Source organism: Geotrypetes seraphini, chromosome 11 (genome assembly GCF_902459505.1).
Source record: "Geotrypetes seraphini chromosome 11, aGeoSer1.1, whole genome shotgun sequence".
Lineage (NCBI taxonomy): Eukaryota > Metazoa > Chordata > Amphibia > Gymnophiona > Dermophiidae > Geotrypetes > Geotrypetes seraphini.
This window is the reverse complement of record NC_047094.1, coordinates 6,358,241-6,419,188: the sequence shown is the minus strand read 5'-3', so window position 1 is coordinate 6,419,188 and position 60,948 is coordinate 6,358,241. Positions and strand designations below refer to the sequence as shown.

The 60,948-nt window shown below is 44.4% G+C and overlaps 1 protein-coding gene across 2 annotated transcripts; it reads left to right on the top strand.

The window, feature by feature from the left end:
- Positions 1 to 9,764: 9,764 nt before the first annotated feature.
- On the top strand, positions 9,765 to 29,918 carry LOC117345515 (somatostatin receptor type 5-like). Of its 2 annotated transcripts, none has more exons than XM_033914279.1 (3): positions 9,765 to 9,933; positions 10,123 to 10,180; positions 27,779 to 29,918. In XM_033914279.1, exon 3 carries the CDS (start codon positions 27,798 to 27,800, stop codon positions 28,797 to 28,799), a length of 1,002 nt encoding a protein of 333 aa, XP_033770170.1. In that variant the 5' UTR covers positions 9,765 to 9,933; positions 10,123 to 10,180; positions 27,779 to 27,797; the 3' UTR covers positions 28,800 to 29,918. The 2 variants fall into 2 exon arrangements, with proteins under 2 accessions (XP_033770170.1, XP_033770169.1); XM_033914278.1 differs by lacking the exon at positions 9,765 to 9,933 and adding an exon at positions 9,958 to 10,025.
- The last annotated feature ends 31,030 nt before the right edge of the window (positions 29,919 to 60,948 follow it).

Here is a 60,948-nt window from a genome sequence, read left to right as displayed (position 1 = left end):
GAAAAACTGCCGTCTTTCCTGCTCAGCCCTTCTTCGGCTCCAGCCAACGCAAGGGAAGGAGTTGGCCGTCGTGGGAGACCAACTCCGCCCCCAACAGCCCTTGCTGAGCCATTCTTCAAATCTGAAAAACTGCCATCTTTCCTGCTCAGCCCTTCTTCGGCTCCAGCCACCGCAAGGGAAAGAGTTGGCCGTCGTGGGAGACCAACTCCGCCCCCAACAGCCCTTGCTGAGCCATTCTTCAAATCTGAAAAACTGCCATCTTTCCTGCTCAGCCCTTCTTCGGCTCCAGCCAACGCAAGGGAAGGAGTTGGCCGTCATGGGAGACCAACTCCGCCCCCAACAGCCCTTGCTGAGCCATTATTCAAATCTGAAAAACTGCCATCTTTCCTGCTCAGCCCTTCTTCGGCTCCAGCCACCGCAAGGGAAAGAGTTGGCCGTCGTGGGAGACCAACTCCGCCCCCAACAGCCCTTGCTGAGCCATTCTTCAAATCTGAAAAACTGCCGTCTTTCCTGCTCAGCCCTTCTTCGGCTCCAGCCACCGCAAGGGAAAGAGTTGGCCGTCGTGGGAGACCAACTCCGCCCCCAACAGCCCTTGCTGAGCCATTCTTCAAACCTGTAAAACTGCTATCTTTCCTGCTCAGCTCTTCTTCGGCTCCAGCCACCGCAAGGGAAAGAATTGGCCGACGTAGGCCAACTCAGTCCGCTGCCTCCACTCTGCCTGCCTGGCTTAAGTCTCCCATGTTCAAATTCCATCGTGATCTGTACAGTTTACTTGATTGCATTATAAAGGCTCTTACCCAATTAGCCATCGCTAAGCCCCTCCGCTGGAATTTGTCCAGTTACTAGTCTCTGCCCATTGCTAAGGCCCTTTTCTGACCAAAAAAAACAAACAAACCATGAAGCCACCCCTTTGGGTCCTTATACTCCTGCTCTGCTCATCTCTCAACACCTCCCTCTGCCTGAACCCTCCCTCTCCCAACCTGCTCGACTCCTCAAATAGTCACAATTCTGGCCCTGGCACCAGAATCCCCACCCTGACGCGCCCCAGGAATCACCCCACCAGAAAAAACCCCCGCAAAGTCAATCCCACCTCTCTAAAGCCTGTCCCCCATGCTAACCTCCCCTGCCATGCCTCTAACTCTCTCACCCCTGTCCCGACCCTTTACTGCAACGCCAGATCCGCATGCAATAAAATTCAAATTCTGAAGGACCTCCTTGAGGACCTCGATCCTGGATTCCTGTGCATCACAGAATCATGGATCTCAAAAGACGACCTCTTCACACAAAACGAACTCTGCACCCATGGCTACCAAGGCCTCTTTTCACCCAGAATCAACCGCAAAGGAGGTGGCCTGGCACTCCTCTACAAATCCTTCTTTGATGTCCAGCTCCTCGAGAGAGGCACCCACGCTTCATTAGAATATATGCTAGCCTCAATCAATGATGAGCTCCGTCCTCACCCACTAGGCAACCTGTTACTATACCATCCACCTATCCCTTGGTCCAATTCCTCTAACCTTGTCTTCGAGACCATAACTAATGCCTTTCTCAAATTCCAAAGATTACTAATCATTGGAGACGTTAATCTCCACCTTGACGACTCCACCAGCAAGGACACGATAGAATTCAATGACTTCCTCATCTCCCTAGGTTTCTCCCCCCCCCCCACATCCGCTCCTACCCATGAAAAAGGGCACACCCTAGACCTCATCCAGTTCCTCGACCTCACCGCTTATAAAACGTCTGCCGAAGACACCCGTTGGGAACACATCCCGTGGTCAGACCATCTCCTAGGGGCCTTCTGCCTCCCCATCTTCATGTCTCATCTCGGATCCCCACCCCGATCCCCCAATTCTATTACCTTCTGGAAAAAAATTTCGAGCGATCTGTTCTGGACCAAATTCCTCAACCTCCTCCCCTCCATTCCCAAGCTTGCAGACTCTGAAAACAATTGGCACAACTGTATTGCCCTTTCCAAGTCCACCTACCACTCCCTCGCCCCCCAAACCACTAAATCCATCACCTATCCCCATAAAGCCCCTTGGTACCTTCCACTCCATAGAGACCTGAAACAAAAATGTCGAGCCTTAGAGTGAAAATGGAAAAAATCCAAATCCTCATCTGACAGACAGGCCTGGAGAATCAATATCAAACTCTACAACTCAATATTAAAAAAAGCAAGGAAGAACTTCTATGGAGACAAGATCTCCAAATCCAAAAACCAGAATGGCACATTGTTCAACATTTGGCGCTCCCTAACCACCAAAAATGACTCCACCCTTCTTCCCTCATCTCCTTCAGCCGAGGTCCTAGCAAAATTCTTCAATGATAAGATCTCTACCTTAAGGCGCTCCTTCCCGCCCGCAATCTCCTACAATTCTCTGGTGCCCCCCGAACCCAACCCCACCCTAGCTGCTCTCAACCCCATCCTTGCCGACAGATCCTAGACTGTCTTCAAGCTCATATCTGATTCTCAGACCCTTAAACTCTGCCTCAAGTTAAAATCATGCAACTGCATCCTGGACCCATTTCCCTCCTACCTATTTGAGAAAATCCCTGCACAGGCCATCACATCTCTTACCAAACTCATAAATTCTGCCCTATTATCAGGCCTATTCTCCACTGAAATGGGACACATCGCATTGACCCCTTTACTGAAAAAAGCTGACCTAGATCCCTCCATACCATCCAACTACCGTCCAATAGCAAATATCCCTCTCCTCACCAAATTGCTCGAGTCTATCATATCTACCCAGCTCTCTTCCTACTTAGAAAGATTCTCCATCCTCTTACCTTACCAATATGGCTTCAGACCCAACTTCTGCACTGAATCCCTATTGGCCTCTCTAATCTCTAAGGTTCAGCAACTGCATTCTCGTAACAAGTTTGCTGTCCTTCTACAATTCGACCTCTCCGCAGCTTTTGACGTTGTCCACCACGACATTCTAATTTTCCAACTCTCCGAGATAGTCATTAGCTCCATAGTTCTTGATTGGTTCTCCAAATTCTTGCGCTCACGCTCTTACATGGTTAACATGAGCGGCACCTCATCCTCCCCCTGGACCCCGACTTGTGGTGTCCCACAAGGCTCACCCCTCTCCCCAATCCTCTTTAACATTTACATGTCCTCCCTGAAACTACTCCAACTATCCCCCCTTGAAACTCTTTACACTTACGCTGATGACATCCTCGTCCTCCTTGAGACCGACTCGAACCTCACTAACCTCTCCACGAACATATCCTCATGCATAAAGAACCTCCAATCCTGGGCATTCACAATGCATATGAAACTAAACGAGTCCAAAACAAAACTCCTTTGGCTCGGCCCAAAATTAGACCATCTACCTTCCTCCATCCCATTGTCCTCCGGCCCCCCCATTACAGCTCGAGTTCTCAAGCAAAATTCTGGGTGTCATCTTAGACTCTTCTCTATCCTTCAACGAACATCTCCAATCCCTGGTGAAGAAATGCTTCTTCAGCCTTCACATGCTAAGGAAAGTCAGACCCTATTTTCACCAAAAACACTTCGCAGTCCTAGTACAATCCATCATTCTCTCCAGATTGGATTATTGCAATTCTATCTACCTCAGCCTAACCAAGAAAAGCCTCCACAGACTTCAGCGGATTCAGAACGCCACAGCTAAGCTTGTTTTCACGAAAAGCAAATTTCATCACGTCTCACCACTCCTGTCTAAGCTCCATTGGCTCCCAGTAATCTCCAGGATCCACTTCAAATGTGCGTGTCTGGCTTACAAGATCCTACATGGCATCCTTCCTGCCGTTATCCCTCTATCCTGGAACTCCCCAACCCCTACTTCCTCCAGATCCTCCCAAATTTTTAGACTATCCTTCCCTTCCATAAAAGGTATTTCCCATGTAGGCAAACTTGGGTCATCCCTCCCCTTTAGAATCACTGAGATCTGGAATAACCTCACCTCCCCTCTCCGAACCTCAAGCTCCCTCCAACTCTTCCGCAAACACCTAAAAACCTGGCTATTCTCAAAACTGTAACACTTCCCCCCTCTTAGTTCTCTCACCTTCCCCCTTTACACCTAACTCTTTAATCTCTCCACTGTAGTTCCTCTCTCATCTTTCTTCCTGTAAACCGTGCCGAGCTCCGCATTCGTGGAGATGGTGCGGTATATAAACCCAAGGTTTAGTTTAGTTTAGTTTAGTTTATAATGTGCCAGGATCTTTATTACATTTAATACAAATTGGAGTATCTATTAAATTCGCATGAAAAGCTTGCAAGTGTTTTAAAAGAATGCATCATTTCCATCCCCTCTGCAATCTTCCTCCATAGCACCTACTAGGTTGCATTATTCACGCGGGATCCAGTTGCGATGTAAATAAATTGTGTTATTAGTCAAAGGCATGCGCTAACTTCATTGAAGACGGAGCCTATTTGGGCTGTGTTTTGGCTAAATAGCTTTCACCAGGGGTCTATGAACCAGTGTCCGAGCGTGTCCATGAATTCGCTCGGCAGTTTTACTCAGCGTTATCGTCTAGGACGAAGTTCAACTTTGTGGAGCTCAGATACTAGGTGTTTTCTCAAAATTCATTGGTGGCGTCTTACGATACTTTAACACAGTGGTTCCCAAACCTGACCTGGGGGACCCCCCCAGCCGGTCAGGTTTTCAGGATATCCCTAATGAATATGCATGAGAGAGATTTGCATACCTGTCACTTCCATTATATGCAAATCTCTCTCATGCATATTCATTAGGGATATCTTGAAAACCTGACTGGCTGGGGGGTCCCCCAGGACAGGTTTGGGAACCACTGCTTTAACACTTTAGGTGTGCTGTGCGTGGCTTTTTGGCACTTTGGGGTCCTTTTACTAAGGCATGCTGATTTAGCGTGTGCAAAATGCTAACGCGTCCATTATATTCCATGGACGCATTAGCATTTAGTAAAAGAGAGGGTTTATTATCTTCGCAGCCAAGGACCCCTGAAGAAGGCACTCATATGCCGAAACATGGACCGTGTAGGGTCTCACCTACCTTCTGGCTCTACACAATCTCTACAACACGCCAGCAATTGGCTTATTGTATCTTTAGACTGATCTGACCAGCCTAGGCGATTCTGCCTCACAGATCAACAGCAACCAGAGACTATTTTGAGATCATTTGGTGTTATAAACGAGTTTTCCACTCCATGCTTACCTTTCTAGGAGTCAAAACTTGGACTGGCCTTACAGAAAGGACCAGAACTGAACCATGCCACACCATCTTCTGAAGAAAATTGAAAACCCATCTGTTCGATACTTAAACTCCTTTACTCTCTCCTCTCTCCCTTTCCTCTCCCTCCTACCTATCCACCTCCTCTCTCTCCCTCCTCTTTCTCTCCCCTCTTACGTCTCTTTACAGTTGCCTTGAGTCTGCATAGGTATGAGCGACGCACAGATAGATTAGATTAGAAACATAGAAATATAGAAACATAGAAGCATAGAAGATGACAGCAGAAAAGGGCCATAGCCCATCAAGTCTGCCCACTCTAATGACCCACCCCCTTGATTTTACCCCTCCTAGAGATACCACATGTGTATCCCATTTCCTTTTAAAATCTGGCACGCTGCTAGCCTCAATCACCTGAAGTGGAAGTTCATTCCAATGATTGACCACCATTTTGGTGAAGAAGAACTTCCTGGTGTCGCTATGAAATTTCCCACCCCTGATTTTCAGCGGATGCCCTCCTGTGTTCAAGGGACCTTTAAGAAAGAAAATATCAGGGGTAGGGAACTCTGGTCCTCGAGAGCCGTATTCAAGTCAGGTTTTCAGGATTTCCCCAATGAATATGCATGAGATCTGTTTGCATGCACTGCTTTCAATGTATATTCATTGGGGAAATCATGAACACCCGACTGGAATACGGCTTTCGAGGACCGGAGTTCCGTACCCCTGGATTAAATTATTGGTTATATTGTTTTTCTGTTCTTATTATTTCTAGTTTGTTTATAATAAACCTGATAACATCCAGCCCATCTTCTCCACTTTTTTCTGTATTATCATATACAGAACGTTTTGTTTTCATCAGGGGTCTATGAACCAGTGCCTGAGTGTGCACACGAGATCGGAGTGGAAGGCAGGAGATAGAAAAAAGAGTGCGACGTTCAGGTGCAAGTCAGTGTGTCTTGGGCGTACTTGGATGGTTCATAGACCCCCCCCCCTAATGAAGGCTGTCTGTCTTCAAACAAATTTCAGCATGTCTTTGGACTGGAATATATGTAGCGTTGGGTTTACCTTCTGTTTTATGTTGCACACATGAGAACACTATCGGGAAAGGATGTGCACTCTTTGCAAAACAATACAAAAAGAGCACAATTTTTTAAAAAAAAGTGTGCACTATTATGAAAAAAAAAGCCTAAAATTTTTTGAGGAGGGGTCCCATGATTTTGGCCAGAAAATAACAAAAGACCGTACAGGAAATATTATTGACATTTCTCATGTCATATTAAGGGCTCCTTTTACAAAGGTGCACTAGCGAGATTAACACACGTGACGTTTCATCACACGCTAACCCCCGTGTTGGCCATAAACTTACCTCCTGATCAAGAGGAGGTGGTAGCGGCTAGCGTGTCCGGCGGTTTAGCGTGCACTATTACACACGTTAAACCGCTAGCACGCCTTTGTAAAAGGAGCCCTAAGACGCTAGGAAGTTCTTCTTCACCCAGAGGGTGGTGGACACTTGGAATGCGCTTCCAGAGGAGGTGGTTGAGCAGAGTACGATTTTGGGTTTCAAAAAGGGATTGGATGAGTTCTTGAGGGAAAGGGGATCCAGGGGTATAATGAGTAATAGATCACTACAGGTCATTGACCTGGAGGGCCGCCGCGGGAGCGGACTGCTGGGCGTGATGGACCTATGGAGGCATGCAAATCCATCTCATACATATTCATGGTGGAGATCCTGAAAACCTGACCTGGCTCTGGCTCTCGAGGACTGGAATTGACTACCCCTGCCTTAGGGAGTTTCTCAGGCAGGGTGCTTAGGCTGAAGGGGTTAAACATTCTCAAAGAGGTGGGCTTTTAGGCTGGAATTAAATAGACGTTACTTATGTGGAGGGATTTCATTGCCCTTCCCCCCGCCTCCCATCACCGGAGATTCAAGGCAGATCCTCAGCGCATCAAAATGCCAAACCTCCACCTGGCCTGAATTCTCTGAACGCTTAAGAAGATTATGAGAATAATGGCTGCTGTTATCCACTTCATTGTTCTCTGACAACACAACCGCGCTCATTTCAAATGCCACTGACACATTCTATTCTCTCCAAAGACACTCAAGATCCTACAGACAGCAGAAAAAAATACTGTATATAAGAACTGGAAATAATAAACAGAACTTCCCAGCCCGGCGTTCTCTTCCAACACAGGAAGTGTGAAAAAAGCCCAGCCTAACCAATGCCGTTGTGAAAATAATCCCATCAAATTAATAAACTGCACTATCTTCAAGGAATGGTGAGCGGTGACTGTGAGTGGCAAAATCAGCCCTGGATTTTCAAGGACAGGCTACATGGGGAGAGGGGGGGGGCTGGGACTGAATATCAAGGGCTAATTTTCCCATTGCTAGATACTGGAGCTTCTGCAGGTCTCAGCCAATATTCAGCCGGGGCCCTTATAAGACAGATATAGGGGCACCGGTCAAGATCCACTTTACTGCATCAATGATGACTGGAATCTAATCCAGTCTAATATTTATGAGTTGTATGTCTAGTAGCGCTATATCAGTGGTTCCCAAACCCTGTCCTGGGGGACCCCCAGCCAGTCGGGTTTTCAAGATATTCTTAATGAATATGCATGAGAGAGATTTGCATACCTGTCACTTCCATTATATGCAAATCTCTCTCATACATATTCATTAGGGATATCTTGAAAACCCGACTGGCTAGGGGTCCCCCAGGACAGGGTTTGGGAACTACTGCGTTACAGAAATGAGTGGTAGTGGTGGTATAAGTGGACAGAAGCTCCTTCTCTCCCACTTAAAACACACTCCAAATTAACCCCTAAACTTTTAGTTCACAGGTGTTGACAATTGCTTTTGCAGAGGCATCTAGAGCAGTGGTTCCCAACCCTGTCCTGGAGGACTAGCAGGCCAATCGGGTTTTCAGGCTAGCCCTAACGAATTTGCATGAGAGAGATTTGCATATAATGGAAGTGACAGGCATGCAAATCTGCTCCATCCATATTCATTAGGGCTAGCCTGAAAACCCGAATGGCCTGCTGGTCCTCCAGGACAGGGTTGGGAACCACTGCTCTAGAGGTTATTTTTGCAACGTTCAACAAACAGGTCTCTACAAAGGAAGAACAACTCAAGACATAGAAGAGATACAGAACAAATCCAAGTTCTTCCATGAGCTTTGTCTCATTAGACCAGGGGTGGGCAACTCCGGTCCTTGAGGGCCAGAATCCAGTCAGGCTTTCAGGATTTCCCCAATGAATATGCATTGAAAGCAGTGCATGCAAATAGATCTCATACATATTTATTGGGGAAATCCTGAAAACCCGACTGGATTGCGGCCCTCATTATTGCAACTTTCACGCCCCTGTCATGCAGATACAGAATAAATCCAAGTTCTTCCATGAGCTTTATCTCATTAGATTAGGGGTGGACAACTCTGGTCCTCGAGGGACAGAATCCAGTCGGGCTTTCAGGATTTCCCCAATGAATATGCATTGAAAACAGTGCAAGCAAATAAATCTCATGCATATTTATTGGGGAAATCTTGAAAACCCGACTGGATTGCGGCCCTCGAAGAGGGACTTTCACACCCCTGTCATACAGATACAGAATAAATCCAAGTTCTTCCATGAGCTTTGTCTCATTAGACCAGGGGTGGGCAACTCCGGTCCTTGAGGGCCAGAATCCAGTCAGGTTTTCAGAATTTCCCCAATGAATATGCATTGAAAGCAGTGCATGCAAATAGATCTCATGCATATTTATTGGGGAAATCCTGAAAACCCGACTGGATTGCGGCCCTTATTATTGCGACTTTCACGCCCCTGTCATGCAGATACAGAATAAATCCAAGTTCTTCCATGAGCTTTGTCTCATTAGACCAGGGGTGGGCAACTCCGGTCCTTCAGGGGAAATCCTGAAAACCCGACTGGATTGCGGCACTCATTATTGTGACTTTCACGCCCCTGTCATGCAGATACATAATAAATCCAAGTTCTTCCATGAGCTTTGTCTCATTAGACTAGGAGTGGGCAACTCTGGTCCTCGAGGGCTGGAATCCAGTCGGGCTTTCAGGATTTCCCCAATGAATATGCATTGAAAGAAGTGCATGCAAATAGATCTCATGCATATTTATTGGGGAAATCTTGAAAACCCGACTGGATTGCGGCCCTCGAAGAGGGAATTTCACACCCCTGTCATACAGATATAGAATAAATCCAAGTTCTTCCATGAGCTTTATCTCATTAGACCAGGGGTGGGCAACTCCGGTCCTCGAGGGCCAGAATCCAGTCGGGCTTTCAGGATTTCCCCAATGAATATGCATTGAAAGCAGTGCATGTAAATAGATCTCATGCATATTCATTGGGGAAATCCTGAAAGCCCGACTGGATTGCGGCCCTCGACGACCGCAGTTGCCCACCCCTGCATTAGACCGTACCAACTTAACTCCTGATTGGTACTCATTAAGGTAGTATTTAACATTTCGGTCTGTGATGCATTATTGCGAATTATTCTCATCCTTTATTGCCCCACCCTCGATCTGCAGTTTCTTCCATCAAATCCATGCTTTCCTTTTGGGTCTTGCGACTTCAGTCCACGAACTGGCATCACACGGGTGGCTTTGTCTTCTTGGAGTTGGGAAATTATATCTTCCTGTGAACGGCTCTGCAGATTCACACATCCACACACAGTGAACTTTCCTCAGGCTTGAGGTCAGAGAGACATATCCTGCCTTCCTTTCTCCAATGGGAAGAGAATTGAGTAAGTAATATAACACCCACCGAAGTTCCCACAGTCCAGACCCAGGCATTCAATCTGCAGGAAGCAGTGCTATACATCAGGGAACCATTGCAGTAACTATACCATATACTTTGCTCTGATTCTGAAAATGTTCACTTATGAATTTTGCAGGAGTTGAAGATAATTCTTTTCCATGTTTTGTGTTGTAAGGATATTAGCACGTGAAGACGGAGTCTCCTGCCTGTCAGCCACTTTTGCAGTTGCTCAGGTACAGTTCTTCTAAGATCATATTTACTTAAAAATGTATTAAAATGTACAGAGATTGTAGGTCTGTATCTGCTGTGGTAGTTGCTGTTTCTTAAAGTGTTTATTTCCTTAGCCCAAGCTGTATTTTCTTGTAACTTTAAAGCAATTGAGGGATTCCTTGAACAAAGACAGTGTTGCAATCACCAGCTTTCACAATGGGAGTGTCAGTGGGCTTGTGCAAAGAGAACGGGTCGTAAGGACACCGCTAGCTACTCTGCTATTCCCAGTGAATATGCATGAAATAGATTTGCATGCTATCTCATGCATATTCATTATACAATCCACAATACAAACAAGGAAGCGAAAAATGTGCTTGCATGTAATTTCTTATTACTTTTTAATAAATATGTTTAGCAATTTAACCAATGCCAGGAAGGTGGAAGAAGATATCTTCTTTTTCAAGGGTCCCGCGGCAACAAGGGGGCATCCGTGGAAAATCAGGGGCGGGAAACTGCACGGGGACACCAGGAAATTCTTTTTCACTGAAAGGGTGGTTGATCGCTGGAATAGTCTTCCACTTCAGGTTATTGAGGCCAGCAGCGTGCCTGATTTTAAGGCCAAATGGGATGGACACGTGGGATCTATTCACAGAGAAAGGTAGGGGAGGGTCATTGGGGTGGGCAGACTAGATGGGCCGTGGCCCTTATCTGCCGTCTATTTCTATGTTTCTAACGGGTGGTGGACGCCTGGAAAGCGCTTCCAGAGGGCGTCATAGGACAGGGTACGGTACTGGAGTTCAAGAAGGGATTGGACAATTTTCTGAAGGAAAAGGGGATCGAAGGGTATAGATAGAGGGCCTGGACCTGATGGGCCGCCGCGTGAGCGGACTCCTGGGCATGATGGACCTCTGGTCTGACCCAGCAGAGGCAATGCTTATGTTCTTATGTTCCTAACATTCATAAATTAATCAAATCATCATATCACAACCCACAACCCACACAGTCACAATGAAAACAAATGACTACAGTTTGTCAGAGTCTTTTGATGATACAATGTTCAAACTCCGATCTACGATCTGCCCAAAAGCAAAGCCACGTTCCCTTCTTCTTCCATTTAAACACTTTCACCAAACTTGGTTTCTATTTCCACGAACCAACAGTCCAGAACTTCCTTCTCAAACCATTATCAGTCACGCTCGACACAAGGCTGTGTTTCGCTCCAAAGGCATCATCAGGAGCTGTGACGAGAGGCAGTTCTCATTGCCTACTATAAAACACAAATGCATTTAAAATACAGTACTACACACAATACCCTTCTATTACACAGTATACCCTAAGCCTTACCGGACAGCGTAGCTGGTTTTAAGAAAGGGTTCCTGGAGGAAAAGCCCATAGTCTGCTATTGAGAAAGACATGGGGGAAGCCACTGTTTGCCCTGGATCAGAAGCATGGAATGTTGCTACTCTGGGGTTTCCGGAATCTTGCTACTCTTTGGGGATTCTGCATGGAATGTAGCTCCTATTAGGGATTCTGGAATCTTGCTAATCTTTGAGATTCTGCATGGAATGTTGCTCCTATTTGGGGTTCCAGAATCTTGCTAATCTTTGAGCTTCTGCATGGAATGTTGCTCCTATTTGGGGTTCCAGAATCTTGCTAATCTTTGAGCTTCTGCATGGAATGTTGCTCCTATTTGGGGTTCCAGAATCTTGCTAATCTTTGAGCTTCTGCATGGAATGTTGCTCCTATTTGGGGGTTCCGGAATCTTGCTAATCTTTGAGATTCTGGAATGTTGCTACTTTTTGGGTTTTGGCCAGGTACTAGGGACCTGGATTGGCCACCATGAGAACGGGCTACTGGGCTTGATGGACCATTGGTCTGACCCAGTAAGGTTATTCTTATGTTCTTATAAGTTTCAAGTTCAAGTTTTATTAGGTTTTTATATACCGCCTATCAAGGTTATCTAAGCGGTTTAACAATCAGGTACTCAAGTGACTTGCCCAGGGTCACAAGGAGCAGCACGGGGTTTGAACCCACAACCCCAGGGTGCTGAGGCTGTAGATCCAACCACTGCACCACACACTCCTTCATTCAAAGATTTTTATAATGTTATTACCTTAATACCAATGTGTATTTAACGGAAGAAGAACGCAAAGTGGATTTGCTTTTGGGCAGTTCGTAGATCGGAGTTTGAGCATTATATCATCAAAAGACTCAGACAAACTTTGGTCATTTGTTTTTTACAAGTGTGGGGGGAGGGTTTTCATTGTGATTGTGTGGGTTGTGGTTTGTGATATGATGATTTTATTAATTTATGAGTGTTAAATTGATAAACATATTTATGAAAAAGTGTAAGCCCATTTTCAGCTTCCTTGTTTCTATTGATGCATATTCATTAGGGACAACCTGGAACTTGCTAGGTTTGTCCCAAGAATTAGGGTTGAGAACTCCTGAAATAACTACAGTGGTGCCTCGCATAACGGACGCCTCGCACAGCGAACGCTGCGCACAACGAACTTCAGGTCTTGCTTCCCACAACGAACTTCGTTTCACACAACGAAGTCGCCCGAGCTGCATCCTTCCGCGCAGGCACTGCGCTTAACTGCCCTCTCTCCGCCTGGCTCCCTGTGCAGTGGCGGACCGTCGGCTCGCAGGGGCCCGGCGCCTACTGCTGATGCGTTGGGGGGGGCGGAGCTACTCTCGCCGCTTCCCCGATGCTAGAAAAAAAACAAACACATTGTTGTACAGAAACCAACTGACCTTATTAAATTGACTTTTCTTTCATGCATCTGCTCTTGCGTTCTTTTGTATCCGATGCATGCTTACACTTCTGCATTAAAGCTGCCCTGTACTTGAGATACTATATGGTTACAAGGGAGTCAAGTCTGTCTCTCTGTTTTGGGCTCCAGGAGCCAAACAGCAGCTAAACATGATGTTTTCTCAAACATACACTGGGGTGTCAGGGTAGCCTTTGAGATGCTACACAAAAGAAATGCAAAGGAATGACTGTTTTTTTCCAATGGGAGACAATAGAAAGGGCAGCAAGTCAGTGCACCAAATGTAAATTAAAGGATGTAAATGAACAGTTAAGTCCCAGTTTTTGCCGCTGAGACTCTGCCCTCTCTCACTGTAAAATTAGTCTGTCTTTAAATTTAAAAAATGTGTGTTGTTTTAAAAAACAATTATGTTTTTAGATGTATCTAAATAAACATAATAACAAAAAAATTATCTTTTTTTATGTCATCTTAGCATATTTTATGCCGCAGAACGAATTATTTTTTTTAACATGTATTGTTATGGGAAAACGCGTTTCACATAACGAACTTTTCGCATAACAAACTTGCTCCTGGAACCAATTAAGTTCGTTGTGTGAGGCACCACTGTATATGCAAACTGCCTAGTTAATAGATGGTATATAAATTTTAAAATAAATAAATAAAATCTACTATTTATTATTTCTATAGCACTACCAGACACTCGTAATGCTGTACATTAAACACGCAAGAGAAAGTCCCTACTGGAAGGAGCTTATAATCTAATTATGACAGACACACAGGGCAAAAAGGGCGAATCAGGTCAGGGAGGGATTTACAAGGGCATCTGATGAGGCGGATAGGGGAGGGGCCTATAGAGGGAATGACAAACAAATATGGGTGCGTTACCTGTTGGGCCTTAAACACAGCTTCAAAAAAAGTGGGCGTTCAGCCTAGATTCGAATACCGCTAGAGACGGAGCCCAACTTGCCGAGTCAGGCAGTTTGTTCCAGGCGTACAGCACAGATAGGGACGGATTCGGGAGTTGGCAGTAGAGGTGAAGGGTACCGACAAGAGAGACCTCCAAGGGACGGAGCTCGCGGGGCGGAGTGTAGGCAGAGATGTTGGGGATCCGCAGAGTGAGTCCTTGTGTAGGTCACTAGTATGCGGAATCAGACAGGGAGCCCGTGAAGCGACTCAAGGAGGGGGTAACATGAGCATCAAGACACCGGCAGAATACGAGGCGTGCCGCAGAATTCCGAACAGATTGAAGGGGAGCGAGGTGGCTTAGCGGAAGGGATCCGAAGGGATTTTGGATTTAGCTGTGGATGCTCAGAGCACATTATATGCTTGTTCCTTAAGGGCTTCCAGTGTAAGGGGCTCTTCTACTACAAGGCATTAGGCCCTAAACATTTAGGGCTCCTTTTACAAAGAGGCGCTAGCGCTTTTAGCGCACGCATCGGATTATTTATTTATTTATTTAATTCGATTTCTATCCTGTCCTCCCAGTAGCTCAGAACGGGTTACAAGCCAACTAAACTAAACTAAACTAAACCTTAAGTTTATATACCGCATCATCTCCACGGATGTTGTGGAGCTCGGCACGGTTTACAAGAACTTAAAATATAGGAAGAGAAGGAAAAAAAAGGTTTACATGAACTTTTGGACAGTACAAAGACTATACAGCAACTTAAGTACAGGTTAGGAATGGAGAATTGGGTGCAGGAGGCAGGGGGAATTTTAGGGGGTGGGATGGGGGGTTGATTGCAGTTGGAATTTTAGTTGAAGAGGGGGGTCTTTACCATTTTCCGGAAGGTCATCAATGAGTTCTGTAATCTGATTTGCGGGGGAAGTTGGTTCCAGAGTTGGGGGATGAAGTGGCTGTAGGAGCGTTTGTGGGTGGTTTCAGACAGGAGAGACCTTCCTTGGGGGGGAAGGGGATGTATAGACGTTTCTCCATTTCAGAACGGAGGAGGCTGGTGGGGGTGTACAGGGTTAGCTTGGATCCTACATAGGCTGGGGTGGTGGTGTAAATTCTTTTATGCGCTATTACCAGGGCCTTGAATGCGCAGCATTGGTTGATCAGAAGCCAATGCTGTGCGCGGAGGGCTGGGGAGATGGGGGTCACGGTAGTTGAGGCTATGCAGGAGGCGGATTGCTGCGTTTTGTACACACTGGAGATCTTTTTTGGCCACTCCATTAAATAGGGAGTTGCAGTAATCCATCCTGGAGAGAATATAGGCGTAGAGGAGTTGGGTTAGGTCTGGTTTGGAGATGTAGGGTTTGATCCTTCTCAGTTGGCGGAGACAGTAGAAGGAGGTGGAAACTACTTGAGATATGTGGGTGGACAAAGACAGGTGGCCGTCTAAAGTTACTCCTAGGCTGCGTACCAGATCTGCTGCTCTTAGTGAGGTGGAGTCCCAGGATAGTGTTGGGCATGTGCATTTGGTACTTTTTTTCCCTGATCCATAAAAGTTCAGTCTTGGAGGCGTTCAGCTGTGGTTTGTTGTTTGTCATCCAGGTTTTCATGTCGGAAAGGCAGAGTTGGAGGTTGGTGATTTGGGATGATCGGTTTTCGCCTAGTGTAATAACTGGCTGTGCTTCTAAGTAACATAACATAACATAACATAACATAGTAGATGACGGCAGATAAAGACCCAAATGGTCCATCCAGTCTGCCCAACCTGATTCAATTTAATTTTTTTTAATTCTTTCTTCTTAGCTAAGATTGCAAAGAGCCCATGGAATTTTTATACCTATATTTTTCTAAAATGAATGTTTACAGTGCATGAATGTCCATTTCTCCTGTCTAAAGAACTCACTCAGCTGACTGTCTCAATCCCTAATTCTTCGACCTGCCTGAATTGGGGTTGGTCATTATTTTTATGCATGTCCATTTGAGCTCCTAAAACACAGTTTTAAACACAGCAGTCTTTTATATAAATAACCACTGTCTCTTTAAATATATTCTTTGTGACTCTGTACAGCGCTGCGTACGTCTGGTAGCGCTATTGAAATAATTGCTGGTAGTAGTATTCCGGCTTTTGAGTTATTTACAGTCTCTGTGCCACTAAATCTCTTGGTACACTGATCTCCTCTCATGGTTTTCAATATCACCTCTATGACGATGACGCCCAGATCGACTTCTCCACACCCAGATATCTCTACAGGAATACAGACCCGAATCTCACCCTGCCTGTCCGACATTGCCGCTTGGATGTCTCTCCACCGTCTCAAACTGAACTCCTTAACTTTCCTCCCCCCTCTCGCCGTTCTCTATTTCTGTGGATAACACTATCCTCTTCCCTGTCTCGTCAACTCGCATCCTTGGGGTGATCTTTGACTCCTCTCTCCTTCTCTGCTCAGATCCAACAAACCGCCAAAACCTGTCGCTTCCTCCTCTATATAAGAACATAAGTACATAAGAATTTGCCTCCGCTGGGTCAGACCAAAGGTCCATCGCGCCCAGCAGTCCGCACCCGCGGCGGCCCATCAGGTCTATGACCTGTCAGGTTATCATGATTTAGCCCTATAGCCCCCTTGTTTTTATCTATACTCTTTCCATGCTGATATCTACCCCTATCTGTATCCCTCAATCCTCCTATCCTTCAGGAATTCATCCAATCCTTCTTTGAATCCCCGTAGCGTACTCAGCCCGACCACTTCCTCCGGGAGCGCGTTCCATGTGTCCACAACCCTCTGCGTGAAGAAGAACCTCCTGGCATTGGTTCTAAACTTGTCCCCTTCCAGTTTCTCCGAGTTGCCTATTGTGTTTGTATAATAGAACCAAAATCCGTCCTCTCCTCTCTGAACGCACTACCATAACCCTTATCCACACTCTCATCACCTCAAGCTTAGGGTACTGCAACATACTTCTCTCAGGCCTCCCGCGCACCCATCTCTCACCTCTTCAATCTGTTCAAAATGCTGCTGCACGACTCGTATTCCGTGAGAGCCGCTATTCTCACATTCCCCCTCTCCTCAAGTCACTTCATTGGCTCCCCATCCATTCCCAAATACAGTTCAAACTCCTCTTACTGACTTACAAGTGCATTCGCTCTGAAGCCCCCCAATATCTCTCTTCACTTATCTCCCCCTATGCTCCTCCCTGAGAACTCCATTCATCGGAAAGCCCCTCTTGTCTGTACCCTCCTCCACGGCCAACTCCAGACTCCATCCCTTCTTTCTTGCCACACCGCATGCCTGGAACAGGCTGCCTGAATCAATATGTCGTGCTCCATCCCTAGCAGTATTCAAATCCAAGCTAAAAGCCCACTTTTTTTGAAAACGCCTTCAACTCTTAACCCCCAATCACTGCTGTCAGATACTTAGACCCACTGAATCCTTTTCTCTACCATAATCTCCCCAACCCTGAGATGTCCTGTCTGTCAAAATTAGATTGTAAGCTCTTCTGAGCAGGGAATGTCTATTGTATGTCACACGTACAGCGCTGCGAACGCCTTTCAGCACTACAGAAATGATACATAGCAGTATCACTCACACTTTCTCAAGGAGCTGAAGATGCAGGCACAGAGCGTCAGTGGCGGTGGCAGGAAGAACTCCGACAGCCCCTCCTCTGCTCTCCTTCCAGAACCACTAATATGGATGGAAAACCTTTCATACACTGAGAGATTGGAGAAACTGGGTCTGTTTTCCCCCTTGAGAAGAGGAGACTTAGAGGGGATATGATAGAGACTTACAAGATCATGAAGGACATAGAGAGAGTAGAGAGGGACAGAAAGAGAGAGAGAAAGGGAGACAGAGAGAAAGAGAGAGAGAGAGAGAGAGAGAGTGAAAGGGAGACAGAAATAGAGAGAGAGAAAGAGAGAAAGATTGGAGAAACTGGGTCTCTTTTCCCTGGAGAAGAGGAGACTTAGAGGGGATATGATAGAGACTTACAAGATCATGAAGGGCATAGAGAGAGTAGAGAGGGACAGAAAGGGAGACAGAAATAGAGAGAGAGAGAGAGAGAGAGATTGGAGAAACTGGGTCTCTTTTCCCTGAAGAAGAGGAAACTTAAAGGGGACATGATAGAGACTTACAAGATCATTAAGGGCATAGAGAGAGTAGAGAGGGATAGAAAGAGAGAGAGAAAGGGAGACAGAGAGAAATAGAGAGAGATAGAAAGAAAGAGAGAGAGACAGAAATAGAGAGAGAGAGGGAAAGATTGGAGAAACTGGGTCTCTTTTCCCTGGAGAAGAGGAGACTTAGAGGGGATATGATAGAGACTTACAAGATCATGAAGGGCATAGAGAGAGTAGAGAGGGACAGAAAGAGAGAGAGAAAGGGAGACAGAGAGAAATAGAGAGAGAGAGAAAGGGAGACAGAAATAGAGAGAGAGAAAGAGAAAGATTGGAAAAACTGGGTCTCTTTTCCCTGGAGAAGAGGAGACTTAAAGGGGACATGATAGAGACTTACAAGATCATGAAGGGCATAGAGAGAGTAGAGAGGGATAGAAAGAGAGAGAGAAATAGAGAGATAAAAAGAAAGAGAGAGAGAAAGGGAGAGAGACAGAAATAGAGAGAGAGAGAAAGAGAGAGAGAGAGAGAGAAAGATTGGAGAAACTGGGGCTTTTTTCCCTGGAGAAGAGGAGACTTAGAGGGGATATGATAGAGACTTACAAGATCATGAAGGGCATAGAGAGAGTAGAGAGGGATAGAAAGAGAGAGAGAAAGGGAGACAGAGAGAAAGAGAGAGAGAGAGAAAGAGAGAGAGAAAGGGAGAGAGACAGAAATAGAGAGAGATAGAGAAAGATTGGAGGAACTGAAACTCTTTTCCCTGGAGAAGAGGAGACTTAGAGGGGATATGATAGAGACTTACAAGATCATGAAGGGCATAGAGAGAGTAGAGAGGGACAGAAAGAGAGAGAGAAAGGGAGACAGAGAGAAATAGAGAGAGAGAGAGAGAGATAGAAAGAAAGAAAAAGAGAGAGAAAGGGAGACAGAGAGAAATAGAGAGAGATAGAAAGAAAGAGAGAGAGAAAGGGAGAGAGACAGAAATAGAGAGAGATAGATAGAGAAAGATTGGAGAAACTGGGTCTCTTTTCCCTGGAAAAAAAGGAGACTTAGAGGGGATATGATAAAGACTTACAAGATCACGAAGGGCATAGAGAAAATGGAGAGGGACAGAAAGAGAGAGAGAAAGGGAGAGAGAGAGAGAGATAGAAAGAAAGAGAGAGACAGAAATAGAGAGAGAGAGAGAGAGAAAGAAAGAGAGAGAGAAAGGGAGAGAGACAGAAATAGAGAAAGATAGAGAAAGATTGGAGAAACTGGGTCTTCTTTCCCTGGAGAAGAGGAGACTTAGAGGGGATATGAAAGAGACTTACAAGATCATGAAGGGCATAGAGAGAGTAGAGAGGGACAGAAAGAGAGAGAGAGAGAAATATATATATATAGAGAGAGAGAGAGAAAGAAAGAGAGAGAGAGAGAAAGGGAGACAGAGAGAAATAGAGAGAGATAGAAAGAGAGAGAGAAAGGGAGAGAGGCAGAAATAGAGAGAGATAGATAGAGAAAGACTGGAGAAACTGGGTCTCTTTTCCCTGGAGAAGAGGAGACTTAGAGGGGATAAGATAGAGACTTACAAGATCATGAAGGGCATAGAAAGAGTAGAGAGGGACAGAAAGGGGGAGAGGCAGAAATAGAGATAGATAGATAGAGAAAGACTGGAGAAACTGGGTCTCTTTTCCCTGGAGAAGAGAAGACTTAGAGGGGATATGATAGAGACTTTCAAGATCATGAGGGGCATAGAGAGAATAGAGAGGGACAGAAAGAGAGAGAGAAAGGGAGACAGAGAGAAATAGAGAGAGATAGAAAGAAAGAAAGAGAGAGAGAGAGAGAAAGGGAGAGAGGCAGAAATAGAGAGAGATAGATAGAGAAAGATTGGAGGAACTGGGACTCTTTTCCCTGGAGAAGAGGAGACAGAGGGGATAAGATAGAGACTTACAAGATCATGAAGGGCATAGAAAGAGTAGAGAGGGACAGAAAGGGAGAGAGGCAGAAATAGAGAGAGATAGATAGATAAAGATTGGAGAAACTGGGTCTCTTTTCCCTGGAGAAGAGAAGACTTAGAGGGGATATGATAGAGACTTACAAGATCATGAGGGGCATAGAGAGAGTAGAGAGGGACAGAAAGAGAGAGAGAAAGGGAGACAGAGAGAAATAGAGAGAGAGAGAGAGAGAGAGATAGAAAGAAAGAAAGAAAGAGAGAGAGAGAGAGAGAGAGAAAGGGAGAGAGGCAGAAATAGAGAGAGATAGATAGAGAAAGATTGGAGGAACTGGGACTCTTTTCCCTGGAGAAGAGGAGACTTAGAGGGGATAAGATAGAGACTTACAAGATCATGAAGGGCATAGAAAGAGTAGAGAGGGACAGAAAGGGAGAGAGGCAGAAATAGAGATAGATAGATAGAGAAAGATTGGAGAAACTGGGTCTCTTTTCCCTGGAGAAGAGGAGACTTAGAGGGGATATGATAGAGACTTATAAGATCATAAGAACATAAGAAAAGCCTTCACCGGATCAGACCTAGGTCCATCTAGTCCGGCAATCCACACACGCGGAGGCCCAGTTAGGTGCTCCTTATTGGAGACCCGGATTTCCCGTATCCCCCGATGTGATTTGCAAGAAGGTGTGCATCCAACTTGCGCTTGAAACCAATCATGAAGGGCATAGAGAGAATAGAGAGGGATAGATTCTTCAATCTATCGAAAAATAAAAGATCAAGAGGGCATTCAGAAAAGTTGAAAGGGGAGAGATTCAAAACGAATGCTAGGAAGTTCTTCTTTACCCAACGTGTGGTGGATACCTGGAATGCGCTTCAAGAGGGCGTAATAGGGCAGAGTACGGTACTGGAGTTCAAGAAAGGATTGGACAATTTCCTGCTGGAAAAGGGGATAGAGGGGTATAAATAGAGGATTACTGCACAGGTCCTGGACCTGTTGGGCCGCCGCGTGAGCGGACTGCTGGGCACGATGGACCTCAGGTCTGACCCAGCGGAGGCATTGCTTATGTTCTTATGTTCACAGCTGAACCGCTTGGGGGGAGCAGACCCTACGTGTTCTCTGCTAATGATGCCCCTGATCTCAGAGGGGACGGTGGTGGGAAAAACTATTAAAGTTCTAGAAAACATGGGATAAATACAGAAGATTCTTTGTTACAAAGAAAGAAAGACCTCTAGAGCAGTGCAAGGGAAGGGTAAATTCTTACGGACGGACATCTTCAACATTTCTAAGTTACATCATTCTTTGGTTTTCCAACTTTCATAAGAAGTTGATGCAAAATCCGTGGAGTGCCTCTCAGAATAAAGACTTTTGTCTAAACGACATGCATGATGTCAAATTTCCATTTCATTATATTACATTCCAAAAGCTTTTTAGTCAGTGTCAGAGGTTAAATGAGGAAAGAATTAACCCAGTCAAGTACCGCAGGGGTGACTGGAAGTCCCATATTCAATAACTCAGTGAAGGCAAAGAGCCCAGCATTGCTGGTGAGAGCTCCCTTGATTTAAAAACAAAAAACAGGCAGCATAGCTATTGTAAACCATACAGATAACCTACATATATCGAATGACCTCTGATCTTATTACGCTGTTCAGTTCCAGTCTCACTAGAACATAGCACGGGAGAAACAATGACCGTTTGACGACTGGATCATATTTGATGATTTTTGAGCAGGAAAAAAATCATGAACGCTTCATTCTTCAGAAACTATGAAGAGATTCTAATGACGGCGCTCTAAGTTAGGCATCATTTGACGTCCTAACGACGCTTAACTTGGTTTTAATTGGTTCAAATGGCGCAGTAATTGACTGCGCTGATTAAAATCTAATTAGAATGCCATTAAAACCAAAAAAAAAGTGCCTCCAAAACTAGCACCATTCTCCCGTCTAAGAAGGCGCCTTACGGCGGCTAAGGCCACTATGGGCACCTTCTTAGACGCAATTCTCATGAAAGACAGGCACCGGAAAAGTAGGCCATTAAAACCCTGTCCTGCATTTCCAGCACCTACGCTTCATGTACGATTCTGTAAATGACGCCATTACGTGATTGACACACGGACGGTGCTGTGTTTGCCCGATAATGGCGCCATTTACAGAATCCAGTCCTAAGTGCCTTGAGAGTATGGTAACAGCAAAAAAAACCCCAAAATGTATTTATTTCGATTTATAGCCTGTCCCCCGTCCCCCCCCCCCCCCCCACCACCACTGCTCTGCTGGGATGTCTGTGCGGCCAGTGTACTAAAAATGCTGGTGCAGTGGTTAAAGCTACAGCCACAGCACCCTAAGGTTGAGGGTTCAAACCTAGCACTGCTCCTTGTGACCCTGGGCAAGTCACTTAATCCCCCCATTACCCTATGTACATTGGCTCACAGTCATTCGCATGTGGGACAAAGCCGCGCCGACATTTGATCCCAGACAATTGGGCGCAAGACTCCAGCGCGCCGCAGGAAAAGTTAATTTTAAAGAGCTCCAACAGGGGGTGTGAGGGGGGAACCCCCCCAGTTTACTTAATAGTGGTCGCGCTGCTATAGGGGGGGTTGGTGGGTTGGAACCCCCCATTATAGAGGAAACAACTTTTTCCCGATTTTTTAAGGAAAAAGTTAAGTTTTCTGTATAATGGGGGGGTTGCAACCCCCCCCACCCCCACCCCCAATGGCAGCGCGAACAGTATTAAGTAAACTGGGGGGTTCCCCCTCACACCATCGGACCTCTTTAAATTAACTTTTACAGCGGCGCGCTGGAGTCTTGCGCACAATTGTCTGTGCCAAAATGTCGGTGCGGCTTTGTCCGGCGTGCTTTTGTCCCATCACCGGTACAGTAGATAAGTGTTTTTCAACCTTTTTACACCTATAGACCGGCAGAAATAAAAGAATTATTCTGTGGACCGGCATCGGTCCGTGGACCGACGGTTGAAGAACACTGGGCTAAGTCGTGGGACAGACCCTGTCCATCTCTACCCAATCTCCACCCAGACCCCACCCCCATAATAGTATGAATTGTAACACTATTTTTATATAGTAACATAGTAACATAGTAGATGACGGCAGATAAAGACCCGAATGGTCCATCCAGTCTGCCCAACCTGATTCAATTTAAATTTTTTCTTCTTAGCTATTTCTGGGCGAGAATCCAAAGCTTTACCCGGTACTGTGCTTGTGTTCCAACTGCCGAAATCTCTGTTAAGACTTACTCCAGCCCATCTACACCCTCCCAGCCATTGAAGCCCTCCCCTGCCCATCCTCCACCAAACGGCCATACACAGACACAGACCGTACAAGTCTGCCCAGTAACTGGCCCAGTTCAATATTTAATATTATTTTCTGATTCTAAATCCTCTGTGTTCATCCCACGCTTCTTTGAACTCAGTCACAGTTTTACTCTCCACCACCTCTCTCGGGAGCGCATTCCAGGCATCCACCACCCTCTCCGTAAAGAAGAATTTCCTAACATTGCCCCTGAATCTACCACCCCTCAACCTCAAATTATGTCCTCTGGTTTTACCATTTTCCTTTCTCTGGAAAAGATTTTGTTCTACGTTAATACCCTTCAAGTATTTGAACGTCTGAATCATATCTCCCCTGTCTCTTCTTTCTTCTAGGGCAGGGGTGTCCAATGTCGGTCATCGAGGGCCGCAGTCCAGTCGGATTTTCAGGATTTCCCCAATGAATATACATGAGGTCTAATTGCATGCACTGCTTTCATTAAATGCTAATAGATCTCATGCATATTCATTGGGGAAATCCTGAAAACCCGACTGGATTGCGGCCCTCGAGGACCGACATTGGACACCCCTGCTCTAGGGCAGTGATTCCCAACCCTGTCCTGAAGGAACACCAGGCCAATCGGGTTTTCAGGCTAGCCCTAATGAATATGCATGAGAGAGATTTGCATATGATGGAAGTGATAGGCATGCAAATTTGCTTCATGCATATTCATTAGGGCTAGCCTGAAAACCCAATAGGCCTGGTGTTCCTCCAGGACAGGGTTGGGAACCACTGCTCTAGGGTATACATATTCAGGGCTTCCAGTCTCTCCTCATACGTCTTTTTCCATTCATTTTTCAAAGATACACAATATAATCTTTTTAACAACACACAATGATTAACCACAAAATTAAACTACACAAAGCACACTGACAGCAGATGTAAATTCTCAAAATTGACATAATTCAATCACTAAATTCAAAAATAAAATCATTCCCCCCTACCTTTGTTGTCTCCCTCCCTTGCCTTACCTTGTGACCTGCTCCCGCCTGGCCATTTTATGCTGCCCCCGGTGTTATCTTCAGGCCGATTCCCTCTTCCTCACTGATGCAGTGCACAAAGCTGTGGGCAGCGGCTCCTTGCACGTCCCGTGCCTCATCTGGAAGCCTTCCCTCTGACGTTGCAATGTCAGAGAGAAGGCTTCTGGTTCAGGCGCAGGACGTGCGTAGGAGCCATTGGAGGAGTGTGTGGCGCAGTGGCTGTATCTACAGCCTCAGCACCCTGGAGTTGTGGGTTCAAACCCTGCACTGCTCCTTGTGACCCTGGACAAGTCACTCAGTCCTCCGTAGCCCCAGGTATTTTAGATAGATTGTGAGCCCACGGTGACAGATAAGGAAAAATTCTTGAGTACCTGATTGTAAAAACCACTTAGATAACCTTGATAGGCGGTATATAAAATCCTAATAAACTTGAAACTTGAAACTGCCTGTGGCTTTGTGCACTGAATCAGTGAGGAAGATGGAGCTGGCATCGATCGCACCGTGGACCAGCGGATGAAGAACACTGTTTTGGGCCTGATGCACAGACCGGCAGGAAATTTCTGTGGACCGGCATCGGTCCATGGACCGGTGGTTGAAGAACACTGCATTAGATAGATTGTGAGCCCACCAGGACGGACAGGGAAAATGCTTGAAATACCTCAATAAATTCATGTAAAACATTCTGAGCTGCCCTGGGAGAACAGTAGAGAAAACTGAATAAATCCCAATGGCTTGTTTTTTGCATTTTTTTTTTTTTTCTTTTCGACTTTTTTATTTTTTATGATCCAAAAAGATAGACGAACATCTGAAAAATGGGCTTTTTAGAAAAAAAAAAGATAGACATTTTGCAGTTTTGAAAATGGACCTGGATTTTTGTGTTTCTTCTATAAAATGTCCAAACTTGGATTCAATATGTGTCTAAAATATGTCTAGATTGTATTTGATTCTTCAAAACCTGACGCCTCAGCCCCACCACTCCACCGCAATATTCAGTTTAAAGAGCGGGAAGTTTGATGTGGGTGCCTCATCATTGGCTGTCGGTTCTGTAACGTTATTTAAATCGTTGTCATTTTTAATTTTTGTTTTTAATTTTTTATTTTTTGTTTTTTATTTTTTGCTTTTTATTTTTTATTTTTTGTTTTTTATTTTTTATTTTCGATTCTAAATAGACTTTAAGAAACTTTAAGAAATAAATATTCCAAGACTCTTCCATTTTTAAATGTCATGGTGTAAACTCTAAAAGTTTTTTATATACTTATCTCAGCATAAACCCAGGGAGTCAGACCCGACATGTTTCACAAAGATGTGTTTTATCAAGGGTCTCCCTGTAGGATATAAAAGAGAAAGTTGTCACATACGATTGTATAACCTCTCCCTCCAATCTATAACTAATTTAAGAATAATAATAATCACACTTCAGTGGTGTACTCACCAAGGGCGCCGCTGTCATCCGACTCCACTTTATTCATGAGAAAAGATGGCGGCGGCGTCCTTGGTGAGTACACCACTGAAGTGTGATTATTATTATTCTTAAATTAGTTATAGATTGGAGGGAGAGGTTATACAATTGTATGTGACAACTTTCTCTTTTATATCCTACAGGGAGACCCTTGATAAAACACATCTTTGTGAAACATGTCGGGTCTGACTCCCTGGGTTTATGCTGAGATAAGTATATAAAAAACTTTTAGAGTTTACACCATGACATTTAAAAATGGAAGAGTCTTGGAATATTTATTTCTTAAAGTTTCTTAAAGTCTATTTAGAATCGAAAATAAAAAACAAAAAATAAAAAATAAAAAACAAAAAATTAAAAATTAAAAACAAAAATTAAAAATGACAACGATTTAAATAACGTTACAGAACCGACAGCCAATGATGAGGCACCCACATCAAACTTCCCGCTCTTTAAACTGAATATTGCGGTGGAGTGGTGGGGCTGAGGCGTCAGGTTTTGAAGAATCAAATACAATCTAGACATATTTTAGACACATATTGATTGCTATTAGTCTGGATTATATCAAATAATATTTTTGCCACACGGTTTGCAAACTTGGACTCAGGCATCATATCGAAAATGCCCCTCCATATCTAGCTGATACCCACAACAACTTAGGGAAGACCAATGGTGTTTCAACAGCACATAAGCGCTCCCTTCCGGGGTTAAGAATACCTCCCTTGTTAACATCTGGTTAGCAAAAAAAACTGCTTAAATCATCTGGGAAAAAAATACAATCAACACGTGTACGGTAAGAAGATATATCTGCTTTATTTAACAAGATGAAGGAGGCGGTGAAAAGTCCATTTAAAAGTGACAAGCTTATTGCATTTTGTACACAGCAGGAATATTTTGCATGATTTGTCTCCGTTCTTACGGCCTCTTTTACAAAGCCGGGTGGCACCAGCCCCGAAGCCCTTTAAATCTCTAGGGGCTTCGGGAGCCGTTAACGCGGCTTTGTAAAAGAGGCCGTTAGTGCTGTAGAAAAAAAAAAAAATTCTGCCTAGTTGGACTTCAGTTATATATTTTGAATTTTTCTCCACCAGTTAAGGTAGTCAGTGGAAGAGTTCATATCAGCAATTAAGGAGACAATTGAAAATGTATTTGTTGACAAGATTTTTAGGAAATTAATGTATTATATTCAACTATATATGTACAGTTTTTTATTCTGTTTTGTAAACCACATAGAATTTAATGGCATTGCGGTATAGAAATACATTTTTATGTTATGTTATAACTAGGCTTACCAGATTTTCCAAACGGAAAATCAAAAACATAGTAACATAGTAACATAGTAGATGACGGCAGATAAAGACCCGAATGGTCCATCCAGTCTGCCCAACCTGATTCAATTTAAATTTTTTTTTTTTTTTCTTCTTAGCTATTTCTGGGCGAGAATCCAAAGCTTTACCCGGTTCTGTGCTTGGGTTCCAACTGCCGAAATCTCTGTTAAGACTTACTCCAGCCCATCTACACCCTCCCAGCCATTGAAACCCTCCCCTGCCCATCCTCCTCCAAACGGCCATGCACAGACACAGACCGTACAAGTCTGCCCAGTAACTGGCCTAGTTCAATCTTTAATATTATTTTCTGATTCTAAATCTTCTGTGTTCATCCCACGCTTCTTTGAACTCAGTCACAGTTTTACTCTCCACCACCTCTCTCGGGAGCGCATTCCAGGCATCCACCACCCTCTCCGTAAAGTAGAATTTCCTAACATTGCCCCTGAATCTACCACCCCTCAACCTCAAATTATGTCCTCTGGTTTTACCATTTTCCTTTCTCTGGAAAAGATTTTGTTCTACGTTAATACCCTTTAAGTATTTGAACGTCTGAATCATATCTCCCCTGTCTCTCCTTTCCTCTAGGGTATACATATTCAGGGCTTCCCCTAGCCCCACCCAGTTCCACCCATCCCTGTCCCGTTACACCCCAGTCGTACCCCCAATCCCATCCTAGCTCTGCCCCTGCCTCACTCCCTGCTGCCTGTTCCCGTTGGGAAATCTGAGCATCTGGTAACCCTAGTTCTAACATAACACCAGCTTTACTAGAATGAGAAACGGTCTTTTCTTGGTGTAAGGAATGACTCATTAATTTGTTTTTCTAATTATGGAAATGCATATTTTGTTAACTTTCTAGAAACAAGAGAAGAGAGAAAATGGAGATTTCAGACATTGATTTCCTACAGAATGACAGCCTTCTCCTTGATATTTGGAACTTCACGGAATCTTACGAAGTCCCTCCGGACGTCAGTACCAGCACCATCCTCACGTCTGTGTTTCTCCTTTTGATATGCGTAATAGGATGTGTGGGGAACACCTTGGTCCTCTGGGCAGTTTTCAGATATGTCAAGATGAAAACTGTGACCAACATTTACATTTTAAACATGGCTGCAATCGATCTGCTCAGTGCGTTGGTCTTACCCTTTGACGTCGCTCACAACATCTTACAGGCCTGGCCCTTTGGACCAGTTCTCTGCAAATTCATGTGGACTGTGCATTACAATCCATTCCCCAGTGCTTTTTTTCTCACCGTGATGAGCGTCGACTGCTGTGTCTCTGTGTATCATCCGATGGTGTCCAGCAAGTGGCGGAAGGCAAGGGTGGTCACATTGATCTGTGCCACCGTTTGGCTGTTTGCAACCTTATTGGCCCTTCCAGCCATTATATATACAGATATTCATATAGGTTTTGAAATCTGTACGCTTTATTTTTCACAGGATTTCTGGATCTATTTTTACGATCTTTATATCTTCCTGGTTGGAATCTATGCACCCTTACAAGTTGCGGGTCTCTGCTTCTTCTTAATTGCGGTTAAGGTGAAGTCTTCTGGGCAACCGGTTGGTTCACAAAGGTGTGGCAGCTCCAAAGGGAGCAGAAAGGCCCTGTTTCTCACAGTTGTCTTTCTGATTTGCTGTTCCCCCATAAAAATACTGCTCGTCACCTTACATTATTTTCCACTCACTCCCGACTGGCTCTTCTCCTTCTTGTATGTTCTGGCTGACGTTAGAATCTGTGCTAACCCCATTGTTTGTGGGCTTCTGTTTCGTGATTTTAGAGAAAGTTTTAGGACCATTTTGTGCTTCTGGAGAAAGTCTGGTGCGGAGGCCAGTGACCCACGTGAGAGCAAAGAAAAGACCAGCCACCATCATCACTCTTAATCATTTTCCTTTCACAACCAAGTTGATTCGTCAACAGAGACTAAAACCTTTGACTGGTTTCCTCTCTGTTCAGGAATCCAGATTCCAGCCCAGAAAACCTGGTCTTAGACCCCTAACTGTTTGAGAAAGAACCCCGATATTCTTGCCTCACTCAGTGTATTAAACCATCACAATTCAAATCACCACTCAGTAAAGAGTGTCTTACATTTAACACGCACCTCCATACTGACCTCATAGATATTAGTTGGTGAAAAACCATATCTTGTTAGTGACAACGACCATAAGGACCCCCCTTCTACAATGTAAATAGTCAACACGATAAATATCAACTCGTTTTAAACATGAACTGATATTGACAACTGCAGCAATTTTCATGACCACCATGGATGGTTATGAATTGTTGGCCAACAGTTGATATTTTATCCCCATAAAATTGAACAATAAAGTTAGAGAAAAGGATAAACATCTAATTTAGATTCCAAGTTCCAAGGTGGTATTGGAAAACACCTGGAAACTGCCTTTCTCAGCACTGAAGATCTCAAGAGCCTCATACAGCAGGAGATGAGAAGTGTGTATACCAGAACTCATCGACTGTTCTCGCATTTCCTATCAGACTGCAAAGAAAAACTTGGCTTTGAACCAGAAATATCCTGCCTAAACAGCTTACAGATATGGCAGAGGAGATATATGAATAGGGCTTTCATTCTCTAACATCATAGGTAAAAAAATATGTCTCCTCATCCAATTAGCCTTTATACAGTGGAAACCAATAAAGAATGGTAGACAGTGGATGAATACTTCTCATGCCATGGGTAATAGTTATAATGTATTTTCTTATTGTTATTCCTGCTGTTTCTCTTTTTATTGAACAATGAAAGCCTGCGTTGATTGACTAAGGCGTACCTGCAAAGGATGCTAAACTTGCTCATTCATTTTATGCAATATCTGGGACAATCCTTTAGACACTGATTTTCACTCGTTTATGCTGTTTATACCAAATATTATCAGACTGTGTGACTCCTGACACAGGTGCTTTCACTAAAACACAGCACCTGATCTATAACTGTTTGAAATATAGCAAAGGATCTTTGTTTCAACTTAAGAACATTTTTTTTTTGTACTGGACATTAAATAAATTCTTGAAACCTTTAGTTTGTAGTTTGACTGCCTTGGAGAATCCATTCTTGCACCAGGTTTCCTCTTTTATATGCTTTTTGGGTTTCCCCTATCCTTTTCTTGTTTGTGCAGTCCTTTCAAGGTGTTACTGGTTTCTGCTTAGGAGCAAAATTATATAATGTCCAGAAATACTGTAAATGCTTAAAGGCCAACATATGAAAACACTGAAAGGGGAAGTTGCAGAAGTGAAAGCTGGAAGTGCCTTAAATAGTATTTGTAAAGCCAGGTAGAAACTTTATCTACATAGCTTCAGGGGAATTCTATATATGGCACTGAACTTTTGTTGCTACTTCCATGCCAAATTTTCAGCACAAAAGAGTTCTAACTAATGCAAGGCACCAAAGCGAGGCAGAAACAGCAAGTTTGTATGAAAACTCATTCACCCATTTATAGAATAGTGTGTCCATGAGCATCTGCAAAGGGGAGTGAAGCCATCAAAGGGGCATGGGTAGCTCTTGTGCGTTCCCTTAAAATGCACAGTTGGTGGCATAGTTAGGGGGCAAGAGAGGCAGTCCGTCCCAGGCACTGTCTTGCTAAGGGCGTGGTACCCCTCCCCTCTGCCCCGCCCCTGCTTCTCTTCTTGCCATGCGCATGTGCCCTTTGTCTTCCCCCATACCTTTTTTACGTCACTGGCGCGAGGTTGCTGCCCGCATCAGCATCAGTGCTTTCTCTAATGTCACTTCCTGGATCCACGAGCCGACACCGACATGGGCATGCTGCTCATGCCATAAAAGGTTAAAAAAGTTACGGGGAAAGGGAAGAGGCAAGTCTGCGGCAGGGGGGTGGGGAAGAGGGCAGGGAGGGGTGCTACTGCCCAACACGCTGCTCAACCTTACCATGCCACTGCACAGATTATTACAGAATAATACGAATCTATTTCCAACTTGTGTACTAGGATTTATACCTGGTTTCAGTAGATGGAACTCCTCGCTACCAAAGTTGAATGCAGGTCCCAGCACTATACATTATTCGATAAAGGGAGCAGATCCCAGAATGCCCCTGATAGAAAAGCAATCAGTGCCATGTACCAAATGCAGCCCCTTGTGTCGCTATAATTAGGCTCTTTTAAGCTGTGCTGCTGAAGGCAAGTCAGCTCTTGCAAGGTCAAACAAACTTCACTCTTATTTTATTTAAGTACATTAAAACCTTGGTTGGTGAGCATAATTCGTTCCAGAAGCATGCTTGTAATCCAAAGCAAATTTCCCCCTAGGAAATTCAGACGATTCATTCCACAAGTCAAAAACTTTAATACCTCACTCATTTAGAACAGTCACTACACTCCTGCAGCGTCAGAGAAAGAAGAACCATTGGCTCAGTTGTGATGACGTGACGCACATATACTGTACGTGCATTTATTGCAAGAGCTTGCTCGTTTAGAAAAGTCACTACACTCTTGCGGCGTCAGAGAGAGGAGAACCATCGGCTCAGTTGTCATTTGTGTATAAGAACATAAGCAGTGCTTCTGCTGGGTCAGACCAGGGGTCAATCATGCCCAGTAGTCCGCTCACGTGGCAACCCATCAGGTCCAGGACCTATATAGTAACCCTCTATCTATACCCTTCTATCCCCTTTTCCTTCAGGAAATTGTCCAATCCCTTCTTGAACTCCAATACCGTACCCTGTCCTATCACTCTGCCCCTGAGTCTCCTGCTCCTTGCCCCAACTCTGCCTTTTTCTCCTGCCGCCCTGCTCTGCCCCGACTTTCCAGCTTTCTGCCCCTGACTCTCCTGCCGCCCTGCTCTGCCTCAGATCTCCTGGGCGGCGCTCTGCCCCTGACTCTCCTGCTCTCTCTACCCCGACTCTCTGCTGTGATTTTCTCCTGCCGCCCTGCTCTGCCCCGAATCTGCTGTCTTGCTCCTTGCCCCGACTCTCTGCCTTTTTCTCCAGCCACCCTGCTCTGCCCTGACTCTCCTGCTCTCTGTCCCAAGCGTTACCCTGGCCTTCCTCTGCAGTGCAAGCCCGTGGTTTTAACTCGCGGGTTTAAAACCATGGGCTCACTGGGCTAGTAAAAGTTAAAAAAAAAAAAAAGTTGCAGCTCTTAGACGCATGCGTTGGGATCGCACACTAGCGATCCGTGCGGTCAGAGGGGGGCGTTCCTCCGATCGCCCTCATTATAATTTTTTGGTTTGGTGAATGGGTCGGGCCTGCACGGATCGGCCACGGAGAGTCAGGTTAATGAATCTAGCCCTTCGTCTATTTGACTATCAGGCCACCAGTGGGGGAAATTTTCACCCCAGATGATCTCGGTGACTTAATTCTGCAACTACCCAGCGGATTCCTTCCTACCTGCTCTGCGCTCTGCTCTTAACTTCTCAGGTCAAGTAATAACCTTTGCTACTTTGTTTCCAAAAGATCTTTCCTCACAGTTACATTACATTAGTGACTTCTATTCCGCCCCTAACCGCCCAAACACCCCCTCCCTGTATCCCATCCAAATAACTAATAGACCACACACATATTTGGTGTATATAGCCGCAGCTCAATTTATTAACAAAACAGGTAATTGCATAAATTAACATCCACAAGCATTAACTTCCATATAACCAATCAGCAGCTCCTCCCGAGCTACACGGTGTAACCATCAACAAATTTCCCCCGACCCCGCCATAAACAGCAAGAGTCTGAGGGGTGGCATGACCTCACACCCCATTAACCGAGTCTGTAGACCCGCCGGCCCACCGCTCATCGCCGGATGAGCCCCAGCACCCAGTAGCTCGGGAGACCCGCCAACCCGAGCTACCAAGGCCACCAATAAAGGGAGGGTGGGCGGGAAAAAAGCCGCCCTGGAGGACCCGGAAAAAACTGAGTCCTCCAAGGTCCCGGCTTTAAAACTTCCTCCAAAGCCACTCCCACTCCTTTCCTCCAATCACGCGCTAAATTCCTAGCGCGAACCACACCCCCACTATACCCACGACTTCCTATCCTATCCTTCCCCCCCTTGCTAACCTGCCTCATGGGCAACCTAGGGGCTCCCAGCCCCGTGTTACCCTTCGCCCTTCGAGACGGGCTCTTGGGCTACTCCATACCTTGCAGTTCAAGGCGGATTACAAAAGAGCTAACTGGACATTTCCAGTAACGTTACAATTGTTTTTTGGTTATAGAAGAGGTAAGATAGGTGGATAATTTCCAGGAGAACTTGCAAATTGGATAGTAAGATGACTGGACATTTCTAGGTAATATTACAAATAGGTTACAAATAAGATTACATTACATCTTAGGGATCTGTATTTTTGATTGGTATTTTGAGGAAGAAGAGATTACCAAAGTGGAGGCTTTGGGAGGGGAATTTACCAGGGAGGAGAGGGAAGAGGGGGAGGGATAAGGTATCTGGATAAATTGAGTTCCAGAAGGTCATGTTTTTCTTCTATTTTGTGCTTAAACCTGGTTTTTGGGGGGTTTTGTTTTTTTTAATTTATAACATTTTATTGAAGAAATCCAGTAAATATACAATAATATAATACAATAAAATTCATCATATTAATTTTTTAAATCAACACAACCTAAGCAGCATTTTGCCATCTTGATATGTGAAAAATAGCTGTTCATAGGCATCATGAAGAAATTCACATTTGTTCCCCCCCCCCCCCCCATGAATCTCTGAAATCGGATGAATTGGGAGCTACCTGCTCTCTTTTTGCTGCTGCCAAAGCTTTCAGAAGCAAGTGATCAGAACCAGATAGCGACGGCAAAGGGCTAGATTCACTAAGCAAACCGATCAGTTTGCGACCACTTAACTATCAAATTTCCCTCCGGCCTGATTCACTTACCTCTCCTGCGATCCGCTTGGAATCCTTGCATGCAAATGAGGTGAAACGCATGCAAATTGGACAGCGACCCGATTCACTACACCAAATTTCCGATCTGACTGGGCTGGCCGATCACCCGAAGAAGCGACTGCTGGGGGACCAGTCAAAAATGTCTTTCCGACTGGAAGCCCTGCTCTGTGCCCTGCAATCTCTCCTGCCTGCTCGCCCCGAATGCTGCCCTGCTCTGCCTCAATCTTCCCTGAATCTCTCCTGCCGCATCACCGTTCTCCTGCCGTTCCCTGAAGCTCTCCTGCCACATCGCTGTTCTCCTACCCTTCCCCGCCCAGCGAGCCCATGGTTTTAACCCACGGGTTAAAACCACAGGCTCCATTTATCTTTTTGTGAGGGCAGCAGCTGGCAAAAGTGGGACCAGCTTTTAGGAGCCACGTGGGTTGGGGTCAGTGGAGGTGGCGGCGTTTCCCCAAAGTCAAAAGTAAAAAAAGAGATCGCTGCTCCTATGGTCTGCGCATGCGCGAGCCGTGCAGGCAGATGGGGGCATTCCTCCGATCGCCCTCATCTGCATGTTTAAGTTTACTGAATCAGTCAGACCTGCCGGGATCGGGACCCAATCGGACAGGTTAGTGAATCCAGCCCGAAGTCAGCACTGGTTTTTCACCCTTCTGTAGCAGAGCGTGTGTGGATCGAAATGTAAATAGCAAAGCAGTGACTTGACACCATTGGTGATGACAGATAATGAACGGAGTGGCCCATCTGGTCTGCTCAGTCACAGCCCCAGGCGCCAGCTCCGCCTCTTCCTCACCCTCTTCCTCGTGTGCGGTAGGGATGGATTGACCTTTCAGTGCCTCCCATTCTTTCTAATTTTGATTATCCCCCACTGTACCTTCAATGATATTTTCCAGGAGGTCCCCAGCAATGGCAGTCATAGGCAGCGGAACACTTTTTTTTATGGGGGGGGGATCCAAAGGCTGCGCTCTAGCCCCAGCAGGATCTTGTGGCACAACCTCTCTCTCCAGCTCCCAACTCCCCCACCTACCTTTCCTGGTCGCTGTAATTTTAAATCTCTCGTCAGCCGCCGCACAGCGTCAATGAGCAAGTCTGCCCCGGAAGTCTTCGTTCTGCAGCGACGCTGTGCACCGGCTGGTGGAAGATTTAAAATTACAGCGGCCAGGAAGAGGTGGGTGGAAGAGTAGCGCCATAACCAACTCTGACTGCCAATTTTGGGGGAGACCATGGCCCCTGTGGCCTTTGATGGCAATAATGCAGAGGAGCTGCCAGTGGCCTGTTTGGAGCCACCCCCACGTAAACCAGAAGTTGTGTCAGAGGGGTGGTTTGCATCTGAAAAGAGGTTCCAAGCAGGCCACCAGCAGCATCTCTGCATTGCCAGGGAACCTCCTGGATGACACCGTTTGAGGTAGACTGGGGGATGTGCGTGGGAGGTTCTGGGGCCTCTGCTGTTCTTGACCCTTGGGCACTGCCCAGTTGCCTGAACGGTCAGTTTGTCACTGATGTTCATCGTGAACCTCTCTGTGATTAGAGTAATTGAAGAAAGGGATACAATTAAAAGGGTAATATTCGGGAGAATCAATTTGGGAAAGCATTGATGTCTTCTATCCCGCCAATGCCTTTCAGTTCTAGGCGGTTTACAACAAGAAATTAGCCTGGCCATTCCCAGGGAGATTGCAAAGTTGATAGCTATAGTATGCGTCGGGATCTGGGAAGGGTCGATACGGTTTGGTTAGATCATTTGACAAATTTCTTGAATAGGATGGTTTTCAGTTCTTTCCTGAATGTTTTATAATTGGGTGGTGGTCTATTTTTGCTGCTCTGATGGCTAGTAGACCGTCCTATATATTTTTTGCTTTGCGTGCCTTTGATTGGGGGATGGGTAAAGTGTGCTTGAGTTCTCCTTGGTCTGCATGTGTTTTTCCTGATTAGGCAGTTGTTCACATAGCTTGGTCCGTTTCCATTTAGGGCTTTGAATAGCGTGCAGTAGAATTTGTGTTGTATACGTGCTTGGAATGGGAGCCAATGTGAGTCTTGGAAAGCTGAGGTAATGTGGTCATATTTTTTCAGCGAGTACATTAGTCTTAGGGCTGTATTTTGGACTGTTTATAATTGTTTTAGCATGTTGGTGGGACATGACAGGTAAAGTATGTTACAGTAGTCCAAACTGAATTAAGTTATTTGATCAGAAGTCTTGTCTCTTCTTCTGAGCAAGAATAAAGCTAAGCTCTTTGATCGGTGTCAGGTCAAAAGCGCGCCGGGACACTCAGTTGTCGGCGCGCGCCTTTGTCTTCCGCGTTGTTGTCTATGAAAGCGCGAGCAGACAATTGAGCGCAGCGCGGAGGCGTGTGCCAAAGAAAATTACTGTTTTTAGGGCTCCAACGGGGGGCATGGGGGGAATCCCCCCACTTTATTTAATACAGATTGCGTCGCGTTGTGGGGGCGTTGTGGGGGGTTTGGGGGGTTGTAACCCCCCACATTTTACTAAAAACTTCACTTTTTCCCTGTTTTTAGGGAAAAAGTTAAGTTTACAGTAAAATGTGAGGGGTTACAACCCCCCAAACCCCCCACAACGCCAGCGCGATTTGTATTAAGTAAACTGGGGGTGCTCCCCAACAAAACCCCCCGTCGGAGCCCCTAAAAACAGTAATTTTCTTCGGCGCGCACCTCCATCTTGCGCTCAATTGTCGGCGCGCGCCTTTGTCTTCCGCGTTGTTGTCTATGAAAGCGCGAGCAGACAATTGAGCGCAGCGCGGAGGCGTGTGCCAAAGAAAATTACTGTTTTTAGGGCTCCAACGGGGGGCATGGGGGGAATCCCCCCACTTTATTTAATACAGATTGCGTCGCGTTGTGGGGGGTTTGGGGGGTTGTAACCCCCCACATTTTACTAAAAACTTCACTTTTTCCCTGTTTTTAGGGAAAAAGTTAAGTTTACAGTAAAATGTGAGGGGTTACAACCCCCCAAACCCCCCACAACGCCAGCGCGATTTGTATTAAGTAAACTGGGGGTGCTCCCCAACAAAACCCCCCGTCGGAGCCCCTAAAAACAGTAATTTTCTTCGGCGCGCACCTCCATCTTGCGCTCAATTGTCGGCGCGCGCCTTTGTCTTCCGCGTTGTTGTCTATGAACCCTTTGATCTGCTGCCTCAGAGAAGAGTGGGTGGGCTGGGAGTGATTAAGGGAGACCTGTGGGGGCCTTGGGTTAGATTCCAGTGATGGTCCACTTTGCAACCAGGATTACCCTCTCCCCCCTTACAGTTACAAATCACTAATAACAACACTGCAAGGATCAAGTTTTTCATCCCATTTGAACAGTGGCATTAGAACTGCAGGATGGGCAACAATAAAGTGACTTTCCCAGGTCACAGAGAGGAAATGATAATGCAAGATTCGAACCCACTGCCAGCCATGTGCCCTAATTATTAATTCAAATATTCCTTTGTCCTTAGTTCAACTTTTACCAAAGTGCCGATCACAAGTCAGACAACAGATACTTCAGTTGTCATTGCCTTACCCCCTTCTGTGTTTCTTATTGCTGACAAGCAGAGACTTGTAGGAAATAATGTAATTATTGTTATATGATAATCCAACCCAAGGCTCTAAGAAAGGGACATTCCAAAACTTTCTTATCTTGGTTTCTGTAAAGTGATTCCTGCAGGATGTTAAGACTCTGATATTCTGCTCCCTGAGGGAACTGCAGAGACCTCTAGTGGCTCTTCTTGAGTACTGGGCTTTGACTTTTACATAACCCATAACCTCTGCCAGTGACTGACATTTGAAGGAGGAGAAGCCTCTTGGAGGGATATTGAGCTGACAAAATATACCTAGCCCAGTTTTAATTCCTTTGTCTTTGGCACCTGCTTCCCTGACTACTGCAATATTGCTGGCTAGCACAGCCAGTGAACCTGGAAAGAGAAGAATGGTAATGGAGCTGATTAAGCTGCTGCACTTGTACCAGGTAGAAACAGGAAAGGAGAGGTAGCCCACCTGGAGAAAGAACCGGCTCAAGGAGAAAGAGAAAGGAGTCTTAGAAGATCAAGCCTTGGCAAAGAGTAGGTGATTAGAGGACAGTCTTTGAAGATCTACCAGGATAAAGCAACATAGGAATAGACGCTACATTTTTATGGTTGTGGGGTGGGAATACACTCCCAAAAGAATCGAGATTGATGGAGTTTCTGAGTACTTCTAGGAAATCTCTAAAAACATATTTGTTTTCTTATGAGATAAAAAAATGTTTTAGATACGTCAGGTGTAAAATATTGAATACGTATTGGTGAATGTTTTGAGAAGTGTTATATATTAATGTGAATATATTTTATGTATGTATGTTGTAAACCACTTAGATTTGCAGTATATAAGAAATTAAATTAAATTAAAAAATTAAATTAAATAAAAAAATTAAATTAAATTAAAATGATTTTGTGACTAAAGCCTTGAAGATATTGGTTAGAGACTTACAGAGAAGCTTCCCCTTTGTGAAGGGTCCCCAGAGAAATTAATGCTGGATAAAAGAGCTTTACCAAAACCCCCTATCTGGACAGTGTCCATAAGGTAACCTACTAGTGACTGTTTTGCTACTTAGGATCTAGCTAGGTACTTGGGACCCGAGTTGGCCACTGTTGGAAACAGAATACTGGGCTTGATGGACCTTCAGACCGTCCCAGTATGGCAGTTCTTATGTGAGCCAAGTATAGGAAAATCAAGCCATTGTGACATCACTGATGAGGTCGGCTCTTAGGTATTGGTGGAATGAAGCATTATGACATCACAATCTCAGCTCTGGAATGTTAGTATTCTTTGGGTTTCTGCCAGGTTCTCGGGACCACTGTTGGAAACAGGATTCTGGGCTTGATGGACCTTCAGTCTGTCCCAGTATGGCAGTTCTTATATGAGCCAAGTATAGGAAAATCAAACCATTGTGACATCACTGATGAGGTCGGCTCTTAGGCATTGGTGGAATGAGGCATTATGACATCACAATCTCTGCTCTGGAATGTTGCTGCTCTTTGGGTCTCTGCCAGATACTGGCCACTGTTGCAAACAGGATACTGGGCTTTATGGACCTTTGATCTGTCCTAGTACAGCAATTCTTATGTGCTGGGAACTGTTTTTCCTACTTATGCCTAGACAGAGTTGCCATCAAGCATTGATCCTTTTTATTTATTTGAACATTTCTTATACTGCCAATGAAAAGAGAAGCAAAAGAGACCTGGGCAGCAGAGGGAAGAGGCAGGAACCACTCGACTGAAAGTTTCTTCATACCCAGCTGCTCATGGATTAGACACCCAACAAGTTCCCTGGATATCTGTAGTGTCTCAGCAATTGTTTTCGCCGATATTCACTGATCTCCCATAATTAGGTCATGGGCATGGTCAACAATTTCAGGCGTTGACACCTTTGGAGGCCTCCCAGACCTTGTTAACATAGTAAATGATGGCAGATAAAGACCCAAATGCTCCATCCAGTCTGCCCAACCACACACTCTCTATAATTTAATGATTTAGTTGAAATTGTTCTTTTTCTTAGATATTTCTGTGCCAGAAACCCAGAGCTCTGCCCGGTATTATGCATAGGTTCCATCTACTGGAGTCTCCATCAAAGCTCACTCCAGCCCATCTAAACCATCCCAGCCATTGAAGCCCTCCCCGGCCCATCCTCAACTGAATGGCCATATATGGGACACAGACTGTGCAAGTCTGCCGTGTCCTGGCCTTAGTTCTTCAATATATCGGTCTCGAAATCTCCGTGCTGAAAGTTTGCACACCACTTCTTCACTCTGGAATATGATGGGCATTTGTCATGGATTTCCTTTGGAGTCTTCTTCTGCAGGAGTAGGAACTTCTTCATGACTCTTGAACGTTCCACAATTTTCGTTGACATGGTTCAGTCAGTGATCTGAAACAATGTCAAAACATAGCATTACAATTCTGCAAATTGGCAATTTGCAAAAATAAAATGACATTTTTCGGCTACGTTGGCAAAATAGTGCTCAGAATATAGGAAGTTGGTTGGGCTGAGAACTTTTCAGCACCCCCACGTAAATGCTTTAGACTGAAAAGGAACTTGATCAGGATCCAGTGGGGGAGGGAATTAGATTTTCCTCCCACCCAAATTACAGTGGCTTTATTAGCATTCAATTTCAAAAAGAGGCTACTCCTCCATATTCATATATGCTGAAAGCAGTTAGTCGTTATGGTAGTAATTCTCTAAAGATTCACATCAAACGTAGCAGAATGTAGGTCTTCAAAACCGTGGCATACGCTACTGGCACCTATGTAGGCATGATTCTGCAAACAGCACCGTAGCATGGTTGACGTGCAATCGGCTGTGTTTTTATAGGCGACCGCCGATGTAGTTGCCCTTTGCCGAATCCGGTCCCATGAGCATAGTTGAACTAAAGCATTCCCATGTTCCTGAATATTCTCCCCAATGAACTAAAAAATATAGTGAATGACACTAGATGAAATTACAGGGAAAAACTTTTAAAACCAATAGTAGGAAATTTTTTTTCACTCGGAGAATAGTTAAGCGCTGGAACACGTTGCCAGAGGTTGTAGTAAGAGCAGATAGCATAGCTGGTTTTAAGAAAGGTTTGGACAAGTTCCTGGAGGAAAAGTCCATAATGTGTTATTGAGAATGACATGAGGGAAGCCTGGAATGTTGCTACTCTTTGGGGGTTCTAGAATCTTGTTACTCTTTGGGAATTCTGGAATGTTGCTTCTCTTTGGGGGTTCTAGAATCTTGTTACTCTTTGGGAATTCTGGAATGTTGCTACTCTTTGGGGGTTCTAGAATCTTGTTACTCTTTGGGAATTCTGGAATGTTGCTACTCTTTGGGGGTTCTAGAATCTTGTTACTCTTTGGGAATTCTGAAATGTTGCTACTCTTTGGGGCTCTGGAATGTTGCTATTCCTTGGGTTTTGGCCAGGTACTAGTGACCTGGATTGGCCACCATGAGAATGGGTTACTGGGCTTGATGGACCATTGGTCAGACCCAGTACGGCTATTCTTATGTTCTTATATTGGGGGAAAGCAGGGACCCCCGTAGAACCTTGCAGCTGGGTGGGAGGAATCTCATTACACATCTTGACAGAATAACGTCTACTTTTAAGAAAGTCAGAAAACTAGGACAGCAGTGCTCCTATAATTCCATAACAATAAAAGTGCAGGATAGGTCCAAATACATGAAAAATATATTTAATGAGAGACTTGAAACCATCATTGTCACCAAAAAGGATAAACCGGCTTCAGGCTTTCAGCTTCTCACAGCAAGTTACTGCCTTCCACAGTCGCTGTCAAGAATAAAAGATCTCATTCTCGCCTTTTTACTTATGTAACTGCCTTTATGAGGAAAAGATGACACATGCTGGGTTTTATGATTGGTTTTTTAAATATTGAACGTTCTTAATTTATTGTCTTATGACTGTTTTTCAGCAATGAATGTTTTTAACTTATGATTTATACGAGATTCTTATGACATTTATTTGTATGTATTGTTTTATTAAGTCTTCGTTCTGTGCTGGTCCTTTGCAGCCTGCCTCTCATTTCTACGGCAGATGGAGAATTTAGTGGTGTATCCGGTAATAATTTTATTCTTATATACCGCCGGTAATCATACGGAGAGTCTTAAACAGTGGTTAGGCAGAGAAAGATCTGACAATGACCATGTATTATGTGTTGTTATGGTTTTATAATATGTATGTTTGTTTTTGGAAACTTCTTAGATTAGGCGGTATATTAAATTTTTAAATATATAATAAAAGAGAGAGACAAATATACAGAGAAGTGTCGCATTAAAATTTTAATAGATCAGTCTAATGAGAAAGACTGTTCCTAAGGAATCAGCATAGAAGATACAAGAGTTATTATAGAATGCTAGCAGAAATGTCTGAAAGATATTTTTACTAAAATAGTTAAGGGGCTGGAGGAGTTGCCGTACAGTGAGAGACTGGAGACACTGGGCCTCTTCTCCCATGAAAAGAGGAGACTGAGAGGGGACATGATCAAAACATTCAAGATAATGAAGGGAATAGACTTGGTAGATAAAGACAGGTTGTTCACCCTCTCCAAGGTAGAGAGAACGAGAGGGCACTCTCTAAAGTTCAAAGGGGATAGATTCCGTACAAAAGTAAGGAAGTTCTTCTTCACCCAGAGAATGGTAGAAAACTGGAACGCTCTTCCGGAGTCTGTTTAAGGGGATTCAAGACAAAGTTAGACAAGTTCCTGCTGAACCGGAATGTATGAAGGTAAGGCTAGACTAAAATAAGGTCGCCGTACATGAAGAAGGACATGGTACTACACGAAAGGGTCCAGAGAAGAGCGACTAAAATGGTTAAGGGGCTGGACGAGTTGCCGTACAGTGAGAGATTGGAGAAACTAGGGCTCTTCTCCCTTGAAGAGAGGAGACTGAGAGGGGACTTGATCAAAACATTCAAAATACTGAAGGGTATAGACTTAGTAGATAAAGACAGGTTGTTCACCCTCTACAAGGTAGAGAGAACGAGAGGGCACTCTCTAAAGTTGAAAGGGGATAGATTCCGTACAAACGTAAGGAAGTTCTTCTTCACCCAGAGAGATATAGAAAACTGGAACGCTCTTCCAGAGTCTGTCATAGGGGAAAACACCCTCCAGGGACTCAAGACAAAGTAGATAAAGACAAACTGTTCACCCTCTCCAAGGTAGAGAGAACGAGAGGGCACTCTCTAAAGTTGAAAGGGGATAGATTCCTTACAAATGTAAGGAAGTTCTTCTTCACCCAGAGAGATATAGAAAACTGGAACGCTCTTCTGGAGTCTGTCACAGGGGAAAACACCCTCCAGGGACTCAAGACAAAGTAGATAAAGACAAACTGTTCACCCTCTCCAAGGTAGGGAGAACGAGAGGACACTCTCTAAAGTTGAAAGGGGATAGATTCCTTACAAACGTAAGGAAGTTCTTCTTCACCCAGAGAGTGGTAGAAAACTGGAATGCTCTTCCGGAGTCTGTTATAGGGGGAAACACCCTCCAGGGACTCAAGACAAAGTAGATAAAGACAAACTGTTCACCCTCTCCAAGGTAGGGAGAACGAGAGGACACTCTCTAAAGTTGAAAGGGGATAGATTCCTTACAAACGTAAGGAAGTTCTTCTTCACCCAGAGAGTGGTAGAAAACTGGAATGCTCTTCCGGAGTCTGTTATAGGGGGAAACACCCTCCAGGGACTCAAGACAAAGTAGATAAAGACAAACTGTTCACCCTCTCCAAGGTAGAGAGAATGAGAGGGCACTCTCTAAAGTTGAAAGGGGATAGATTCCATATGAACATAAGGAAGTTCTTCTTCACCCAGAGTGGTAGAAAACTGGAACGCTCTTCCGGAGTCTGTTGTAGGGGAAAACACCCTCCAGGGATTCAAGACTAAGTTAGACAAGTTCCTGCTAAATGGGAACGTACGCAGGTGAGGCTGGACTCATTTAGAGCACTGGTCTTTGAGCTGAGGGCTGCCGCGTGGGCACAATGGATCACAGGTCTGACCCAACAGCGGCAATTCTTATATTCTTACTGCACATAGGGGTCCTTTTATTAAGGTGGGTGAACCAATATAGTGCACGGTAAAAGCCAAAACATCCATTATATTCCTATGGGCATCTTAGCTTTTAGCGGGTGCTAAATCGGTTTACCCACCTTAACAAAAGGACCCCATAGTAACCCCACTTTACTTGCAATTTCATTGGTTGCCACTTTTCTATGGAATCCATTGTAGAGCTTTGATTCTTACACCTACAGCATTTTTGGCCATTCCTTAGGCCCCAGTTAGAACTCTGAGATCAATCCAAGATAACAGATCAGTTCTTTCTCCAGTAAATAGGGCAAGATGGGAATCGACTAGAAATAAAGCTTTTTATTTTATTGCTCCACAATTATGGAATCATTTACCATGGGAACTGAGGCCAGAAGTAAATTCGAGACGTATTTAAAACCATGTTGATAAATGTTCTGGTTTTGTGAAGCATTTGGGGAAGATTCTGTTTTATCAGAGAGAGTTCATATTTATTACTGGAGAAGCGGGACTTTGAAGTCACAATCCTGCAATATAAAACTGATACAAGAATTTTGGGATTTCCATTAAGGAATGAATTTGTATATCTAATCTAATCTAATCCTTAGGTTTGTATACCGCATCATCTCCACGTTCGTAGAGCTCGACGCGGTTTACAGTAGGAGAAATAGGAAGGAACTACAACAGAGGGTTAGAGGTAGAAGTGTGAAGAAAATTTAGAGGACTTGGGATGATGCCAAGATATAAGAGTTTCCTTGATTCCTAAGTTGGAGGGAGACTTACATTTTCTGAGAAAAGCCAGGCCCTCAGATGTTCGCGGAAAACCCGGAGATAGCTCAAGCTTTGAAGAGGAGAGGCAAAGCTGTTCCAAAGCTCAGCGATTTCGAATTGGAGGGAGGTCTCTAGCCTTCCTGTGTGGGAAATGCCTTATATCTCTTTTTTTTGCATCAATATAGGTCTTTTCTATAAGAACATAAGCAGTGCCTCTACTGGGTCAGACCAGAGGTCCATCACACCCAGCAGTCCACTCAAGCGGCGGCCCATCAGGTCCAGGACCTGTATATTAATCCTCTATCTATACCTTCTATCCTCTTTTCCTTCAGGAAATCATTCAATCCCTTCTTAAACCCCAATACCGTACTCTGTCCTATCACACCCTCCGGAAGCGCATTCCAGGCGTCCACCACCCTTTGGGTGAAGAAGAACTTCCTAGCATTGGTTCTGAATCTGCCCCCTCTGAACTTTTCCGAATGCCCTCTCGTTCTTGCAGTTTTCGAACGTTTGAAGAGTCCGTCCCTCTCCACTTTCTCTATGCCCTTCACGATCTTGTAAGTCTCTATCATATCCCCTCTAAGTCTCCTCTTCTCCAGGGAAAAGAGTCCCAGTTTCTCCAATCTTTCTCTATCTATCTCTCTCTATTTCTGCCTCTCTCCCTTTCTCTCTCCCTTTCTATCTCTCTCTATTTCTCTCTGTCTCCCTTTCTCTCTCCCTTTCTATCTCTCTCTATTTCTCTCTGTCTCCCTTTCTCTCTCCCTTTCTATCTCTCTCTATTTCTCTCTGTCTCCCTTTCTCTCTCCCTTTCTATCTCTCTCTATTTCTCTCTGTCTCCCTTTCTCTCTCCCTTTCTATCTCTCTCTATTTCTCTCTGTCTCCCTTTCTCTCTCCCTTTCTCTCTCTCTCTATTTCTCTCTGTCTCCCTTTCTCTCTCCCTTTCTATCTCTCTCTATTTCTCTCTGTCTCCCTTTCTCTCTCCCTTTCTATCTCTCTCTATTTCTCTCTGTCTCCCTTTCTCTCTCCCTTTCTATCTCTCTCTATTTCTCTCTGTCTCCCTTTCTGTCTCCCTTTCTCTCTCCCTTTCTCTCTCTCTCTATTTCTCTCTGTCTCCCTTTCTCTCTCTCTTTCTATCCCTCTCCACTTTCTCTATGCCCTTCACGATCTTGTAAGTCTCTATCATGTCCCCTCTAAGCGTCCACTTTTCCAGGGAAAAGAGCCCCAGTTTTACAAAGGTGCGCTAGTGTTTTTAACACACGCACCGGATTAGCTCGCGCTGTAACGCGCGCTAGCCGAAAATCTACCGCCTGCTCTAAAGGAGGCAGTAGCGGCTAGCGCACGTGGCAATTTAGCACACGCTATTCCACGCATTAAGGCCATAGCACGCCTTAGTAAAAGGAGCCCTTAGTCTGTAAGCCGCCCAGAAGTCTATGGCCCTTCGTGTGGGATAGAAAATTTTCATAAACTTGGAACCTTTGATTGCATAGTGGGTGGTGAACGCCTGGAACTCTCTCCCAGAAGATGTGGTGGAGGAAACCACCATTTTAGGATTTAAGGTAAAATTGGACACACATCTTCTTGCGGGACACATTGAGGGATACAAATGATTAAGGTATTCGCCCAGGTACGCCTGGCTCAGCCTCCGCGTGTGCGGACCACCGGATCTGATCCGGTGCAGGCATTTCTTATGTTCTTAGAAACATAGAAAAAAGCAGCAGAAAAGGGCTATAGCCCACCAAGTCTGCCCATTCCAAGTATCCCCTCCCCCCTGAATTTACTCCCTTAAAGATCCCACGTGAGTATCCCATTTTCTCTTAAAATCCGTCACGCTGCTGGCCTTTATCACCTGGAGTGGGAGTCTGTTTCTATAACCATAAAGCCCTATGACCTCACAATGCAGATGGAAAGAGCTTTAGCCAATAGGAAGAGGAGATGCAAATGTTAAGAGCCTTAGCCAATAGGGAGAGGAGGAGATAGTGGATGCTGTGGCCATTTGGCCTTTATCTGCCATCATAGAAACATAGAAAAAAGCAGCAGAAAAGGGCTATAGCCCACCAAGTCTGCCCATTCCAAGTATCCCCTCCCCTGAATTTACTCCCTTAAAGATCCCACGTGAGTATCCCATTTTCTCTTAAAATCCGTCACGCTGCTGGCCTTTATCACCTGGAGTGGGAGTCTGTTTCTATAACCATAAAGCCCTATGACCTCACAATGCAGATGGAAAGAGCTTTAGCCAATAGGAAGAGGAGATGCAAATGTTAAGAGCCTTAGCCAATAGGGAGAGGAGGAGATAGTGGATGCTGTGGCCATTTGGCCTTTATCTGCCATCATAGAAACATAAAAACATAGAAAAAAGCAGCAGAAAAGGCACCAAGTCTGCCCATTCCAAGTATCCCCTCCCCCCTGAATTTACTCCCTTAAAGATCCCACGTGAGTATCCCATTTTCTCTTAAAATCCGTCACGCTGCTGGCCTTTATCACCTGGAGTGGGAGTCTGTTTCTATAACCATAAAGCCCTATGACCTCACAATGCAGATGGAAAGAGCTTTAGCCAATAGGAAGAGGAGATGCAAATGTTAAGAGCCTTAGCCAATAGGGAGAGGAGGAGATAGTGGATGCTGTGGCCATTTGGCCTTTATCTGCCATCATAGAAACATAGAAAAAAAGCAGCAGAAAAGGGCTATAGCCCACCAAGTCTGCCCATTCCAAGTATCCCCTCCCCTGAATTTACTCCCTTAAAGATCCCACGTGAGTATCCCATTTTCTCTTAAAATCCGTCACGCTGCTGGCCTTTATCACCTGGAGTGGGAGTCTGTTTCTATAACCACAAAGCCCTATGACCTCACAATGCAGATGTAAAGAGCTTTAGCCAATAAGAAGAGGAGATGCAAATGTTAAGAGCCTTAGCCAATAGGGAGAGGAGGAGATAGTGGATGCTGTGGCCATTTGGCCTTTATCTGCCATCATAGAAACATAGAAAAAAGCAGCAGAAAAGGGCTATAGCCCACCAAGTCTGCCCATTCCAAGTATCCCTCCCCCCTGAGTTTACTTCCTTAAAGATCCCACGTGAGCATCCCATTTTCTCTTAAAATCCGTCACGCTGCTGGCCTTTATCACCTGGAGTGGGAGTCTGTTCCAATTATCCACTACTCTTTCGGTGAAGAAGTACTTCCTGGAGTCGCCATGAAACTTCCCTCCCCTGATTTTCAGCGGATGCCCTCTGGTGGTCGAGGGTCCCATGAGCCAGAAGATATCATCTTCTGACTCGATGCGTCCCGTGATGTACTTATATGTTTCAATCATATCTCCCCGTTCTCTTCTTTCCTCAAGTGAGTACAGCCGCAATTTTTTTAATCTTTCTTCATACGTGAGATCCTTGAGCCCCAAGACCATCCTGGTGGCCGTTCGCTGAACCGACTCAATCCTCAGCACGTCCTTTCGGTAGTGTGGTCTCCAAAACTGAACACAGTACTCCAAGTGAGGCCTCACCATGGCTCTGTACAACGGCATCATAACTTCAGGTCTCCTGCTTATGTTCATGAAGTAAGCTAAGCAAGTGCCTTAACGGTCAACTGGCCACGTCTTTACCAGTCCCGACCCTGACCTTCAACCAGTCCATAAGAAATATATTTGTGCAGCCCATGTGATCCTGATACCTAACCCAAAGTTACACGTACCATATATATTTGAATATAAACCTACCCGAATATAAACTGAGAACCTTCCCCCCCTAAACAAAAAGGGGAAAAAAGGTTAACTCAAATATAAACCAAACTCATATCAGTCTCACAAGGTTACTTAGGAGTGAGTGGCCTAGCAGTTAGGGCAGCTGCCTCAGCACCCTGAGGTTTTGGGTTTAATCCCAGTCTGGCAAGTCACTTAATCCCTCCTTTGCCCCAAGTTCCACAATTAGACTGTGAGCCTGCAGGGACAGATAGGGAAAATGCTTAAGAGTACCTGATTTCTATTCAATGTATTGTAACCACTTTGGGTGAATTTCTTCATGAAAAGGCAGTAAATAAACATAGCAACCACTGTGGGAACTCATGTCAGCCATTTTGAGTAGTGATACTGGACAAGTAGGGCTTAAGATAGGCATGGGGATGGGTCTGAGAGGGGGAAGACTCAAATAGAAACTGAGACCCCCCCCCCCCCCCCATTTTTGGCCCATTTATTTTGCCCCAAAATCTAGGTTTATATTCGAATATAAACAGCATTGCATGTCTGCCTGGCACTCTAATATTTACGAAGAATAATTAAACTAAATTAGAACTGGTACCTATTTAGATTGTTCAGAGTTGTGTGATGGACATGGGAAAGAAGGGGGTGATGGGCTTTTGTGTGCTCATCGGTTTAGTACAGGGAGGGATACAAACGAGAAAAGAAAATATCGGTAGATGTCCTGGATTGGTCAAGATGTCTTACAAGAGGCCTCACTTTATGGCTGGCAGTGTGGCGATCTTCATCTCTTATCACATACTCTTGTTATTATGCCATTATCACATACTGTACTCATGTTAAGTTAATCAGGTTTTCTATTCCGCCTTTACCTATTCAGATCAAGGTTGGATTGCTTTACCCAGGAAGTTACAATGGACAGTTTCATGCAGACAGTCAATAGATTTTTGCTAGTCCAGTTACATCAGTACAACTATTAATACAATTAGGTCATAGTTACAAGTTCAAGCCGGTCATCATTGGCTCTTCATTTTGTCCTTGGAGTTGAATTAGGGCTTTTACAATTGCCATTCGGTTAATTCAGGCTTGACTCCCTGTCTTTGTACAGAAATGCTTTTAAAAGTTTTCTGAACCTTGTGTTCCAGCAACTTAAAAGATGATGCGTCAGTGTCACCGTTACTTAAAAAAATGCAGCAAACCAGCTAACCCTTAATTCCAGTTGTTACCGCTTCAAGCCTCGGAATTGCTCTGCCATGGCTTTCTTGCTCATTCCTCTCAATGAAGGAAATCAACAAGAGAGAGGCTCAATGTGGCTGAATTAATAGAAACATGGGAAAATGAAGGCCGAAGGAAACTTTTATATTAACTCTACAGGAAAGGAAAATCCTGCACCCTATTTTTTCACGGGGCCGGGCATGCACGGAACAGTCTCTTGTTCGAAGAGTTCTCGGAGGGCCGCGGTTTGTGAATGCCACCCCCCAAACACAGTCTCTCAACAGAGCAAACTCACAGGCGGACGACCGGCTTCCCTCAGTCACGCTGAGTATCTAAGGGTTACCAGATTTAGCTGGAGATGTCCTCTGTCAGAGGCCTTTTCAAAACCCAGCGCTTTGTCCAGGTTTTCAAAAGCTCTTGAGATCGGGGACGAGTCTGGAGTGCATCTGCGAATGTGCGGATGCGACGCAGTGATATCGCATGGGACATCATCCTGCGCAGAGGAACTCTAGGTTTGCATGGGGCTGGGGGGGGCAGGAAACGGTGGGGCCATGCATCATCCTCTTTTACCAGATGCAAAATCTGGTAACCCTACTTGTAACAATCTATAATAATAAAACCCTAGAGCGTGCATGCACTCTTGAAAATTCGTGATTCCTGGCGCCGTGAGGTGTGCTTCTGTGGCAGTATTCTATTTGACACCTCACGGCGCTTGCAGGGGCTGGAGGCGCGTGCGGTGGCTGAAGGCGCACGACTGTGCTCTCTCCCTGCCCGCGTCCTTGGCTGGGAACACACCTCCCGCCCTCACTCGCCGCCGCCACCGCCGCTGATCCTCCTCTTCAGAGCAGCCTGCGAGCGTGGCCGGCTTTAAAGAACCTCGCAGGCCACTCTCCAACCTCAGTAGCACGCTCCCTCTGACGCACGGGATCGCGTCAGAGGGAACGTGCTACCGAGTTGTAGAGCGGCCTGCTAGGTTCGCTAAAGCCGGCCACCATGATCGCAGGCTGCTTTGAAGAGGAGCAGGCCAGAAGACGCCGGGATAGATGGAGGGTAAGAAGGCGATCAATACCGGGAGCCAGGGAGAGAGGGAAAGGGAAAGGGGGCTGCTTTGGGGGGAGGGGTGTGCTGGGGAGAGACAGAAGGGGCCATGGATAGGAAAAGGGAAAGGGGGCTGCTTTGATTTTCATATTATCATGTAGTTATAATGTACATAAGAACATAAGAGTTGCCGCTGCTGGGTCAGACCAGTGGTCCATCATGCCCAGCAGTCCGCTCACGCGGCGGCCCTCTGGTCTAAGACCAGCGCCCTGAGACTAGCCCTATCAGCATACGTCCTTGTTCAGCAGGAACTTCTCTAACTTTGCCTTGAATCCCTGGAGGGTGTTTTCCCCTATGACAGACTCCGGAAGAGCGTTCCAGTCTTTTTAGCTATACTTATTTTAGTTTATATTGTGTTTTTTTTATTCATTAGTTTTAATGCTTGTATTAGTTACTTAGAATTTTATTATGTATGATGTTATTATTATATTGTATGCTGCGTACCTATTGTGTAAACCACTATGAACTGCTGGTTAGGCGGTATAGAAAAATAAAATGATTATTAATATTATTAATGAATGCACATACATACATAGGGTTACTAGATTTTATGGAAGTAAAATCCAGATCCATGGCCATGATCTCAGGCCCACCCAGGTCCATTTGGCCTAGTCCCTAAGAAAAAAAAAAACAGCCTTCGTTTTATTTTGTTTTTATTTTTATTTAATTTAAAGCGTCTTGGTAGTTGTAAGTTGTTATCTGTATGTTTTCAGTTATTTTGGATGTCTTATAGAATTGCAGGATATGTGGAATATAAAATTTTAAAAATAAATAAATAAGAGATCCCACAGTTTCTTGAATTCATTTCAGACACAGTCTGTGTCTCCACCACCTCCACCGGTAGACAATTCCATGTATCTACCACCCTTTCTGTAAAAAAAGTACTTCCGTCGATTACTCCTGAGCCTAACACTTCTGAACCTTATTCCATGTTCTCTCACTCTGGAATTTCCTTTCAGCTGAAAGAGACTCACCTCATGCATATTTATGCCACATAGGTATTTAAACATCTGTATCATATCTCCCCCCTGTCCTCCAAAGTATACATATGAGGTAGACCACCGACCAATGTATCCCTTCTGTACGAATATTCCATGGAATGATACCAAAGTTCCCCCAAAGCATCGGAAGACGTGGCTGTTTACACTTGGAAATGGACATAAAATTGGAACAGATGCAAAACAACAGTGCAACTGTGCTGGCAGAAGAGGGAAGATATCCCTTTTTTTCTTTTTTCCTGACAACATCTCTTTAGGTCCAGGCATTCCACTTAACGAGGAGAGAGCTTTGGGCTGGCAGCCAGACAGTTGCAGCACTGGTAGAGACGTGGCATCCCGCGCTCTTCATAATGACGGTAAAAGGATTTCTCTTCTACTTTGCTTTCTACCTGACAAGGAGAAAATATTGAGCCTCCGCAGGAACTAGCACATCCTAATTAAATACTCTGTCAGGACTGCATGGCGTGCTTTGAGCACCTCACCTCCAGAATTAGATTAGACCAAAGCTAAGAGTCGCAGTTTGTTCAACAGATAATTCGGAATAATAATGTACAGTCAGTGGACTTTTAAGGTAAACATCAAACACAATTGGAGGGGTTGGAATTCTATGAAGAAAGCTCAAATTTTAGCTGCATAGAATGCTCAAAAAAGAGAAAACTGCTCTATAACGTACGTTAATGCAACTATTCTAGGTAGGCAGTATAATGTGATGGCAACTGGATGGAATATGGGCAGGAAAAGCGCCAAAAGCAGAGACGCCGACACGTATTTATGCACTGTTCGTAGCGTATTACAAGCGCACGATTGTCCCCTGCGGAAGGCGACGGAGTCACCGAAACTTGGATCCTTGTCGGGACTTTGTATGTTATATCATTTAATGGACTCGTCATTGAACTTTGGTAGAAACTGTCAGTAAAGCATTTGTCACTGCAGGTTGGATCGGACATTTCCAGGGCCTCTTTTTCTCTTTATTTGGCTTTGCTTCGAGGCTTGCCACCTTCTTCCCTTTCCCTGGAATGTGGGCAGGATACACAGTGAGCATAAATTATAGTAGTCTGTAACTTCTCATATTTATTTTTGCACCAGGAACATCCAAATTATGAATGGGGAAATACAAGGAACAGGGACATAAGAACATAAGAGTTGCCCTACTGGGACAAACCGAAGGTCCATTAAGCCCGGTATCCTGTTTCCAACAGTGGCCAACCCAGGTCCCAAGTACCTAGCTAGATCCCAAGTAGTAAAAGAGATTTTATGCTACTTATCCTAGGAATAAGCAGCGGATTTCCCCAAGTCATCTCAATATTGACTTCTCTTTTAGGAAATTATCCAAACCTTTTTTAAACCCTGCTAAGCTAACTGATTTCATAAGAGTGTGTGGCACAGTGGTTAAAGCTACAGCCTCAGCAGCCTGAAGTTGTGGGTTCAAATCCTGTGCTGCTCCTTGTGACCCTAGGCAAGTCACTTAATCCCCCCATTACCTCAGATACATTAGATAGAGTGTGAGCCCACCAGGATAGAGAGGGGAAAATGCTTGAGTACCTGAATGTAAACCTCTTAGACCAGTGTTCTTCAATCGCCGGTCCATGGATCAGTGCTGGTCCGCAGGGCCAGCAAGTACATGGGGCCTGAAACAGTGTTCTTCAATTGCCAGTCCGTGGTGTGATTGATGCGGCATGATCTTCCTCAGTGCTGCAGTGCTCCTACGCGCATCTTGCGCCTGAACCAGAAGCCTTCTCTCTGATGCCGCAACGTCAGAGGGAAGGCTTCCAGATGAGGCACGGGACGCACACAAGGAGCCGCTGCCCGCAGCTTTGTGCACTGCGTCAATGAGGAAGAGGGAGCCAGCCCAAAATGGCCAGGCGGGAGCAGGCCAGAAGGTAAACCTCAGCATGGAGGGAGGGAGACAACACAGGTAGGGAGAATGATTTTACTTTTGAATTTAGTGATTGAATTGTGTCAATTTTGAGAATTTACATCTGTTGTACTGCATGCAGAGTTTTGCATCTTAGGGTTTGTTTATACTTTTAGTTTTTGGTCCCCTGTTTGCAGAGGGGTTATCTGTGTTCTGGTAGGAATGAATGTTGAGAAAGCATACAGTGTGCTTTGTGTAGTTTAAATTTGTGGTTAACCAAAATGTGTTGTTAATAAGATTATGTTGTGTGTACATATGAAAAATGAATGGAAAAAATGGTGTTTCACAATTGAAAAATGTGACAGTAAAACAGCACCCTCTATTGGTGAGACTGTGGGTGGAGGACTCCTGCTCAGCTTAGAGGGAACCCAAATACAATTAGTACTATTATGGAGGCGGGCCTGGGGTGGAGATTGGCGGATATGGGCGGGGTCTGGCCCACGGCTTAGCCCAGTGTCTTTCAACCGCTGGTCCGCGGACCGGTGCCGGTCCAGAAAATAATTCTTTTATTTTCGCCGGTCCATAGGTGTCAAAAGGTTGAAGAACACTGTCTTAGACTATAAGTGGTATAAATAAACAGACATAAGAATAGCCTTACTGGGTCACAGTTTACCATTATACTAAGTGTTCATTTATTATATTGCTCAGACCTTCAATGTTTCTGGAAACAAATATCTATTATGTACAACATTACTATAGTCATCGAATCTTGATCTGTCCTGTACCTTGAAAATGGCAAGAGCAGATCAAGATCAAGGGTACTTATGCTATATCACATAATATCATATGTTGGCTTATGCTATATCACATAATATCATATGTTGGCTGTCCCCTTCATAGAAGTGTATCACCTGCTGTTTAATGACTTACACCCTTTGTAACTCATGTTCGGAAAGTCTGGGGTTGGATTCTACACAGACATGTCAAGTCACACACGCTCAGACCCCTTCTCCAACTCACACACTTTTGTGTCACAATCTCATGCATGGGCTCCTGCTCCCGCCGTGATCTGGCAGCCTTGGTTTTGATTTCTCCTGCCTCTGTGGCCTGCATACCACTTCCTCCTCTCTGCCCCATGGGCCTCCAAACTTACTAGTGCTGGTAGCCCTGCAGCCCTCAAAAAGCACTTCTAGCCATCAAAAAGGGCTTTCTTCATCCATTTCCTGCCTCCTCTAAGGCTACTTCTGCATTATGGGAACAGGCAAGGTAAAGGGAAGATACCGGTCCAGCAGGATACAGTCTCTTCAGTGCTATGGGCAAAAAGAATTTGGAGGTCCACAGGATGGGAAAGAAAGTGAGAGAGACACTAGACCTCAGGAGTAAGGGAAGGAAATGGAGAGTGGGGAGGGAGAGAGAACTAGATGCTGGGCAAAGGGATGGAAGGGTGGGAAGAAGAGATGACAGGACCTGTGGACAAAGAAGGAAAACGGAGGGGTGCTGGACCCCCAAGTGAGGAGAAAAAAGAGAGAGGAACCCTCAGGAGGATAGCAGAAGAGGGAGGGGAAGAATGTGGGTGTTGCTGATCTGAGGAGGAATAGGAGGGAAGGGAGAGAGAGGGTGAGATGCTGGTGCATGGGGGGAAGGCGATAAGAACATATTAGTTACATTTGAAAGGGCAAGAATAGGGTCAGAAAGAGGGGAGATGCTCAACGTAGTGGGAGGATAGGGGACGGGACGCCGAGGCAATGCCGGACAGGGTAGCTACTTAGGAATCCAGACAAAAGGTAGATGACAGACATTCAGCGAGAAGAAAGGCCAGATGGACATGGGAACTCTTGCAAGACAGAGGAAAGAAGAGACTGGGACCAAATGATAAAAAACTAAATGAAACAAAATGACCAGACAACAAAGGTAGAAAAAGGAATTGTATTTTCTATTTATTGATTAGAATATGTCAGTTTTTTTGGCATCTGCTAGAACTGGTTTTAGATAAACTAAACTTAAACTAAACTAAACCTTAAGTTTATATACCGCATCCTCTCCATGAATATAGAGCTCGGCACGGTTTACAAGAGCTTAATAAAGGAAAAGAATAGCACATTGAGTTTGGTGGATTGAGTATAGGGGGGGGGGAAGAGAGCGTTACGTTTTTTGTGAAAAACTGGTTTTCAGGTGCTTACGGAATAGTTGGAAAGAGACCTGAGTCCGCAGTGGGGTTGTAAGGTTATTCCAAAGCCCTGTAATTTTGAAGAAGAGAGATTTTCCCAATTTTCCCGCATAGAGGATACCTTTTATCGAGGGGAAAGAAAGTTAAAGTGTTTGAGTGGGCCTGGTATTGTCGGAACTCGATAAAGGCTGGGACCCACGAAAAAAAAAAAAACCTCCAGCATTGTGGAGGTAAATCTCCAGCCTTGAGATGACCCACCCTTGGCTTTTCTGTCTACATCAAGTGACTGCTTACATTTTAAATAAGAGATTGCCACCACACTTCTGCTCTCTGTGGTTGTCATCCAACTCTATGGTTTTCTGAGCTCACGTTCCTTAAAATACTTATATAAAGAGCTGCTACACTTCGCTGCCTACCAAAGAGTTGAAATGTTCACAACATTCCTCTGTAATTTGAACTTATCTTAAGGTTCACTGCTAATCAAAAACTCCTCGATTTCTCTCATCCTCGCATGTTGCAATTTCAATGATGTCTCGAGAAGTAAGAAAGCAATTGAGAAACCAATCTCGTGCTGAATTCATAGACTCCCCATCCATTTAATGATGCCATTAGAGTTGCTTAGGAAGTGCAGCTACCCCGTGAACTAGATCTACTGGGTAATTGCTATGAAACACTATTTTCATCGTCAGACCAGACTTAAAAGCTGTTTCCTCCTCCACCTCCCAGCTGATTTCAGATAAATCCCGTGACGATCCACCAAATTTTGGCAAATATCCAGACATTGAAAGGGGGTTGAATTGGTCATTTCCAAAGCCCCCCCCCCCCTCCCCATTGTTATGGAAAAAAAGCAATCCATTTTTCAGCTGTTAGCTCAGTCATTATGGAATTCTTTACTATATATAGTAATATAGTAAATGACAGCAGATAAAGACCTGAACAGTCTATCCAGTCGGCCCATACGTTATACCCATTAAAAAATACATGATGAAATTCACTTGTCTCTTCTGTGATATTTCTGGGCTGTAGACTGTAAAGTCTGGGATTGTCCTGGGTTCCAACTGCTGAAGTTCCATCTAATCAAGCCATTGTGACATCACTGCTGAGGTTGGCTCTTAGGCATTGGTGGAATGAGGCATTATGACATCACAATCTCAGCTCTGGAATGTTGGTACTCTTTGGGTTTCTGCCAGGTAACATAGTACATGACGGCAGATAAAGACCTGAATGGTCCATCCAGTCAGCCTGTAAGTTATACCCATTAAAAATACATGATGAAATTCACTTGTCTCTTCTGTGATATTTCTGGGCTGTAGACTGTAAAGTCTGGTATTGTCCTAGGTTCCAAATGCTGAAGTTGCCGTCCAAGCTCACGTCAGCCTCTCCAACCATCTCGTTAATTTGCCGGACATCTACTATAATTCGCCAAACATTAGGTACCCAAACGCAGCACAGTGCCATACGGTTTCTTATACCCTGCAAGTTTTGGCAAGGATACATTGCGGTTTACAAAAGATTTCCAGACATTCAGGGCTCTGTTTACTAAACTGCAATAGCATTTTTCAAGTTTAAGTTTAAGTTTCAAGTTTCAAGTTTATTATAGAATTTGATTAATCACCTATTCCAAATTCTAGGCAATGTACAAATCGATAAAAATTACAAAGTTAGGGGAAACAAGCGTAACTAACAAAAAAACTAAATCTACTAAACATAATTTAAAAAAACAACTTATACAAACATAATAAAACACAAGGAGAGGTTAGGAAAGAAATACAATCTGATTATAAAGAAAAACAATTAAGGTAAAAAAACAATAGGAAGGGAGAGAGAAAACTATCAAAAAATATAAAGATAAAATGAGAGTCATAAGCAATTCATTTAGTCATTGAATGCATCTTTAAAACGAAAACCCTTGAGTTTGCTCTTAAATTTTTCCAAGTTCTTTTCCTCTCTCAAATAAATTGGAAGGGAATTCCATGTTGGAGGAGCTGTAACGGAAAAGATAGATTTAAGCCGTGCGTTAATAATTTTGAGAGAGGGAATGATCAATAAGTAATCTTGATGAAGTATTAGGAATCAAAACTTTATAATAATAATAATAATTTATTTATTATATACCGCTATACCGTGAAGTTCGAAGCGGTTTACAATAAAGATACATTTAGTCAGTACATGGGTTACAAAAAAGATACGTTTGGGGTTTTGAATGTCAGAGATTTAAAGGTAAACAGACTTTTAGTGTGCGCTAAACCCGCGCTACGTGGCTAGAACTAACGCCAGCTCAGTGCTGGCATTAGCGCCTAGCGCAGCTTTGTGAAAGGAGCCCTCAGTAGTCACACGGTGGTGTTTAGCTTATCAATGAGTCAAGATCAGGACTTCAACACTTGTTCAGTTCCCCCCAAAACTCCTTTGGTCTATGTCTTCCTCAAAGCACTAAACCTCATTCCCAAAGAGAAAACCCTACTCACAGTGACTCAGAGCAAATGGGGGGCATAACGAGGCATGGATGGGTGAAACTGGGCGGTGGGTCTAGGGGTCCGGGTTTTCCGTTTGGAAAATCTGGTAACCCTACTTATACAGGGACATCAATACCTCCTTTTTCCCTACTGGCCCTTATATGCCACCAACCTTAGGGCAAGTAATGGTTCCCCCCCATGTCAATCGCAAGAAACTTTGCATGCCAACCCGTTCTTGGAGGCCTTCAGTGCTCCTTTTTGCTTGATTACACAGTGCCAAGGCAGTCAAACCTGGTATTCGATGACATTATCCAAATAATGCTGCTGAACCTCATTACTGAGGCCTGGCGGGGGTTTCTTATGCAGGTATTGACCCCTTCGTTCATTGTGCAAACTGTTCCGGGTTAATTGTCATTCAGTCCTGAGTCTATTGATTGGATGGAAACCTGTGACTTATTAGGTGCTGGGCCACAAGTTGATGCAGGCAGAGGATTCTGAAGTTTTAAGGCCTGTCTAGAAAGAAGAAGTTATCGTTTATTACATAATAAATTACTTTTAGAGCAAGATGAAAGGGGGGTTGATTAACAACGGTTGTTGATTTAATTGCTCTTTCATTCCGTTTTATTAAATTTGTATTCCATTTTTCAAATTTCATTTCCAGGGGATATCATAAAAGCATCCATAACATATTTGAACAGCACAAAGAAAAAGTTAACAATAAACCAAAGAGATTAAGATAACTTATTAACATCAGTTAACCCTTTCAGGACCATAAGGATCGTAGGCCAATTTTTGTGGTTTTGACGACATTTTTATGGTAAAAAGGGCTTGCAGATGCCAAAAAATTGATTTTTTTTGTGAAATATCATTATTTTTATTTAAAAAAATCACACTTCTGGCTTATGGACAGTGTGGCAAGTGAATCTTCTCGTCAATCTGGCAACGACGCTAATGAATGAATGTCGGAACCAGTTTGTTTACATAAAGGCAGTATCCTATGGAATTCGTACATATCAAATTTAGAACTGTAGACTATCCCAATCAAAATTGATAGGATTTTAAAGTTATGGGACAAATATGTCCCTTGGTCCTGAAAGGGCTACAAGCAATAGTACAAAATATTGGATAATATTAAACCCACAGCAGAATCACTTCAAATATGAAATGGTAAAGAATTCCATAAAAATGGAGCACAAGAGTCGTAGGCACGGATGTTCTGGGGGTTTTTTTTTGGGGGGGGGTCTGCTATAATATTTATTTATTCAATATTCTATACTGTTCTCCCTAGGCAGTTTAGAACTGTTGATATGAATTTATTCAGGTACTCAAACATTGTTTCCTGTCTGTCCTGGTGGGCTCACAATCTGGAACAATGGGGGAATTTGGAGGAGTGGATGGAGGAGGAGGTTTTTATGCCAATGCTAGGAATGATAAAGAAGGGGGATCACGAACAGATCGGAGAAGGTTATCATGCTACTGTACTGGGCCATGGTGCACCCTCACCTGGAGTACTGCGTCCAGCACTGGTCGCTGTACATGAAGAAGGACACGGTACTACTCAAAAGGGTCTAGAGAAGAACGACTAAAATAGTTAAGGGGCTGGAGGAGCTGCCGTATAGTGAGAAATTGGAGAAATTGGGCCTCTTCTCCCTTGAAAAGAGGAGACTGAGAGGGGACATGATCGAAACATCCAAGGTACTGAAGGGAATAGACTTAGTAGATAAGGACAGGTTGTTCACCCTCTCCAAGGTAGGGAGAACGAGAGGGTACTCTCTAAAGTTGAAAGGGGATAGATTCCGTACAAACGTAAGGAAGTTCTTCTTCACCCAGAGAGTGGTGGAAAACTGGAACGCTCTTCCGGAGTCTGTTGTAGGGGAAAACACCCTCCAGGGATTCAAGACAAAGTTAGACAGGTTCCTGCTGAACAAGGACGTATGCTGATAGGGCTGGTCTCAGTCAGGGCACCACGTGAGTAGACTGCTGGGCACAATGGACCACCGGTCTGACCCAGCAGCGGCAATTGTTATGTTCTTATGTTTGTCGCTATGTATGTCGAGTGAGGTGCCTTTTGTTTTGTTTTTTCCTTTTACTCTTATAAAACTGGCGTTTCTTTCCATATTTTTATTGTGTAAACCACTTTGATGTTAAAGCGAGGTGTGGTATATAAATTCTAATAAACATATACGGTACGTAAATATTGACACCTATGTTTTTAATGCTACTTTATTAAGTTATGTTTTTTTATTTGTGCTCTGCATGTTTTATGATACTTTTTTTTTTTTGTAAATATTTTTATTGGACAGCAGAAATCCACTCTATGGTTTTATAAGACTGAATATCAGGTAGACCAAATATAATAAATAATGTCTGTCGAATCATTGAAACCTTGTACTGTTGTCCCAGATTCTCAAAGTGTTTTCTCAAACCATTTTAAAGAACTAGGGCCTGATATTCAAAATGGTTTAACTAGGCAGAAGAGTCTTCTGTCCTTGAAACCCTGCTGAGGTGGTCGTCTGTCAGTTTTCAACGGCACTTAGGTGTGTAGAGTTGCTCAGTTTTGCCTGTGACTGCTGCCCACACTCTCCAGTTAGTGTCGGAGAAGTCCAGGGGTGAAGCTTGCGCAGAGTTGGCACTTACCAGTGAGCCGTGATATTCAGTCCGCTAACTGGTTAATAAGAGAGCTAAAGGGCCGTTATTGGAAACCGCTCTGGCATAATGTATTAAGAGTGATATATCAAGACCCATTAAAACCAAGAAACCAATCTGCAGGCTAACCAGGCACCAGACAATATTCAGAGATTATTAATTGCACTTCTGCAGATATTCAGAACTGAGTCTGGACATGGCCTGGCATTGAATATCATGTTAATTCATAAGAACATAAGAATAGCCCACAGCTGTCTAAAACTAATGAGGGAAAGGGATTAAGACCATAAGAATAGCCTTACTGGGTCAGTCCAATGGTCCATCAAGACCAGTAGCCCATTCTCAAGGTGACCAATCCAGGTCACTAGTACCTGGCCAAAACCCAAAGAGTAGCAACAATGCAGAATCTCAAAGATTAGCAACATTCCATGCAGAATTCCAAAAAGTAGCAGGATTCTGGAACCCCAAATAGGAGCAACATTTCATACAAAATCCCCAAAGAGTAGCAAGATTCCGGAACCCCAAATAGGAGCAACATTCCATGCAGAATTCCCAAAAAGTAGCAAGATTCTGGAACCCCAAATAGGAGCAACATTTCATGCAGAATCCCCACAGAGTAGCAAAATTCCGGAACCGCTAATAAGAGCAACATTCCATGCAGAATCCCCAAAGAGTAGCAAGATTCCGGAACCCCAAATAGGAGCAACATTCCATGCAGAATCTCAAAGATAGCAAGATTCCAGAATCCTAAAGAGTAGCATAAGACCATAAGAATAGCCTTACTGGGTCA

Coding starts and splice junctions, on each gene's coding strand:
- LOC117345515 (XM_033914279.1), top strand. CDS start 27,798: ATGGAGATTTCAGACATTGATTTCCTACAGAATGACAGCCTTCTCCTT.